This window comes from Aegilops tauschii, chromosome 2 (assembly GCF_002575655.3).
Source record: "Aegilops tauschii subsp. strangulata cultivar AL8/78 chromosome 2, Aet v6.0, whole genome shotgun sequence".
Classification (NCBI taxonomy): Eukaryota; Viridiplantae; Streptophyta; class Magnoliopsida; order Poales; family Poaceae; genus Aegilops; species Aegilops tauschii.
In genome coordinates this window covers 136472272-136544360 of record NC_053036.3, presented here as the reverse complement: position 1 = coordinate 136544360, position 72089 = coordinate 136472272, and the positions used below count along the sequence as shown (strand labels likewise).

General features: G+C 48.9%; 1 protein-coding gene and 1 pseudogene across 1 annotated transcript; one reads left to right on the top strand and one right to left on the bottom strand.

Moving 5' to 3' along the window:
* The first annotated feature begins 27344 nt into the window (after positions 1-27344).
* Positions 27345-29480, top strand: LOC109747378 (thaumatin-like protein 1). Its single transcript, XM_020306449.4, has 3 exons — positions 27345-27685; positions 27807-28512; positions 28819-29480. Exons 1-3 carry the CDS (start codon positions 27631-27633, stop codon positions 29210-29212), a joined length of 1155 nt encoding a protein of 384 aa, XP_020162038.1. The 5' UTR covers positions 27345-27630; the 3' UTR covers positions 29213-29480.
* A 2508-nt stretch (positions 29481-31988) lies between these two features.
* Positions 31989-39945, bottom strand: LOC109747376 (uncharacterized; annotated as a pseudogene).
* Between the last annotated feature and the right edge of the window lie 32144 nt (positions 39946-72089).

Sequence of the window (72089 nt, the reverse complement as noted above, 5' to 3'; positions counted from 1 at the left end):
GAGTGTTGGAACGTATGGGAGAAGTTGCCTACAAGCTGGAATTGCCTGAAGGATTGTCTGAAGTTCATGATGTATTTCACGTTTCGCAGTTGAAGAAGTGCCACGCAGAGATGGCTGAGATACCACTGAGAGATACTGTGCCACTGGAAGCGATTCAGTTGGAAAGTGATTTGACTTATGAGGAGAAGCCAGTTAAGATTCTCGAGTATGCCAGCCGAGTTACCCGCAGCAAGGTTATCAAGTTTTGCAAAGTTCAGTGGAGTCACCACACAGAAGATGAGGCCACCGGGGAGCGAGAGGAAGATCTACGGAAAAACCACTCCCACCTGTTTTCTAGCCAACCCGAATCTCGAGGGCGAGATTCATCTTAAGGCGGGTAGGTTTGTAACATCCCAAATTTTCAATTTGGAATGTTATACATAGATCATCATTTGCATATCATGTTTTTTTGCATTTTGACAAATCCTCGATAAATCCTACGCAACTCAAGGACCCTCGGAGAGAGTTGGGGATTTTCTCGAATTTTTCTTATTTGATTTTTCAAACGAGGATTGGGATTTTTAATTATTTTTCTCTCCGGAAAAATATTTCAATTTATAAATAAGCGAGAGGAGAAAATATGACTTCTCCAAAAACATTGAAATACTGGAGGAAAAATGTTAAAAACATTATTTGGAATTTATTGGATTTTATTTGCAATTTTTATTGCATTTAAAAATATGCATGTTTTCAAAATATTTATTTTTGATTTTAAAAATGTTCACCCTATTCTAGATTTTCTAACTAGACGGGGAAATTTATTTCATATTTTTCTGATTTTTATTTATTTTTCTACGCAATTTTTTCCACGGAACTTATTTAAAAAATAATAATAACGCGCCGCGCCGACTAGGCCGAGCCCAGCCGAGCCCACCCCGCCCGCGCTCTCCTTCCTCCCCACGACGCCGCCGGAGTCCGGCCTCGCCACGACGCCGCCGCCGCCTCGGTGCCCCCTTCCCCAAGCCCCCTCCCCCCCCCCCCCCCCCGTTTTCGCCATCACCGCCGCCGGAGGAGCCGCCCGCCGCCGCCGCATCTAGCCCCGCCGCCGCCGCCGCTTTTGCCTCGCCGCCCGTCGCCGGAGCCCGCCCCCTCGCCGCCGGAGCCCCCCCCCCCCTGAGCCCGCACCCCCGCCGCCCCTCGCGCCGAGCCGGAGCCCCGCCGGAGCCCCTCGCCGGAGAAGGCCGACGAGGTACTGCCCGTTCGTGTTAACCGGTTTTTGAAAAAAAAAACTTTTGTTTTAAAAAAACCCTAGATCGGTTTTTTTTCGGTTTTCTTATTTCACGAGCGTTCACCGAACCGTTCGTTTTAACGAACGCGTTCGTCGGTTTTTCTCTGTTAACGAACGTCCGTTATTTAACCGTTCGTCCGTTTTTCTTTTTCGTCGGATTTTTCTCGTTATTTTCTCAGATTCGATTTCTGATCGAATTTTCGAATCTGTTTAACTTCTCGCTCGTTTATCGGAATCAGGCGATTCAAGCGCCTAGAGTTTCGTCTCGAAATTCTCTTTCCGTTTAACCTACTCAAACAAGTTTTTGCTACAGTAAAATTTGACCTAGATCCAGATTAGCAAACGGAGTTTCTTCTTTCGCCGTTTGACTTTCGTTGTTTCTTTCGAGTTGATTCTTTTTGCAAACCGGAGTTCTTAAGTTGAACTTTCTGGTTGGATCTTTCATTCGAGTTTTACCTGTGCATTAGATGAGTACTGATTGTATGCTTGTTTGTTTGCGATAGAGTACCCGGAGTGTGCCGCTTGTTACTTCGACTCGCTAGGTTTTGCGGATCATCAGCAAGGCAAGTAACACTTTGATCATACCCCGTTCATACCCAGTTTTATTGCATTAGATCTATTTTCCTCACACACTTGCATGATTAGGATCTAATTAAACTATGGGTATTGGGAAGTAGTTGAGGTAGTACCTATTACCTGTTCTTTATCAAACCCTTGGGAGTTACTTCTACGTTGCTTTTATTACTGCCATGCTATGCTCGTAGACGTGGATTGGGTTTGAGAGATATTCATGACAGATGTGAGTGTTTAATAATGGTTCAACTTAAGGTGGCAACTAAAACTCACATCTGGGTGGATTGAGGCACCTGGAGAACCCAGTGTTGTCTGTATGTATAAGGTCCGCCACCCAGGCTCAAAGGGATCATAAGATTATTCATGCTAGAAACTTTCGTGTACAGCCGCAAGCTATTATGGGCTCTAGCATAGCTGAGTAGGTTACAGGATCTCTTGAAGAGGTGGACTAGCAGATGTAGGGGAAAGTAGGTGTACCGGTCCATCCAGAGTAGAGAGTGACTGTTTCTGAAAGACTGTGTCTCGGTCATCCGTTTCTCAAACATCATGCAGTGCGAGAATCAAGCGGAGGCGATCGAGTCTTGTGGGAAAAGTGCACAAACCTCTGCAGAGTGTACAAACTGATCATGATTAGCCGTGTCCCCGGTTATGGACAACTTGAGTATCTAGTATCTGGATTATCATTTGAATCTCATCACCGTGATACTTATAATTAATTTTGTTGGGTTAATGATGTCACTTAATTGGGATTGAGTTGGAGGTACCTTCTCAATGTTTCAACCACCATGATAGTTAAATAAAATTTATTCCTTTGCAGTAGGATAAAATTGGCTTTTCGCAAAAATTGTAACCATAGAGCCTTTCCACCAGCCATATATGCATATAGTATAGCCTTATCATTGTTCATTGCTCTCTATGTGTTGCTTTGCCAGCATATTCTATGTGCTGACCCGTTTCGGGCTGCAACGTTTCATGTTGCAGACTTTTCAGACGACGAGTAAGGTGCCTTAGGTCGTGGTCTTATACTCAGTGATGCCGCTGGAGTTGATGGACTCACTTATCTTCCAAATCTTCCGCTGTTATCGTTATTAGATGGCCTTAAGCCATGTTTATTATACTTATTCTCTTCGGAGATATTCGATGTAATAAGTGTGTGATTGCTACTCTGTTATAAATCCTCCATTTGTACTGTGCGTGTCAGCATTACTGATCCAGGGATGACACTTGTGCACAGCAGCACAGGCCATTTGAGGTCTGGTCGCTACAGAATATGACACGTGTTCCTGTTTCTAGAACATACGTGTACATGATGAGCACATCTCCCCTACTCCACCATCACAGGTGCTTCCTCTTACTTGGAACTGTTATACATGGTTGCGTTTTTCGTATGATGTCTAGTTTGTATTGCTTATGATTATGTTGAATTGCATCTGCGTAGCTTACAACTTATACCTGCAACGATCACTTACCCATAAGACAGATTTAACTTGGGACTGTGATGTAGGTTGCATCTTGCATTGTCTTCTAGCTTGTACTGCTTCTAATTTCTTGAAATGGCACTTACGACGAGACACTTTTTACCTGATAGAGTGATATTGGTTGCATGTTCATATGGTGCCTAACTTTCATTTCTTCTAATTTTTTTGAAATGCCTTCCGCTTACTGTTTTTTCATACATATTCCATCCTCCTATCGTACGTGTGAATATGAAACGCTGTCTTTTTTTGTATATATTCCATCCTCCTATCCTGCGCTTGCCTTACATCAAAGTACTGTTCGTCTGTATCATGCATCAACTAGTTATGCAGAGCTAATTTTATTCATCTTCTTGTGGTTTTGACTTCATAAGGCAATATCAGAAAATAGGAAGGAAAAGAGTAAGTTAGGGGATGTTGGTGGTCCTCCGGACCGACGCAAACAGAGACTCTCTAGATTTGCCACTGCTACTGCTAATGAAGTTGAAGTCCCAAGTCTACATGATGAGTTCATCTCCCATACTCCACCATCGCAGGTGCTTGCTCTAAGTTGACAGTGTGATAATTGGTTTCATGTTGCATATGTTGTCTAGCCTGTATTTCTTCTATTTTGATTAAGTTGCGCGTGCTGAGTTCATACGTTATACATGTGCATATGACATGGCTTTCTGTGTCTAGAATACACTGCATCTATCTATCATACCATGTTCTTACATCAAAGTACTCCTGTTGTGTATCCTGCATCAGTCACTCATGATTGGACGCTTTTAACATGGCAGTTTGATAGTGGTTGCATCTTGCATTGATTTCTATGTTGTGCTGCTTCTAATTTTTCGAATTGCCACTTATGACAAGACACTTTTAACTTGGCAGAGTAATATTGGTTGCATCTTTCATATGGTGTCTAGCTTGCATTACTTCTATTTTCTCGAAAATCCTTCTGCTTAGTTTGCACATCGTAGCTGTGAATATGTCATGCCGTCCTATTTTTCTTACATATTCCATCCTCATATGGTTGTCTTACATCAAAGTATTGCTTGTATGTATCATGCATCAATGAGTTCTGAAGAGTGATTTTATTCTTTTGTGTTGTGGGTACAGCTTGACATGGCAAAGTCAAAAAAGAGCAAGGAAAATAATATAGTAGGGAGTGTTGTTACTCGTCGGGTGAAACGCAAAAGGTTTTGCCGTCGAGATTCTGCTGGTACTTATAGTGCAGTAGAAGGTCCAAGTCCATCGGCTAAATCTACAAACACTGTCGGGGATATACCCCGCGGTATGACCCGGCCGGAAGTATGACCCGGCCGGACTTGGTGCTTCACCGTGACCTGCCGGAGGACTGGAGACTCACGGGTCTGGCGGCTCACTGTCAGACGACTCACGAGCCTGACGACTCACGGATGACCCCGACGGCGGGTCAGATAGAAGACAAGGCCCAAGGCCCAGAAGGACGGCTCACGTTTATGATGGGCCGGCTTAAGAAGAAAGGGATGATGAATATTTCCTCTACGAGGAAGCAAGACCCGGACTTGTAATTAACTTGTAAGAGAAGATAGACTAGTCCTAGTCCTACTAGGACTCCACATGTAACCCGCCCCTCTAACTTATATAAGGAGGGGCAGGGCTCCCCAAAAGAGGGACAAGCAAGAAGAAACAATCTCTAGGGCTAGACACAAAGAGCTAGCTTACCGGCGACTCTCTCATAAGCATAATGAGACCTAGCCACAAACAGCATGTAGGGTTATTACCGGATGATGTTTCCCGGGGCCCGAAGCTGTCTAAACCCTTGTCTTGTGCGTTGATCCGCCCTGCGTCTCTCATCCCAATCAAACCCTCTCAAGCTACTACATAGATGCGTTGGCCTCACGACTAAGTCCTTACATCTAGGACATCTGACGTGTTAATTCCACGACAAACACAGTATCACCTGCTCCGCCAGCTGCAGCATCCGCTTCAACTGTACCAGCATCTCAACCAGTTACTCGTTCGTTTGCTCCGGAACTGGCCAGTTCCCAAGCTGCCTTCACACCTAACACTACTTCTGAAGCACTGCTGACACAACAAGACTTGGCAAGATCAGATGAACCTCATGAGCATCAACACCAAGACGGTACCTGACTGAGTCAAGTTGCAGTTGCATGCTCCTTTATATGTACTCTCACAGTTTGATGTACACTAACACTTTCCATATTCATTGTTGAACTAGCACCACGGCGCAAGCGGAAACAGACATCAGGGATAATGCTTGACAGATTAACAAAATCTAAAGGAGGAAGAATGGAGATCCATTTTGAGGCAGGTTTAAAAAGGCCACGTGATGCTACAGAGTCAGCCAAGTTAGTATCAGAGGCAGCCGTTGCCGTTAGGTGTCATGCACGTATCCTCCCAACGTGGATCCAGTACAGGAATGAGAAAGACAATACCCAGTTTAACACCTTCCTTGACCATTTATTCGTAAGTAATGTTATTCATCGCAATTAGTAATATTGTCTTGCTCTGTCCCATACTTTCTAGCTTCCTCCTAATAAGACTCACATTCTTTTTTCAACAGATGAGGTTCAAGTTGGATCCGAAAGATGATGCAACTAAACAAGCATGCACTCATGTTTTTCAGTTTGCTCTGCGACAGTATCGGTACCACCTTAGAAAATCTCACTTTGAAGGCAAGGCTAACAATGAAATCGCCCAAACATCTCCAGTGGAATATATTACAGATGAAGACTGGACAGCCCTCGTTAAACACTGGTCTGATCCAAAGTATCACATAGGCTATATGTATTTGATCAGACCACATATTGAACTTGTATTTATGTATGTGCCTTACAAGTGTATCTTCTTCTAGGCTAACTGTTTGAAGAACAAAACCAACCATTCTAAAATGAAATTCCAACAGACAACAGGATCTCGTAGCTATATTGCACATTGTGAGGCTCTTGTAAATAGCTGCTTCTTCCTTCTTCTTTTTGTGCCATATTATCGTATCTATATTGACTTGTTCCAAATACAGAGGAAAGCCCGTGTGCACCAAAAAGAACCTGAACCGAATGCAATGCAAATCTTCAAGGATTGCCACACCAGCAAGATGAAGGGCATGAGCACACCAGTTCAAGTCGCTGTTGTAAGTCCTTACTCCTCCTGCCTTGAACTGATTGGTACTGTGATGTGTTCATTTAACTACTTGGTTTGCAACCAATGGCAGTTACTCTGTTCACTTTTATTCACAGTTGTCTTAACGTATCATTTCACCTTACATGGTTTAAAAGAGATGAAGGATATTCTTTTGGTCTTGATCTGTAATCTAGTTGTTATGTTCACATGCGCACACAATGATAAAATAGCATGTTTGTTTTATATCTGTTTGCCCATGATATGAATGATGTCATACTATGTTCATCCTACTTTAAACCATGTCTCTTTATCCTTAGATGTCAACGAATGTGAGGAAATAGACAATACAGTAGGCATGCTACATGGACATATGTTCTGAAAGTGATTTTATTATGTAGTTGGCACTACAATACATGCTAATGTAATACAGTAGTTCACCAAAATAAGTTATGTATAAACGTTTAACCTACTTTGTTTGTTTTTGTCTCATTAGTAACTTATCTGGTACACTAATCTACAAGTTCAAACTTTCAGGAAGCTATGGAAGAATAATTGAACAGCCACAACCACCTGAAGGTGACGAGGCTACTACAGGCACAATGTCACCTCTTGCTGCAGTGCGTTAGTATCTCTCCACTAACAGTGCAAAAAGCACCTTCCTGCGTAATTCTGGGTTGGTTGTCAAGGTAACCTCGTCCAAATCGCCTACTGAACAAAATCTTCTTGCTAGACAGAGTGATATATCTGCGCTCCAGACACAAGTCCAATCCCTAATGGACGTTGTTTCGGAAACAAGAATAGTGGTTGAGAAATGTCGTCAAGATATGAATGGTTTTGAAACCAGACTATCAGACATTCGCTTCGTTGTTCAAGAGCAATGGCGGAAAAAAGGTGGAGATCGTGCTGCTCCATCAGATTCTACAGCCTGAAACATTAGCACTCAGGTCAAATGATCTGTGCTTCTATACATCTGATGGTGCTTTTATCTGGAAGGACTGTAAACTTTATGCCAACAGGCCTTTTGTTGTATGGTTGGAATTTATTTTGTTGTGATACAACATTTATGATGCTGCCTTAGGCTGCAGTAATTACGACGCTATTTTTGTATAGTGTAGGTTTATCATAGTAATGTATTCGGCCGAAAGCTTCGTAGGAGCCCAACATGCCAACATTCGTCGGGCCCATTCCAATTGGGCTAAAAACGATTACGGGCCAAAATTGGCATGTAGCCCACTAAAAATATCTGTGCCTAAATCAGCATAAGCTTTCATATTTTTCTGGTAGGCATGTGCCCATAGTGGGCCTTTAACAGGCCTAAACATAATTTGGGCCCTCAGTGAAAATAGGCCGTTTACAGGTGTAAATATCTCAAGCCCATAAAAAACATGGGCCTTTAATAGACCGAAAGTGAGATTGGGCCCATTTACGATGCGGATCTTTGATAGGCCAAAATTCGGACGGGCCGTAAATGCGCCGACCTAATACACGGGCCTTTAACAGGCCGGAACTTCGGTCGGGCTAGATTATCGTCATTTTTATATGGGCCGTTAATGGGCCCGATATGACGTTGGGCCACATATGGCCCATGGTTTACGTACGGCGTTAACAGGCCGAAAATGACAACAGGCCGAAAGTGGCCCAAAGCTATAGTGGGCCTCTAACAGGCCGAATGTCAGACATGGCCGAATATGACCCAAATCATTCACGGTCGTTTATGGGCCGAAAGTTTTGATGGCCTGTAAATGGGCCCAAATGAAGCCGGACCTTTAACAGGCCGGAAATACACCGGGCCGTAATTCGGCCCAATTACTTAGCGGACTGTTAACGGGCCAGAAGTGACCATGGGCCGCGTTGATGACAAGTTTAGGACAGGCCGTTGACGGGCCGATTTGACAGAGAATGTTAGGCCTTTAGCTGGGCCGGCCCATTATGGTCTGCAGAATCTTGTGGGCCTTTAGCTGGGCCGGCCCATTGTGGTCCACAAAATCTTGTGGGCCTTTAGCTGGGCCGGCCCATTATGGTCTGCAAAATCGTGTGGGCTTTAGCTGGGCCGGCCCATTATGGTCCGCTAAATTTTGTGGGCCTTTAGCTGGGCCGGCCCATTATGGTCCGCTAAATCTTATGGGCCTTCGGTTGGGCCGGCCCATTTAAACTTTGTGGGCCACTTTTGGGCCGGTCCACGTGTCAACATATCATAGGCCCATCTCGACCGTTGGATGAGTGACACCTGTGCCAACGCGGAGCTGACGCGTGGATCCGTCAGCCAATGAGAATTTTACACGTGGAAAATCGGCATTGGTCCTGGCTGTTAACGGGTTATCGGATCCAAAATCCGACCCGATAGCTTAACGGTGTTCCGTTACGGTGGATGCCACGTGTCGGTCACCCTTGACGAAAGCACTTCTGTGACGCGCGATTTATCGTCATGGAAGTGGACACTTCCGTGATGATAATTTTGGCAATGTCATGGAACACTTCTACGATAGCACAGGTATGACTATCTTGATTCTGTCATAAATTTGTCATGGATGTACATGCATGACAGAAAACGCGACCTACTGTGACAAACACGTATCATCACGGAAGTGTATTTTTTTTTTAGTGCGATACATCAAGATCGTGCCGAATCAAGAATGCGAGAGAGAGATCAAACACATAGCTACTGGTACATACCCTCATCCCCGAGGGTGAACTACTCCCTCCTCGTCATGGAGAGCACCGGGATGATGAAGATGGCCACCGGTGAGGGATTCCCCCTCCGGTAGGGTGCCGGAACATGGTCCCGATTGGTTTTTGGTGGCTACAGAGGCTTGCGGCGGCAGAACTCCCGATCTAGGTTTATTTCTGGAGGTTTCTGTATATATAAGAGGTTTTGGCGTCGGGAACAAGTCAGGGGGGTCTTCGAGGCGGCCACGAGGTAGGGGGCGCGCCCAGGGGGTAGGGCGCGCCCCCACCCTCGTGGGCAGCTCGGGACTCTTCTGGCCCAACTCTTTTACTCCAGGAGCTTCTTTTGGTCCATAAAAATCATCAAAAATTGGCATGTCAATTGGACTCCGTTTGGTATTCCTTTTCTGTAAAACTCAAAAACAAGGAAAAAACATAAACTGGCACTGGGCTCTAGGTTAATAGGTTAGTCCCAAAAATCATATAAAATAGCATATAAATGCATATAAAACATCCTAGATGGATAATATGATAGCATGGAACAATAAAAAATTATAGATACGTTGGAGACATATCACTCGTTACAAATTATCTTGCTATCAAACTACTCTGCTACTTACAATTTCAGCACTTGCAGACATTACCTTGCTGTAAACCACTTATCATTTCCTTCGGCTCCTTGTTGGGTTCGACACTCTTACTTATCGAAAAGAGCTACAATTGATCCCCTATACTTGTGGGTCATCACCCCTCGGTGGCTATGGCCCGCTCGCCTAGGCGCTGCCCTACGGGGGCCTGCAGCCGCCGCCGGTTCCTGCGCCATGGGATCCCGCCCTCCTCGTCGCCCTGCACTCTGCGCCATCGCCGAGTAAATATGGCAGTGGAGGCGACTGGTACATGGACTCTGGTGCTACCGCGCACATGACAGCTCATCCCGGTAACGTCACCTCCTACACTCCCATTCACACACCCACTCGTATCACCATTGGCAACGGTTCTTCTTTACCTATCACTCATGTCGGTAGCACTAGTTTTCCTTCTACTTCCACACCTATCACTATCTCTAATGTTCTCCTTTCACCTGATTTAGTCACCAACTTAGTTTTCGTTCGTGATCTTACTCGTGAGAACCCACTTACTGTTGAATTTGATGGCGTTGGTTTTTCTGTGAAGGACGCCTGTACTCGGATGGTACTTCACTGATGTGATAGCCCCGACGAGCTTTATCCCGTGCACACCGGTGCCTCCACCTCCACACCCATCGCCTTCGCCGCTGGTGTCGACCTTTAGCATGCTCGCTTGGGCCACCCCAACCCCACCGTTTTGTGTCAGATTCTTAGGAGTTTTTCTTTCTCATGTAATAAGCTCGACGAGCACACTTGTGAGGCTTGCCGGCTAGGCAAGCATGTTCGTCTTCCCTTTAGTGCGTCTACAACTGTTTCCACTTTTTTGTTCCAATTACTTCATAGTGATGTTTGGACGTCTCCCGTTGCAAGTAACACGGGCTATCTATACTATTTGGTGATTTTAGATGATTATTCTCATTATGTGTGGACTTTTCCTCTTCGTCATAAATCCGATGCCTTAGACACACTCACGTCCTTTTATTCCTATGTCACCACACAGTTCGGTCGCCCCATACTTGCACTCCAAACTGACAACTGAAAAGAGTTTGATAACGTTGCTCTCCGTGCCCTTCTCGCCTCTCACGGCACCATCTTCCGTCTAACTTGTCCATACACCTCACAGTAGAATGCCCGTGCCGAGCGCATTCTTCACACTCTTAACGACTGCGTCCGCATGTTACTCTTTCACTCTAACATGCCCCGCTCGGTTTTGGGCTGATGCTCTTGCCACCGCTACCCTTCTAGTTAACATCCGTCTGTGTTGTCCTTGGTGGAACAACGCCCTCACCACCTTCTCTTCGGTGCACCGTCGTCCTATGACGGCCTTTGCATCTTCGGGTGTCTTTGTTATCCTAGCACCGCGTCCACCACTCCACACAAACTTGCACCACGATCACTCCCATGTGTCTTTCTTGGCTATCCCTCTAACACCAAAGGTTACCGGTGCTATGACCTTGTCTCACCGCGTGTACACCTCGAGGCACGTGTATTTTGTCGAGACGGTGTTCCCTTTTTTTCAGGTCTCTCCGGCTACGGCTCCCTCGGCACCAACCTCCGCGCCCCCTGCTTGGCGTGACGCGCAGCCGCGGCCCCAGGTGGTCCCTCCAGCCAGGCGCCTTCTGCCGCCACCCGGTTTCCCGACTCCATCCCCCCAGGTCAAGTCTAACCGGGCCCCTGGGTCCCCGACTACCTCCTACGAGGTTGAGCCGGACCGGGAACCCCACCCCGGCACCGCGGCGGCCACCCCAGTTGGGGCCGTCACCCCAGTGACGGGCTCGACCTCCTCCTCGCCCGTCGCCACCCCCACTGCTAGCACGCCCACCGCCGCCGACTCGGCCACCGCCACGGGTGCTGCCATCGCTGCTGGGCCGCCCGCCGCCGTTGGCCCGCCCGCCGTCGCGGGCTCTGCCGCCGCTGCTCCGCCTCTCGACGTGATGACCAGCTCTCGGGCCAATGTGCTTCGGCCGAGCACGCGCTACTCCTCCAACGATTATGTGTGCGCTGCCTCGACTTCGATGTCGTCACCCATCCCCATCCCCGCTCGCGCTGCCCTTCGGGATCCCCACTGGCTCATAGTGATGCAGAAGGAGTTCGACGCCCTGCAGTGCAACCGCACGTGGCATCTTGTTCCGCGACCCCCTCATGCCAATGTTATCACTGGCAAGTGGGTGTTCCGCCACAAGACCTGTCCGGATGGTACACTCGAGCGCTACAAGGCTCGATGGGTGGTTCGTGGATTTCGGCAGCGCGCGGGCGTGGACTTCACCGACACCTTCGCTCCGTTGTGAAACCCGGCATGATCCTGAAGGAAATATGCCCTAGAGGCAATAATAAAGTCGTTATTTATATTTCCTTATATCATGATAAATGTTTATTATTAATGCTAGAATTGTCTTAACCAGAAACTTAGTACATGTGTGAATACATAGACAAAACAGAGTGTCCCTAGTATGCCTCTACTTGACTAGCTCGTTAATCAAAGATGCTTAAGTTTCCTGACCATAGACATGTGTTGTCATTTGATGAACGGGATCACATCATTAGGAGAATGATGTGATGGACAAGACCCATCCGTTAGCTTAGCATGTTGATCATTCAGTTTTATTGCTATTGCTTTCTTCATGACTTATACATATTCCTTTCACTATGAGATTATGCAACTCCCGAATACCGGAGGAACACCTTGTGTGCTATCAAACATCACAACATAACTGGGTGATTATAAAGATGCTCTACAGGTGTCTTCGAAGGTGTTTGTTGGGTTGACATAGATCGAGATTAGGATTTGTCACTCCAAGTATCGGAGAGGTATCTCTGGGCCCTCTCGGTAATGCACATCACTATAAGCCTTGCAAGCAATGTGACTAATGAGTTAGTTGCGGGATGATGCATTACAGAACGAGTAAACAGACTTGCTGGTAACGAGATTGAACTAGGTATGAGGATACCGACGATCGAATCTCGGGCAAGTAACATACCGATGACAAAGGGAATGACGTATGTTGTTCTGCGGTTTGACCGATAAAGACCTTCGTAGAATATGTAGGAGCCAATATGAGCATCTAGGTTCCGCTATTGGTTATTGACCGGAGATGTCTCTCGGTCATGTCTACATAGTTCTCAAACCCGTAGGGTCCGCACACTTAACGTTCGATGACGATTTGTATTATGAGTTATGTGTTTTGGTGACCGAAGTTTGTTCGGAGTCCCGGATGAGATCATGGACATGACGAGGAGTCTCAAAATGGTCGAGAGGTAAAGATTCATATATTGGAAGGTTATATACGGACACCGGAATGGTTCCGAAGAAGATCGGGGATTTTTCGGAGTACCGGGAGGTTACTAGAACCCCCCGGGAAAGTTAATGGGCCTATTGGGCCATAGTGGAGAGAGGGAGGCTGCCACAGGAGGTGCCCCCCAAGCCCAATCCGAATTGGAAAAGGGGTGGGGGCGCGGCCCCCCTTTCCTTCTCCCTCTCCCTCATGTCCCCTTTCCCCTCTCCATTGGAAGGAAGGAGGGGGGCCGAATGTTGGGGAATGCAGTAATTTCAAAAAAAATCCTATGCACATGCAAGATCCATATAGGTGATGCATAGCAACGAGAGGGGAGAGTGATGTCCACGTACCCTCGTAGACCGAAAGCGGAAGCGTTATGACAACGCGTATCGGGGGATGGACCCCGGGCAGGAAACGGAACCCGGATTCTCTTCAAAAAACAACGGGGCTAGCACCGCCCCTCAATACCGGCACGCGCTTGGCCGGGTCGCTCGACCCGGCCAAGCCCCGCAAGCCGGCCAGACTAGCCGACCCGGCAAGACACGTCGACTCGGCCCCAACGACTAGCGCAAGACAGCCGAACCCGGCACGGCCAAAGCCTTCTCAACAAGCCAGCGCCACCCGTGGCGTGCTACGCAATCCAGCCGCGGGTCAACTCCCGTCCCATCCAGGCCGTATGATGGGGACGAGACTTCAATCAACGATGACCGAGGCAACAGTGCCCCGCCCATGCCTCTGGTCAGCAGGAACGTGGCAACAGTGCCCCTCACCTACCCGCTGACCAGGGCCGGCGTGGCTACAGTGCCCCCGTCCTCACCGCTGTCGACAGCAAGCGGCAACCTGACGGAGAGCACTCTATGCGACTCAACTCGGCCACGCCCTGACGATCGACAAGACGGCGCACAGTCCCCCTAGGCTTGCAGGGCCCGCACCTAGGGGAACCCGGCGAACCACAAGCCCTCAGCGGGACCCAGCCCGGGTCCCCGGACACCGACAATACGGACCGACCGACTTGTAACATTACCATTGTACCCCTGGGGGGTTGGACTATAAAACCCCCCGAGAGCCCACGATCATTCGGGGGGCGAGCGAGAGGGAAAGCAGAAAACACATACGAGAGAAAAGCAAGCATAGGACTAGCCACAAAACAGCAACACCGGAGAGAAGGAGCAGCCCAAGCCTTGGCCAGCTTCCTTCCTCCTCCATACAGCTCGAGGAGCAACATTGTACTATCGATCATCCAACTACACTCGGCAGGACTAGGGGTATTATCTCTCCGGAGAGCCCCGAACCTGGGTATGTCCGGCGCCCCGCGCCCGCTCATGACAACCTCGCCTCTGGAGTCCACCAGCGCCCTCGAGCCTCCTCCTCTCTTTAGCCATCCCTTGGCATCTGTCGTGCGCCCACCATGACAGTTGGCGCCCACCGTGGGGCAGCTCAAGGAGCTGGCTGGGAGCATGCTTCAGACGGGGCCCTTCTCCTACACCGACGAGTCCGTCGCGCTGGCGGACGACATCGTCGGCGCGCTTGTCGCCTCCTTCGCCGTGCTGCGCATCTCCGATGCGTTCACGGTCGACGAGTACCCCAGTGAGGTGCTCAGCTACTCCGACTCTCCCCTCTCCCTCGGCGGCAACATTTCCGCCGGGACAATGGACGTCCATGTGGAGGTCTTCGTCACCGGTGACGGCGCCTCTTCCTCGTCGAGCAAGACGAGGAAGGCTGCCGAAGCCAGGGCCGCAGCGGATCGGATCGAGCCGTCCGATCCGTTGCGCGCCGCGATGCAGAGCCTCCGCATCCCCATCGGCACCGACGTCGACGCCACCAACGTCGCTGAGGCCTGAACCCAGCTCGAGGAAAGGCGCCAGCAGATGCTGGACCTGTCCGAGACGCTCGCCGCCACTCAGCGTCGCCTGGACGCCGCTCAGCTGGAGCGCGATGCCGCCTACGGATTCACGCCCGCCGCAGCCGAGCCAAGCCGGGTCGCCGATGTGCGTGCCCGGGGAGGAGCGATCGGTCGGGCCCTCGGCGCCGTCCCAACCGTCTACGAGACCCCAGCGAAGAACATGCGCGCTGCCCAGGCAGCCGCAGCCGGCCTGGACCAGCTCGCGGGTGAGGAGCTGAAAGAGCGCATCGGGCGGATGCGTGAACTCCTCCACGCCGCCAACACCCAGCAGGACCGCCTCAACCAGCTCGCCAAGCCAGCGGGGTCCGGCTCCGCCCGCCTTGGCGGGCCTGGCAAACTTCTGCACACCGCTTCCTCGCCACCCGGCGAGGCGCACTCCGGCCGAGCCCGGACTCGGCGCGACCCGGCCGCTACAGCCGCCGGCAGATCGGGCGACGAGCCTGTCCTAGAGACCCAGCGCGGACCCGGCCAGCATGGCCGGCGTCCGGCTCCAACCGACCCGACCCCCCGTGGCCTGGCCGCAAGTCGACTCAGCCCGCGCGCCATCGGCGACGCCGACGCTCGCCACCGCCTCGATCAGCTCGCTCGCTCCATGGAGGTGGAGGAGAGCGGCGCTATCGGGCCGGCGTGCTTCGGCCCGCGCATCCGGGAGGAGCCCTTCCCCAAAGGATTCATGCTCCCCCGCGACACCCCCAAGTACAACGGGACGGTGAAGCCAGAAGACTGGCTCACCGACTACACCACGGCCATTGGCATCACCGGTGCCAATCGTCGTCTCGCCGTGCGCTACGCACCGCTCATGCTCCAAGGGTCGGCCCGCACGTGGTTGAACAGCCTGCCGATGGGCAGCATCAACACGTGGGTGGACTTCGAGGAAGCCTTCGTCCGCAACTTCACGGGGACTTACAAGCGACCCGGCCGCCCTAGCCAGCTCGCCATGTGCGTGCAAGGGCCTACGGAGACCGGTCGCGAGTACCTCGCACGCTGGCCCGAGCTCCGGAACAGCTGCGAGGGCGTCCATGGAGTCCAGGCGATCCAGTACTTCGTCAGCGGGTGCCGAGACGGCACCCTCCTCAAGCACAAGCTCTTACGCTCCGAGCCGGCCACCATGGCCGCGCTCATGGTGACGGCGGACAAGTACGCCAACGCCGACTCCGCCATGAAGATCCAGGTGGCGCTGGATGAAGCCGGCAAGGCGAAGCCGGTCCCCCCCCCCCCCCCGGAAGCCGACCGGCGAAAGCAGCCGGCAGTAGCATCACCAGAACAACAAGCGCAAGGCCGACCAGCCGGTGCCGCGTCACGACAACCGGCTCGTCGCGGCCACCGAGCCCGCGGTGGACCCGGCGGCGAAGCGCCGACAAACCGGCAAGACGGCATGGCAACCCGCCATGAGCTTCGAGCAGATGCTCGACGCCCCCTGCAAGCACCACAGCGGCGCAAGACCCTCCATGCACACGCTTCGGCAGTGCGCCATCACCAAGCGCATCATGAGGGGCGACGCCCCGCCCCCTCCGGCTTCGGCTCCATGCGCGGGACAGCCGCCTCCGCCTCCACCACCTCCTCTAGCTGGCGGCGCGATGCGCGACGACGCCTACCCGGACCAGAATGCGGCCTACGTCGTCTTCACCAGCCTCGGCGACGACAAGCGCAGCGAGCGCCTCCTTCGGCAGGAGGTGAACACCGTCGTCCCGGCCAAGCCGGAGTTCATACATTGGTCGGATCGCCCGATCACCTGGACCCGGGAGGATCACCCGGCAATCATGCCGAGCCCGGGTGGTTACGCCCTCGTCCTCAACCCCACCATCGTCGCGCGGCGCACATGCAAGTTCTCCCGGGTCCTCATCGACGGCGGCAGCAGCATCAACATCCTCTACCGCGACACGATGACCAAGCTCGGCCTCAAGGCCAAGGACCTGGAGCCGACCCGAACGATCTTCCATGGCATCGTGCCCGGCCTCTCCTGCTCCCCCATTGGTCGGGTCCGGCTAGATGTCCTGTTCGGTGACAGCTGCCACTTCCGGCGCGAACCGATCTGGTTTGAGGTGGTGGATCTGTCCAGCGCGTATCACACGTTGCTGGGCCGGTCCGCGCTCGCCAAGTTCATGGCGGTTCCCCACTACGCGTACCTGAAGATGAAGATGCCGGGTCCCAAGGGCCTCATCACCATCACCGGCGATTACCGCAAGTCCCTGGAGTGCGCCCGAGACGACGCCAAGTTGGCCAAGTCGCTGGTCATTGCCGAGGAGCGGCGCCAGCTCGACCGGATCGTCGCCCTGGCAGGCGAGGCCTCCGCCGCGTCGATCCCGACCCCGGACCCGGCCGGAGAGGCCGCCTTCAAGCCCTCCAAGGAGACCAAGAAAGTGAAGCTCAACCCAGAAGACCCCAGCTGCAGCAAGTACGTTTTCATAGGCGCCCGCCTAGACAGCAAATAGGAAGGCGAGCTCGTCGACTTCCTCCGTGAGAATCGGGATATCTTCGCATGGACCCCCAAGGACATGCCGGGTATCCCGAGGAAGTACGCCGAGCACAAACTTCATGTCCGCAAGGACGCCAAGCCTGTCCGTCAACCCCTACGACGATTTTCCGAAGAGAAGAGAAGAACCATTGGTGAAGAGGTCGCCAAGCTTTTGGCGGCCGGCTTCATAATGGAAGTGTTTCACCCCGAGTGGCTGGCCAATCCAGTCCTCGTCCTGAAGAAGAACAAGACCTGGCGCATGTGTATCGACTACACCAGCCTCAACAAGGCCTGTCCCAAGGATCCGTTCGCCCTCCCGCGGATCGACCAAGTCATCGACTCGACCGCCGGGTGTGAGCTCCTGTCCTTCCTGGACGCTTACTCCAGCTACCACCAGATCAAGCTGGACCCGGCCGACGCCCTGAAGACGTCCTTCATCACGCCCTTTGGGGCGTATTGCTACATCACCATGTCGTTCGGCTTGAAGAACGCCGGCGCCACCTTCCAGCGCTGCATGCAGAAATGCCTGCTGCCGCAACTCGGCCGCTATATCCACGTATACGTGGACGACATCATGGTGAAGACCAAGCAGCACCTCACGCTCCTCGATGATTTGAAGGAAACATTCGCTAACCTCCGCGAATACAAGGTCAAGCTTAACCCGGAAAAATGCGTCTTCGGCGTCCCGACCGGAAAGCTACTCGGCTTCCTCGTCTCGGAACGCGGCATTGAGGCGAACCCGGAGAAGATCAAGGCCATCGAGCGCATGCGCAAGCCGGCTCGGCTGCGCGATGTACAGAAGTTCACCGGATGCTTGGCCTCGGTCAGCCGGTTTCTAAGCCGGCTGGGCGAGAGGGCGCTACCCCTGTACCAGCTGATGAAGAAGACGAGCCCGTTCGAATGGAACGGTAAGGCAGACGAGGCCTTCCAAGACCTCAAGCGCATGCTCTCCACCGCACCAGTCCTAGCCGCGCCGACCGACAAGGAGCCGCTGTTGCTCTACATAGCCGCGACCTCGCGGGCGGTCAGCACGGTGCTGGTGGTAGAGCGACCAGAGAAGGGCAAGATCCAAGCCGTCCAGCGCCCAGTCTACTACCTGAGCGAGGTGCTCTCCATCTCCAAGCAGAACTACCCGCACTACCAGAAGATGTGTTACGGCGTGTACTTCACCACCAAGAAGCTGAAGCAGTATTTCCAAGAGCACGTTGTCACCGTGGTCAGCACGGCGCCTATCGGAGAAATCATCGGGTGCCGAGTTGCCAAGTGGGTGATTCAGCTAGCCGGCCACACCATCCTCTACGAGCCCCGCACCGCGATCAAGTCTCAAGCCCTGGCCGACTTTCTCGTCGACTGGACCAAGACCCAGTACTTGCCGCCGCCTCCCGACTCGACGCATTAGCGCATGCACTTCGACGGGTCCAAGATGCGACTCGGCTTGGGGGCCGGCATCGTACTGTCATCCCCGAAGGGCGACCGGCTCCGCTACGCGCTCCAGATCCACTTCGCTGCCTCCAACAACGTCGCCGAGTACGAAGCCCTTGTGCACGGCCTCCGGCTTGCCAAGGAATTCGGCATCCGACGCATCCTGTGCTACGGCGACTCGGACCTGGTGGTGCAGAAGTGCTCCGACGAATGGGACGCCCGCGACTCCAACATGGCAAGCTACCGCTTCCTCGTCTAGAAGCTGTCCGGATCCTTCGAGGGCTGCGAGTTCCTCCATGTCCCGCGCGCTGCTGGTCCGCCTCCACCAGGGCCTGCTGCACCTCTGCCACCTTGGCGGCTTCCGCCTTAAGGAGCTCCACCTCGGCCTCGAGGCGGCTCTTGTGACCCGCCAGCTGCTCATGCAGCCGGTTGGCCTCGTCGAGAGACCGCCGAGCCGCGGCCGCCTGCGCCGCCTCGACGCCAAGACGGCCGGTGTCGGCAACGAGCCGGTCGTAGTGATGACCGGCCCGGAGCAGACGAGTCCGCCAGGACAGCACCTCGGCTGCGAAAAAGAAGGACTCAGCAGAAGAAAAAAAGCAAGACTTAAGATTTGGCCCAACTGTTACACAATTGGCCCGAATCTCGGGGGCTACACCCAATGGGTGCGCTAGCGCGCCCCCACTAGAAAAGAGCACAAGAATACCTGCGCCGATGCAGAGCTCCTCCTCCTTGGCAGCAAGCTGCTCCATGAGCTCCCGGTGCTTGCCCGGGAGACGATTGTAGGCGGCGACCCGGAAGGCATCGAGATGCTGAAGAAAGCAGAAATCAGAACAAGGCCAACACTCTAAAGATTCGACCCAACTACTACATAGTTGGCCCGAACCTCGGGGGCTACACCCAGTGGGTGCGCTGGCGAGCCCCCACAAAGAACAAGTTACAAGAAGACTTACCAGAACGGCGCGCTCCAGGTCACGCGTCCGCTCCACCTCGGCCTGGGCGAAGGCCTCGAGCCGTTTCGTCCGGCCTCGCAGGCGGCGACTGACGGCGTCCAGCGCCTCCTCCTCCTGGGTCTGAGGCCCGAAGACAACGGCGCCCCCGCTCCGTGCCGGCTGCAGCACGGCAGCTCGGCGCCCTCCCTGCCGGGGCACCAAGGCGTACTCCCCGCTGGCCGCTCGCGACGCGGCCAGCACCTCCTCCAACGCCCCTCCCAGCGCCGACGACGACCCGGACGCCGGGACGCCCTGCGTCGCCATCTCTGACCCGGACGCTGGGACGCCCTGGTTCGCCGTCTCCAGCCCAGCTGTCGAGGTGGCCTCTGCCACCACCGCCCGCGGTGCCTCCTCCAAAACCGGCGGCGCCTCCGACACCGCCACCTGCAGCGTCTCTTCCAAAATGGCGCCGCCTCCACCACCATCAGTCCCCGCTCGCTCGACCATGTCGGCCCGCGGCGGGGTGTCGTCCGCCACCTCCACGACCTCCCGGTCGGGGATCACCACCTCAGCCCGGCCTCCACGGCCGCGCTCCCTCACCTACGACGGCTCAAAGACCGTCGCCGCCACCACCGTGCCCTCCGGCATCTCGCGCCAGGCCGGCTCCACGCCGGCTCGCGCCCATGCCGCCGCCGCGTCGGTCCAAGCACGGACCGACGCCGCCTCCATCTCCGCCTCGGCCCGGTTCCTGTCCCGCCAGGCCAAGGCTTCGGCGTCGTTCGGATCCAGTCCGAGTCGGCCCGTCCTTCCACCTCGGCCTGGTCGGCGAGGTCGGACCGGCTTCTGCGGAACGCGCCTCCCTCGGTGGCCGCAGCTTTCGCCGCCGCCCTCGCCAGCGCGATTGGCGACCTGGAGAAGAAGACAGAATGAGCAGAAAATAAACAAGACTAGCTCAAGAAAAAAATCTGAGCGCAAACGAGAGATGAAGCTTACCCCGCCAAGACCGGGACCGGGGTTGGCCTCCCGTGCCCGCCGCCGCACTTCCTCCTGGCCGGCCTCCCGGCCCCGGCCGGGTCCGCTGTGCGCTTCGGGGCCCGGGGTCGCGGCGCAACGCTGTCTTTCCCATGCGGACGGCTCGGCGCCGCCCCATGCGAGGACCCGGCGCCGCCCCATGCGAGGACCCGGCTCTGCCCGCGTCGCCGCCTCCCCCGCCCAACGCCACTACACCGACAACTGGCGTCAGCACCGACCGTTCCGTGCCGCGGTCAGCAATTCAAGACACATGAACATAAACACGAGACTTACCCGCGCGACGCCCAGCGCCGGCATCGGACTCAGCCTCCTCCTCCCCGCCATGAGCCGCGGGCTCCTCTGGCGCCACCGGCGCCACCTGCGACGGGGCCCGGGCGTAAGGATGCCGAATCATGTTCAGAAGTACCCCCCGCGTCGCGTCACGACGGATGAGAAGGTGCGCGGTAGCAAAGTAAGAAGATCAGACACTCACCTGCGGCGCCGGGTTCGACTGGCTGTACGGCGCCTTGCCGAACCGCCAGTCCTCCCCAAGGTTGGCCTTGGAGATGTCATTCACGCCGCGCGCGATCTGCTCCGCGGACAGCCGCGTCGACCCCATGCGGTTGGGGTCTTGAAGGCCGACCATTTCGCCGATGAGGCAGGAGCGCCCCTGAAGCGGAAGGACCCGGCGCATGATGAACGCGGCGAGGAGGTCGGTGCCGGTGAGCCCCTCCTGCGTCCTCATCACCGTCACCCGCTCGCAGAGATTGACGACCTCCTGCGATGGGCGCCTGGGCGAGTAGCCCCAGTTCGTCTTCGCCCGCGGCAGTGCGATGGCGAAGGCCGGAAGGTTGATGCGATCCGCACCAAGGTTGCGGACGTAGAAGAAGGAGTTCTGCCACTTCTTGGCAGAATCCTCCAGCGGGATCTTGGGGAAATTCGCCCCCGACCGCTTCGAGATGATGGCGGCGCCGCAATCGGCGAACTCCCCGGCCGACGGTCCCTGCTGCTTCAAGGAGAAGAAGCGCACCCAGAGGTCGATCGTAGGCTCGACCCCCAGGTACCCCTCACAGAGGGTGACGAAGCCGGAGAGCTGGACGATGGCGCCGGCGCCAAGATGATGCGGCTGGAGCCCGAAGAACTCCAGGAACGCGCGGAAGAAGGTGCTCGCCGGCAGCCCGAACCCGTGCTCGAAGTGCGTGAGGAAGACCACGCGCTCCTGCCCCTCGGGCCGAGGCCTCTGCTCGCCGCGCGGCAGGCGGACGCCGACGTCCGTCTCCCGCGGCAGGCGCCGCATCGCCCGGAGTTGGGTGATGTCCTCGGAGGTGACATTCGAACCCATCCAGGAGCCCGATGGCAGCGGCATGATCAAAGGAAGAAGAAGGAAGATGGACGGCGAAGGAGTTCTGCTCGGAGCAGCGGGCGCGGCAGTGCGTCAGTTGCAAAGAGCGGAGCGAGAGCAAAGGGACAGGAGGGCGCGAGTGAGAATAATGTCCGTCGCCCCCTGCCCCCCCCCCCGATTTATAACCCTCGGTTTGAACGTGGGGAAGTGGGGAAGTGGGATCGTCTGCACACGCCCGTTCCACTACCCCGCAATAAGTGCGCACGTACACGCGCAGTAACTGCCCGGGGAAGAGCAACCAGCCCCCGGACGCCGTAATAAATCCGCGCGCTTGGGCTGAGGGCGCGCGGCGGTGGGCCCCAGCCCGTCGCCCGGTCACGTCACGCGAGTGGCCTGTCAGGCCCCTCCGACTTCCAGGCACCACGTGGCGCCCGCGCAAAGCCCGAGGGATTGCCCCAAGATTCGGCGGACTTCTCGGTCCCCGCCACGGCCGGGATGCCACGATCCGGTTTCCAAGAAAACCGGCACACAGTGGGTGTTGCCGGACCCGGCGCTCGCAGAATCCACCTTGCTTAAGGGGGAAACTGCGAAGGCCCACTCATCCGAAGACGGCGGACCTTCACAGCTTCGGGGACTACTGTCGGGGGGATGGACCCTGGGCAGGCAACGGAACCCGGATCCTCTTCAAAAAACAACGGGGCTGGCACCGCCCCTCAATACGGCACGCGCTAGGCCCGGCAAGACTAGCCGACCCGGCCAAGCCCCGCAAGCCGGCCAGACTAGCCGACCCGGCAAGACATGTCGACTCGGCCCCAACGACTAGCACAAGACAGCCGAACCCGGCACGGCCAAAGCCTCCTCAACAAGCCAGCGCCACCCGTGGCGTGCTATGCAATCCAGCCGCGGGTCAACTCCCATCCCATCCAGGCCGTATGATGGGGACGAGACTTCAATCAACGATGACCGAGGCAACAGTGCCCCGCCCATGCCTCTGGTCAGCAGGAACGTGGCAACAGTGCCCCTCACCTACCCGCTGACCAGGGCCGGCGTGGCTACAGTGCCCCTACCCTCACCGCTGACGACAACAAGCGGCAACCTGACGGAGAGCACTGTACGCGGCTCGACTCGGCCACGCCCTGACGATCGACAAGACAGCGCACAGTCCCCCTAGGCTTGTGGGGCCCGCACCTAGGGGAACCCGGCGAACCACAAGCCCTCAGCGGGACCCAGCCCGGGTCCCCGGACACCGACAATACGGACCCACCGACTTGTAACATTACCATTGTACCCCTGGGGGGTTGGACTATAAAACCCCCCGGGAGCCCACGATCGTTCGAGGGGCGAGCGAGAGGGAAAGCAGAAAACACATACGAGAGAAAAGCAAGCATAGGACTAGCCACAAAACAGCAACACCGGAGAGAAGGAGCAGCCCAAGCCTTGGCCAGTTTCCTTCCTCCTCCATGCAGCTCCAGGAGCAACATTGTACTATCGATCATCCAACTATACTCGGCAGGACTAGGGGTTTATCTCTCCGGAGAGCCCCGAACCTGGGTATGTCCGGCGTCCCACGCCCGCTCATGCCAACCTCGCCTCTGGAGTCCACCAGCGCCCTAGAGCCTCCTCCTCTCTTTAGCCATCCCTTGGCATCTGCCGTGCGCCCACCACGACAACGCGGTTGATGTAGTCGTACGTCTTCACGATTCGACCGATCCTAGCACCGAAAGTATGGCACCTCCGCGATCTGCACACGTTCAGCTCGGTGACGTCTCACGAACTCTAGATCCAGCTGAGGTCGAGGGAGAGTTTCATCAGCACGACGGCGTGATGACGGTGATGATGAAGTTACTGACGCAGGGCTTCTCCTAAGCACTACAACGATATGGCCGAGGTGGAAATCTGTGGAGGGGGGCACCGCACACGGCTAAACAATCAACTTGTGTGTCTTGGGGTGCCCCCCTGCCCCCGTATATAAAGGAGCAATGGGGAAGGCCGGCCAGCCCTCCTTGGCGCGCCCCCAAGAGGGGAATCCTACTAGGACTCCAAGTCCTAGTAGGTTTCCACCAAAAGGAAGAGAGGGGGAAGGAAGGAGAGCTAGAGGGAGAAGGAAAGGGGGCGCCGCCCCCCTTACCTAGTCCAATTCGGACTCAAGGGGGAGGGGGCGCGCGGCCTGCCCTGGCCGCCCATCTCTCTCTCCACTAAGGCCCATCGAGGCCCATCAGTTCCCCTGGGGGTTCCGATAACCCTCCGGCACTACGATTTTATCCGAAACTTCTCCGGAACACTTCCGGTGTCCGAATATAGTTGTCCAATATATCAATCTTTATGTCTCGACCATTTCGAGACTCCTCGTCATGTCCGTGATCACATCCGGGACTCCGAACAACCTTCGATACATCAAAACACATAAACTCATAATACCGATCATCATCGAACGTCAAGCGTGCGGACCCTATGGGTTCGAGAACTATGTAGACATGACCGAGACTCATCTCCGGTTAATAACCAATAGCGGAACCTGGTTACTCATATTGGTTCCTACATATTCTACGAAGATGTTTATCGGCCAAACTGCATAACAACATACGTTGTTCCCTTTGTCATTGGTATGTTACTTGCCCGAGATTCGATCGTCGGTATCTCAATACCTAGTTCAATCTCGTTACCGGCAAGTCTCTTTACTCGTTCCGTAATGCATCATCCCGTAACTAACTCATTAGTCACATTGCTTGCAAGGCTTATAGTGATGTGCATTACGAGAGGGCCCAGAGATACCTCTCCGACAATCGGAGTGACAAATCCTAATCTCGATCTATGCCAACTCAACAAACACCATCAGAGACACCTGTAGAGCATCTTTATAATCACCCAGTTACGTTGTGACGTTTGATAGCACACTAAGTGTTCCTCCGGTATTCGGGGGTTGCATAATCTCATAGTTATAGGAACATGTATAAGTCATGAAGAAAGCGATAGCAACAAACTAAACGATCAAGTGCTAAGCTAACGGAATGGGTCAAGTCAATCACATCATTCTCTAATGATGTGATCCCGTTAATCAAATGACAACTCATGTCTATGGCTAGGAAACTTAACCATCTTTGATTTACCGAGCTAGTCAAGTAGAGGCATACTAGTGACACTCTGTTTGTCTATGTATTCACACATGTACTAAGTTTTAGGTTAATACAATTCTAGCATGAATAATAAACATTTATCATGATATAAGGAAATATAAATAACAACTTTATTATTGCCTCTAGGGCATATTTCCTTCACCGAATCCTACTAGGAACGGAGTCCTAGTAGGACTCCCCCCTCTTGGCGCGCCCCCCCTTGGGACGGCCTCCTCCTCCTCCCTCCTTTATATACGTGGGCAGGAGGGCACCCCAGAGGCACAACAGTTGTTTCTTAGCCGTGTGCGGTGCCCCCTCCATAGTTTACTACTCCGGTCATAGCGTCGTAGTGCTTAGGCGAAGCTCTGCGCGGATCACATCACCAACACCGTCACCACGCCGTCGTGCTGGCGGAACTCTCTCTCGACCCTCTACTGGATCAAGAGCTTGAGGGACGTCATCGAGCTGAACGTGTGCTGAACATGGAGGTGCCGTACATTCGGTACTTGGATCGGTTGGATCGTGAAGACGTTCGACTACATCAACCGTGTTGACATAACGCTTTCGCTTTCGGTCTACGAGGGTACGTGGACACACTCTCCCCTCTCGTTGCTATGCATCTCCTAGATAGATCCTGCGTGATCGTAGGAATTTTTTTGAATTACTACATTCCCCAACAGATCTGCACCGTGCTTCAGTTGGCGGTCTCGCGATCCTGGTCGGTACATCAGTTGGATGTCTCCAACGCCTTCTTGCACGGTCATCTTGCCGAGCAGGTGTTCTGTGAGCAGCCCACTGGCTTCGTCGACGCCGAGCATCCGGACTTCGTGTGCTTGCTCTCTCGTTCTCTTTATGGGTTGAAGCAAGCGCCACGGGCTTGGTACGAGCGTATCGCAGCCTTCCTGCAATCTATGGGCTTTCGTTCTACTCGCTCCGATGCCTCACTCTTTGTGTATCATCAGGGAGCTGACACTGCATATCTGCTGCTCTACGTCGACGACATCATCCTCACGGCGTCCGCCCCCGAGCTCCTTCAGCGGCTCACGGCTCGTCTTCGTGATGAGTTCGCCCTCAAGGACTTGGGGCCCCTGCACTACTTCCTTGGTGTTGAGGTGGTCCGCCGCGCTGACGGCTTCTTTCTGCATCAGCAGAAATACGACCACGAGCTTCTGGATCGCGCTGGTATGCTTAACTGCAAGCCAATGTTCTATCGCTCCATTGTTGATGCTTTACAGTACCTGCGCCGACACGCCCGGATCTACAGTATGCTATTCAGCAGGTGTGCCTCCATATGCACGCCCCGCGTGACTCCCATTGGACCTTGGTGAAGCGTATTCTCCGATACATACGCGGCACTATGTCTTTGGGACTCACCCTGACGGCCTCCTCCACCGACCTCGTTGCCTACTCGGACGCTGACTGGGTCGGCTGCCCCGACACCCGACGCTCTACGTCCGGCTACTGCGTCTACCTCGGGCCCTCGCTGATCTCTTAGTCCTCCAAGCGACAGCCCACGGTCTCCCGCTCCAGCGTCGAGGCCGAGTATCGGGCCGTGGCTAATGCCGTGGCTGAATGCTCTTGGATCCGTCAGCTGCTCCAGGAGTTGCTTTGTGACGTCCACAAGGCCACTCTTGTCTACTGCGATAATGTCAGCGCGGTCTACCTCTCCGCCAACCCGGTGCACCATCGTCGTACGAAGCATATTGAGCTCGATATTCACTTTGTGCGTGAGCAGGTTGCGCTTGGCCGTGTTCGGCTTCTCCACGTTTCGACGACGCAACAGTTTGCAGACGTGATGACTAAGGGATTGCCTATTCCCATCTTCGAGGAGTTTCGGTCCAGTCTCTGTGTCTGCGGCGACGCTTCGACTGCGGGGGGTGTTGAATATATATGTGTTGCATGTATTATGTATATCCTGACCCACCTTCTAGTTGTGTATAGTTGAAGTTGAGGCCTGCTTGTACTCTATATATACGTGCACCTGCACCTATCAATACAACGACTATTGTATTGCCAAAGTGTCCTTCTACAGTTCGGACAAATAGTGTGTCCGTGATAGGGACGGCGTTGGGACGACGTAATCAAATCCATATGTAGATAGTTTCGCCTTTTATCGAAGGAAAATCATCTTTCACGGCGGGCAGCAGTTTCGCGAGCCAGCCCAATCAGAATAGAATTTACCGTACGTGTGCCCATGCTCGATGCCACCGGGGTACCCAAACAAAGGCTAAAGTAAAGTTCATCGGGAGCCACACTAAAGATTCCCCCTCCCCTATCCTTTCTCCCTCTCTTTCCTGGGCGCCCATTGCCCTCATCTTTCTCCGTCTCCTCCAAATCAACCGACTGTCACACTACCACACACCATTACCAGTTGCTGAAGAGTGAGAGTGAGCAGTAGGCGCGGTGCTCTGTCCTGACATTGCACGCGCTTGTCCCTCTGCATTGCGTTTGCTAGCAGCTATCCTCGATGGGGCTGCCGGGATGCATCGCCGTCATTGTGCTCCTTCTGATTTCATGGAGAGGTAAATAGATTTGCGGTAAATCGATGCTTCCTGGTTTCTTCTTTGCTTGGTGCGAGTGAGGTTCGGTAATGTAATGGCGGGGGAGCTGACGCGGCGCGCTGTGTTTCTTGGTGGTGTGCAGAGGGGGAGGCGGCGATGTTCACGTTCGTCAACCGGTGCGCGGACACGGTGTGGCCGGGCGTCCTGTCCAACGCCGGCACCGCGCGGCTCGGCACCACGGGGTTCGAGCTCCCGCCGGGCGCGTCGCGCGCGGTGCCGGCGCCCTCGGCCTGGTCCGGCCGTCTCTGGGCCCGCACCGGATGCGCGCAGGACGGCGCCACGGGGCGGCTCGTCTGCGCCACCGGCGACTGCGGCTCCGGCACGGCTGAGTGCGCCGGCGCTGGCGCCGCGCCCCCCGCGACGCTGGCAGAGTTCACGCTCGACGGGACGGGCGGGCTGGACTTCTACGACGTCAGCCTGGTGGACGGGTACAACCTGCCGGTGCTGGTGGAGCCGTCCTCCGGGGAGCGCCCAGGCGGCGCGTCGAGCGCCGGGTCCTGCGCTTCGGCGGGGTGCGCGGCGGACCTGAACGCGATGTGCCCCGCCGAGCTCCGGTCCGGCGGCGGCGCGGCCTGCCGGAGCGCGTGCGACGCGTTCGGGCGGCCCGAGTACTGCTGCAGCGGCGCGTACGCCAACCCCGGGACGTGCCGGCCGACGTCCTACTCGCAGGTATTCAAGATGGCGTGCCCGCGCTCCTACAGCTACGCCTTCGACGACCCCACCTCCACCTTCACCTGCGCCGGCGGCCCCGACTACACCGTCACCTTCTGCCCCGGCGCCACCCCGAGGTCAGCCTCACTCTCAGTCCCAGCACTCCTCCATTTGACCTTCCAAGTCTGGATCTGGTTGGTTCTTGCCTTGCCAAGGGGGGTTGATCCGTTGAAGAGATTAGTGTCTTCCGTATGATTAAAATGGAAAAGCATAGGAAGAGATCTGCAGATCTGAATCTAGGCAAGATATTTTAGCTTAGCAGCAGAGCAGGGTGGACACAAAAGACGAGCTTTTTTCGCCGTTATGTGCATTTGGTTTACTGTTTCCGCCATTCCCGTGACCTCACCATGTGCCCTTGTTCTGTCCTTTTGTCACACGAGCAGCCAGAAGTCGACCACGGTGCCGGCGATTAATCCGGTGCCGGCGGCCACGACGCCGACGCAGACGACCCCAACGCCGACGACGGTGCCTCGGATGGAGACGCCGACGACGATGCCTGCGACGGATACGCCGGCAACGATGCCAGGGATGACGTTCACGGACGCCAACCAGGACAGCATGCCGATGCCGATGGGCGGCGAGGTCGGCACTGGCGGTGGCGGTGGCGGCGGCATCCAGGGGCAGGGCGTGATCCTCGGGGGCGCCAGCAGCGACGCCTGGCTCGCCAACATGGCCACCGGCGACGTGACTGGCGCGGCAGCGACACCACCGCCGGCAGCCTCCGGGCGGCTAGTCGCCGCGCCATTGGTGCTGCTCGCGCTCCATCTGCTGCTATAGATGGAGGTCGGCGGAACACTGATTGATCGGTGCGATGCGTTCGGGTGAAAAGAAAGAGGGATTGGTTGTAGGATTAGATTTGGAGAAACCATTGTAACATTCCGTGTTGATGGGATTTTGTTGTATGTACTCGTAGGAGATTGTTGGTTAAACTGATGTTTTAGCTTAGTTCAGCTCCGGTATAATCATTGTAACTCAACCGAGGCTGCCGACGGGCATCCCTGACCGAGAGAACGCAGGGACATTTAGGCGGTGTTTGTTTCAGTCAGTCTCGGGGACCAGATTCAGCCTTTTGAAACAAAACTGCTGTTCGAATCAGCTTTGAAAAATCAGCCAAAATCTGATTCGAGCAATTTCCCCGATGTACTCCCTCCGTTTCTAAATATAAGCTTTTTTAGATATTTCAATATAAACTACATACAAAACAAATGAGTTAATCTATGTTCTAAAATACATTTATATACATCTATATATACTCCGTATTAAAATCTCTAAAAAGTTTTATATTTAGAAATGGAGGGAGTACTTCAGTGCCAGATAGCACAATGAAAGCAGATTCGAGTACCGGATTATGGCTGATTCATACATGCTACGGGTTGGAATGAAAAACCGTCATATACCACGTATAGGAGGAATATATAAATGATTTAAATTAAAAGTATACAAAAACAATGAGAAAGTCTTAATACTTATACACTTTCTTTTTGCGAGAAATTTCCAATCTATTCATCTTCAATCATGGCAGTACAAAGAACAACAAAGGTAATAAAAATTACAACCATGTCCATGGACCACCTAGCGACGATTACAAGCACTGGAGCGAACCGAAGGCGTGCCGCCGTCATCGCCCCTCCCTCACCGGAGCCGGGCAAACCTTATTGTAGTAGATAGTCGTGAAGTTGTCGGGCCAAGGCCCCACAGGCCCACCGCACCAGAGTAGCAATCATCGCCGATGAAGAAAGTCGTAGATCAGAAGGATCAAACCTGTAAACACCTAAACGAAGATGAACAGAGACCGGATCCAGATAGGTCCACCGAAGACCCGCACCGATCGAATCCCGCAAGATCCAACGGAGACAAACCTCCACACGTCCTCCGACGATGCTAGACGCACCATCGGGACGGAGATAGAACGTGTGAGACATTATTCCTACTAAGGGACATCACCGCCGCACACAGCCCCAACCAAGACACTGGCTCTAACAAGAACGAGAACGGGGTCCCTCCAGCCGGCGGGGGGCCGAGATCCTCTGCACCTCCATGGCCTAGAGGCCATAGGAGATGGGACGGACCGGCGGCGCCGACGGGAGGAGAAGTATTAACTAGCATTAAGAATCTTAATCTCTAGTGGTTAGCTAAATACTTATATACACTTTAAGCATAGATAAGACACTAAAATAATACTAAAATAAGCCAGATAAATCACTAATAAGCATATGCCTCATCTCATAAACAAAGATGACATTCACTTACAACTTCCTAAATGATAAGTGCCACACGTGTGGCACGAAGCAATCTGGTCCTGACATTTTTTACAATTAAAATTGCTATCCGAAAAGAGAAAAAAAAACAAAGAAAAAACTTGTCATCCAAAAAAAAATTGTCATGCTTGACAACTGAAGTTGCCATCCTCACATCACTAAAATTTCCATAAAAAATGTTCGGAATTGCCATGTGTTTGTGTTACACGTGTGGCATTTATCAGAGTCCTAAACTTTACACATAAATTGAATATCAGTATTTAAATATGTCGGATTATCCTTTTAAAAATAGACTCGGAATAATAGTAGTATCATATCCTATACCGTATCCTATCAGTCAGACGGTTCAGATGTCAAAAATCTCTTACCGTAGCTTATAAAAATGGATTCGGAAGTGGATTCAATAAAAAATTATCCTAACCAATTTCATTCTTTTTTTAGACCGAAGACTCAAAAAGAGCTCGACTTTGAATTAACGAAGCCATTAACCAGCTAGGAATTACAAGATCACAGCCAACGACACAACGCCACACACACATGCAACAATCAAGTGACCGAGACACACAATAACCAATATGTTCATAACCCGCAAGAAGATCAAAATAAAAACGATATGATGAATACCTACTTGTACTTAGTTACCAACAAAGCCGTTCCTTACATCAAAGTTGAGGAAGTTACCAAAATGGTGCATAACCAACTCAACATCGCTAGATCAAAGTTCATAAATAACCAGGACTCGGAAGAACCTAGAACAGTTCATGAGGCAGTACTTAACTAACCCTTACAAAGGCATGAGCCATCAGTCCATGGATAAGTAGTTAACATTCACATCTACTTACGGAAGTTCTTCCTCCACGTCCAGATTTACGCCACCTAGTTCATCGCCTGAAGGAACAGGCAAGCGGGTACCTAGCTGCTGTGTTAACTTCATGGCACTGCAGAAGTGTGGGCAGTCTGCTTTACTTTCAGGAACACCGTTGCTGCGGAACCATTTTGCCCAAGCTTTGCTAAGCTTTGATCTTGTCTCCGTCTCTTTCTTGAATATCACGTCGATTCGAGTTTGTGTCAGTACCCGGCTTGGCACAAGACCTGTATCGATTCCTTGAACTCTGCTGCTTGACTTATCTAGCATATCTGTGGTGCGAGAAGAATAAAGGATTAAACCCCATGTTACGGCTGCTGCAATGTCCCCAATCCCAGATAATGATTCTACATTACGGATACTGCTAATGGAAAACCACAAATCTGCTATTAATTGATATACCCAAGTCCCAAGTGGCCAATGTCTAACTGACTAGACACGTAAATCAAGATGCATGTATTTTACCTCCTGGTATGGTTCGGGTCGAGGCAGCTGCGGCATTGTCTCCTACCGCTCCTGCTCCCCTTGAAGCAGGAACCATGATGCTGCCATCCTTCGCCAGAGATCTGGAGATGCCACCAACTCTTCTTTCGCATACTGACAGGTCACTCACTAGCAGGGAGAACTGATGTCAGATTGAGAAAATGGAAAACGAAGTGATGAGAAGGGAGACTAAGAAGATGCAAGAGGATGCACTCAGACCCGTGTCTCAAGTCTGAGTGTGAATAGGTGATAAGCTTTGCACATATATGATACAAAAACTCCTAGTGACATTTTCACGCCATGAGTCATGGGATGTGAACCCATCTACTAGTAAATTTAATCAATTTTCCATGCTGTATGCAGTACGTACATGAATTAACGAAAACTAGCTTACAATAACATAAAACACCAGATTTTTTTAAGGGGGGGGGGGGGGGGGGGGGGGGGCAACAGGTATGGCCGAAAACCAGCAGTAACCGGCTGGTTATAGGAATGCCTTTTACTCACACTCACACACACACACACTGAGTCAGTAATCTGACATTCAAACACCACAAGATATGAAAGATGTGAAAATGATGGAAGGCACACGGGATTGGACAAATGAGAAACAGACAATGCCAATAAAAATTAAATGAGCCTCTTTGGATAATGTCAATGAACACACCAGATTGAACAATTGAAATGGCAACATCAGAAAGAAGTATCCAAGATCTGAATGCTGAAAAGCTTTCACTTAGACTTGCACCAGGTCTCTTCAACAGAAGATAAAGAAAGTTAATTATTAATATAAGTTTATTCGTATTACGGATGTATGATTAATAGAAAGATTTCTGCAGGAACACTATAACACAGAAACTCCACCTATGTTGTCTCAACATAACCGGTCCCAAGCCCGGGTAAAGGAGGATGGTTGTGATAGGCTTGGTGAGCGAGCGTCAAAACTCAGCCACTCTTATGGAGATGAAACCCAGAAGAACATCGTTGGGGTGTAACCCTCCCAACGATGTGCCATACCGGAACCCGGTGTGATGTCAAATGGGCAAGGGCTGGGCTGTCACCCCCTTGGCGGTGCGCCGTATCTTGATCTGGATACGGTGACAAGTGAGCAAGGATCGTGTCGACGCATCCTTACTGGCGTGCTACATCGACGCCCGGGTATAGTGAAAAATGAGCAATGGCCTTCGCATTTGACTCGACGAGTGCAAAGGGTAAGGAAGCTACCCGGGCCTAGTAGGATCACTTGGGTAGTTGAAACGTGTGGTCCCTGACAAGTAAGCTACAGGAGCTAGTTGATACAGCGGTGAAGAGAGGTGTTGATATCCTTTGCATCCAAGAAACCAAATGAAGGGGACAGAAGGCGAAGGAGGTGGAGGATGCCAGCTTCAAGTTGTGGTACACGGGGATAACTGCAAACAGAAATGGAGTAGGCATCTTGATCAACAAGAGCCTCAAGTATGGAGTGGTAGACGTCAATAGGCATAGGGACCAAATTATCCCGGTCAAGCTGTAGTTGCGGACTTAGTTCTCAATGTCATCAGTGCATATGCCTCACAAGTAGACCACAATGAGAACACCAAGAGGGAGTTCTAGGAGAGTTATTTGCCCAAAACCACCACACTTAGGGCTAGAGTAACAACTTGGTACCACATTTGAACCAGGGCACAAAAAACCACAAAAATGCGCCTAATCTGTAATGCGGAGCACTGATAGTCTGATACGCTTGCGAAAACAGTGAAACTGACAAGTTGGGCCCGCATGTCGGGCTGACATGGTGACGACTAAAAGCTTTAACCAGCTGACGTGGCAAATGAGATGTGGGCCCCCCGTCAATGACTAGACGGTCATCTTCTTCCCATATCTCTTTCTTTGAGGCATTCCATCGAACAGCTTTTGGGCGCCAATCATTTTCCTCTCGCCGGAGAGAGTGAGCAGCGGTAGCTCGTCCGCGTCTCCATGGAGCACCGGTGGGGTAGATGTTCTCACGCCAGGACGGAAGGAGGCCCGCGGACTCCACCGCTGATGGCGAAGACGGCGCGAGGTCCCCCGTGGCGAGAGCGAGCTCGCCGTCGACCAACATAAGCACAAACTATCCTATCGGCGGCTCCGGCCGGCGCGGCGCGAGACGTGCGTGCGAGAGGTCCCATGAGAACGCGTTGGGGTGGCCGGGCACGCTGGGTCATGGCACCCTGACAACGGCTCCGGTGGCCGGGCGGTGTAGCAAGGCCGGCACGAGCAGCTGCAGCCGACTGAGGCGGCCATCCACGGGCTGCGGTGGTCGCGTCCTAGCCGGCACGAGCAGCTGCAGCCGACTGAGGCGGCCATCCATGTTCCATGTACAGCCGAAGAGCAGCGCCGCCGCCGCGTGCCAGGCCGACTCGCCGGCCAATGAGCAGCGTCCCGCCCCGCCGCGCGCCCAGGCCGACGAGCAGTACAGGACCTGGCCGCGTCCTGGCTGGCTACTCCCCTCGAAGCAGGCGAAGAGCAGCACCGCTGCCGCGTGCCCAGGCCGGCTCGCCAGCCAACGAGCAGCGCCCCGCCCCGCCCCCGCGCCTGCAGCTAGCACGAGCGCACGCCTGTGGTCCCTTGTGACCATGGGGAGGAGGGGTGCGACGACACGGATGGAGGCTCGTGGCCAACGCCATGGCAGCGGTGCTCTGGCCTGCTAGGTGCCCATAAAATGTTTGTTGAAATGCCCATGGAAAAAAGGAGAAAGAAGTAAAAAAGAAAAAGAAAACAAATACTTGAGTCATTGACAGGTGGGACCTATGTCCAACTCATCATATTGTCCACATAAGCACGCCACGTCAGCCCGACATGCGGGCCCAACTTGTCAGTTCCGCTGTTTTCGCGGCCAAATTCCAGCATCAATGCTCCGCGTTACAGATTAGACGCATTTTTGGTGGTTTTTTGTGCCCTGGTTCAAATGTGGTATCAAGTTGTTACCCTAGCCTCAAGTGTGGTGGTTTTGGGTAAATAACTCGTTCTAGGAAGGTCTGGAGGACATAGTTAGGAGTGCACCTATTGGCTAGAAGCTCTTCATAGGAGGAGACCTCAATGGCCACATGGATACATCGAACACAGGTTTTGAAGGGGTGCATGGGGACTTTGGCTATGGCATCAGGAATCAAGAAGGATATGTCTTAAGCTTCGCTCTAGCCTTCGACATGATCGTAGCTAACACCCTCTTTAACGAGAGAATCACATGTAGTGACTTTTAGTAGTGGTCAACACTCTAGCAAGATTGATTTCGTCCTCTCGAGAATGGAAAACAGGCGTGCTTGCCTAGATTGTAAGGTCATGCCTGGAGAGAGTATTGTCCCTCAACATAAGCTTGTGGTGTCTGACTTCCGCTTTCGGATTCGTGTCCAGCGGGATAAGCGTGCCAAAGTCACTAGAACGAAGTGGTGGAAGCTCAACCGGGAGGTAACTCAGGCTTTCGAGGAGAGGATCATTAAGGAGGGCCCTTGGGAGTAAGGAGGTGATGCAGACAATACGTGGATGAAGATGGTGACTTGGATTCGTAAGGTGGCTTCGGATGAGTTTGGAGTGACCAGGGGAAGTAGAAGCAAAGCTAAAGATACCTGGTGGTGGAACAATGATGTCCAGAAGGCTATTCAGGAGAAGAAAGAATGTTTCAGACGCCTACTCCTGGACAGGAGTGCAAACAACATAGAGAAGTACAAGGTGGCAAAGAAGGTGCAAAGCGAGCTGTGAGTGAAGCAAGGGGTCGGGCGTTAAGTACCTCTACCAACGCTTAGACACGAAGGAAGGCGAAAGGGGCATCTATAAGATGGCCAAGATCTGAGAGAGGAAGGCGAGGGATGTCGACCAAGTCAAATGCATCAAGGACGGAGCAGATCAGCTCCTGTTGAAAGACGAGGAGGTTAAGCATAGATGGTGGGAGTACTTCGACAAGTTGTTCAATGGAGAGAATGAGAACTCTACCATTGAACTGGACAACTCCTTTGATGCTACCAACAGGCATATTATGTGGCGAATCCAGGAGTCTGAGCTTAGGGAGGCTTAAAAGGCTGAAAGGAGGCAAGGCAATGGGCCCTCATTGTATTCCCATTGAGGTGTCGAGAGGCCTCAGAGACATAGCGATAGTATGGCTAATTAAGCTTTTCAACCTCATTTTTTGGGCAAACAAGATGCGGAGTATATTAGTACCAATCTTCAAGAACAAGGGGATAGCTCAAAGCTATACTAATTACCGTGGAATTAAGCTGATGAGCCATACAATCAATGTTTTCGAGTCGATGAGTCGACGGGTCGCTCGGAGGGGGCGACTCTAGACTAGTCGTGACTAGTCTAGACTCACGGTCGACGAGTCGACATGGCGACGAGTCGACGTGAGTTAAGCAGCAGGCAGTCATGGGAGGAGCACAAGTGCACAGCAGCAACAGCAACCAGGGGAGGAGGGGAGGAGCACACCACCAGCAGCAGAACCAGGGGCAACTGAGAGATGGGCCACTAGTTATGCACTTCCCTGTGGTCCAAAAGCCCATCTAGTAGCTATATATTACACCTCAAAAAAATCTAGTAGCTATATACTCCTCCCGTGACCTAATCCACCATCCACACTCCCTCCTCCCTCACCACAGCCGCCACACATTATGTTGCCACTCTCTTGCCACCAGTCCACCACTCCTCCTCCCAGTGATGGATCTCTCAACTCCCCCGCAGCAGCTCTCTTGCCACCGCTCCTCCTCCCAGCCCGCTCCTCTTGCAGCTGCAGCTTCAGCAGCAGCGGCGGCGGCGGCTAGCGCTGCAGCGGGGGCGCAGAAGCAGCAGCAGCAGCAGCAGCGAGGCAGCAGCAGCAGCAGCAGCACGGCGGGAGAGTGCTCCAGATCCAGCACTGCCTCGAATTGTTTGACCCAAAAACCGCGACTAGTCGTGACTAGTCGAGACTAGTCGTGCGAGTCGCTCGACTCATCCCAGGAGTCGAGTCGAGAGGCTGAGTCGGCCCTGGAACAGCGACTCGTCGACTAGTCGACGACTAGTCGCGACTAGTCGAGCGACTCAAAATCCATGCATACAATAAAGGTATGGAAGACAGTCATTGAGCACCTCTTAAGAAGAATGGCAAGCGTGACCAAAATTCTGTTTGATTTCATGCCTAGGAGGTCAACCATGGAAGCCATTTTCTTGGTATGACAACTTACGAAGAGATACATGGAGCAAAAGGACTTCATATAGTGTTCATTGGCTTGGAGAAGGCCTACGATAAGATACCGTGGAATGTCATGTGGTGGTTCATGGACAAACACAAAGTCCCAACAAAGTACATTACCCGCATCAAGGACATGTACATAACGTCATGACAAGTGTTCGAACAAGTGATGGCGACACTGATGACTTCCCGATTAAAATAGGACTACACCAAGGGTCAGCTTTAAGCCCTTAACCATTTGCTTTGATGACGGATGAGGTCATAAGGGATATACAAGTAGATGTCCCATGGTGTATGCTCTTTGCGGATGATGTGGTGTTAGTCAATGATAGTCAGCCGGGGGCTAATAGAAAGTTAGAGCTATGGAGAAAAACCTTGGAACCGAAAGGTTTTAGGCTTACTAGAACTAAAACTGAGTACATGGGATGCGGTTTCAGTACTACTAGAGACGAGGAGGAGCAGGTTAGCCTTGATGGGCAGGTGATACTTCAAAAGGACACCTTACGATATTTGGGGTCAACGGGCATGGTGATACAAATGAAGATGCGAGCCATCGAATCAAAGCCGGATGAATGAAGTAGCGCCAAGCTTCTGGACAAGAGAGTGCCACAAGAGGTGTAGCGGATATGTGCATGTTGAGATGAATATGTGGCCACACAAAAGGATCGAGTTCGGAATGATGATATACATGCTAGAGATGTAGTAGCACCAATTGAAGAGAAGCTGTCCAACATCGGCTGAGATGGTTTTGGCATATTCGGCTCAGGCCTCCAGAAGCTCCAGTGCACAGCCGACGGCTAAAGCGTGGTGATAATGTCAAGAGAGGTCGGGGTAGACCAAACTTGACATGGGAGGAGTCCGTAAAGAGAGATCTGAAGGACTAGAATATCACGAAAGAACTAGCTATGGGCAGGTGTGCATGGAAGTTAGCTATCCACGTGCCAGAACCATAAGTTGGTTTCGAGATCTTATGGTTTCAGCTCTAGCCTACACCAACTTGTTTGGGAGTAAAGGCTTTGTTGTTGATGAACACTATATCTCATAAACAAATTGAATAAAGAAAATTACTAGCTTTATGCTTCGAAATGGTCCAAACAACCCACTAAATTGCTTAACTATAATATCAAACATTAGAGTATAAACTTAATTTTAGCTTGTATCTCGCGAATGTCCAACTGCCAGATGCAGCCCATCCTCAAAAGATTTGTAATATTGGTGCATACGAACGGACATAACCATCATATAATGCATGTATAGAAAGAAAGCAATATGCTTTTTACTTTAACGGTTTTGCCAGATTCTGTAATGGATTTGTACACAATGTCATAGAATAAATTAGTTAAAACTGCTTCCTCTCTCTGAAGATGACAACAGAGTACAGTTAATCAGTTACAAATACTTTGCCACAATGAAGGTATTCCAGCAACCAAGTGCAATTTTGTGTGTGGCTATTTCCATGTTTCTGTTTTCTGGAAATGTGAAGAGCTAAATACCTGCAGTATAGAAGCTTTTGTATGGATAATAGGCGGTGGTCGTGAAATTATCTTTGCCAAGATTTCTGAACTGCATTGTCTCAAGCTGAATGATGCAGACACCAATATCTGTCCTTACATAAATCGCACGATCATCTTCATCATACCCCAACACGAGATTATCCGTTCCTCCTATAGGCCCTAGACCAAGGATCGTGTTCAATTGAAAGGTCTTCTGCAGCACCCATCCGGCAACACCATCACAATCGACCTTCCTCTCCCACATTTCGAATTTTTGGTGTTCCAAGACAGCAAGGCCAAAACTGCCATCATCTGTCGACATGATCTTAAAGCTGCTCCAGCAGCTATAATACCTGAACAAATCCGGCATCTCGATATTAACTAGGCTATGCCTATCTAAATCAAACTTGAGTATGCCATCCTCATTGCCATCAAACACCCAATAAACAGAATCCCCTACAAGGGTGCTGGGACGGCTCAGCTCACACATATACCGAATTGCTGCTGTTGAGATGAGCTCACCCCATGTTCCGGTCTCCGATGAGTAGACAGAGGCAAATGCTCGTTTATTGTCATCGTGGATACCTATCAAGACCACCTGAAATGGGCTGGTGTGGCAATCGCCGTGCACGTGGCCTTCGTCGCCGGCAACGCAAATCACGGCGGCGTTGAAGACGCCAATATCCTTCTCGTCAAACACTGGTGGAACGACCACATGACGGCGGCCTCCGGTGGCGGGGTCAAACAGCATGACCTCACGTAGCTGGGTGGTCGAAGAAGACGACGCGTCCATGGCGGCAGTCGAACAAGTCCATGTACATGCTGAGGATGTCCGGAGGGAAGAAGCGCTCGTGCGGGATGTGGTCTGGAGGGTCGAGATCGGACCTGAAGTAGGGGTGCCCGGTGTGGCCCATGACGAGGCCGAGGAGGGGAGGTTTCCGGTGGTGGTCGCGGAAGCCGCGGAGGAATTGGGGGTCGCGGACGACGCCGCGCCATTGCTTGCAGACGACAGAGACGCGGGGAATGGTGGAGGGCTGAGGCGGGAGGAGCAGGAAAATCTTCCGGAGGAGGTCTTCGTCTTCCAGCGCCGCCGGTGGCGAGGCGGGGCGAGCGCGGCGGCGGCTGCGGCGGCGGGCCATGTTGTCGTCGACTGGATGTGGTGTGGGGGTGTGGAGTAGTAGACTGTCGACTGTGCGGCATCGTCCGTCGAGGTTTTCAGCCTCTTTTCAGCCAGGGGCGAAGAACAAGGCCCATGAGATGTCTAATTCTAGTGCTCTTTTTTTCCTTCTCCAGTGTTTTACTTTGGTTGAATCTCCATTTGCCTCATTCTGTACCAATGGTAACGTGCGCTTTGCTGCGCCATTGTTTCTATTCGATCACGCACTTTGATGCATTCAAAGCTAGTTGCACACGCACTGCCGATCATGAATTTTTCTCACAGCAGGCACCATGATTGACATCATAGTCTTTCTGGAAAAAAGAGAATAGCATGACATTTTTATACTAAAATTGCAGCTGACTTCCTAAGGAAAAATGAAATCGGAGGTTTTGTTGCCAGATAAACGACATCAGAGTTATCATCACATGTATTCATATAACTGAATATGCGTGCACAACATCGATGCAAAGGTGTGATTATCAACCATTCAATCCCATGTACACAAAAAATATCAATGTTGGGGATATCGCTTATCGGAAACTTATCGGTCGACCCATGATAAGGGGCAAATCGGACAGTTTATCGGCATATCGGCCGATTTATCGCCATATCGGTTGATTTATCGGCCGATTTATCTTATCAGTCAGACAACGATAAGCGATAAATTGGCCGATTTATCGGAATATCGAAAGATATCTTAAACAGTGAAAAATATCATTCCAAAAACATTTGTGGCGGATAAGGCCTAAGAAGAAATGTATTGTAGAATTTTTACCATCAAACTATGTTAAAATAGGTATTTCAAACCGAATAGTGGGAGCATCATTCTGCGACATGTCTACTTCTGGTGCATAGGCAATCTAGGCTCATTTAAATTTCATATGTTTCTTGAAATAAATAATTCTAAAAAAACATAGAGCATCCACCATATTTCATTACCCGTATCTTCACTCTGTAACCTAAACTCAAACCTAACGTTCCTAACTCAAAGTATGAACCTTCATATCAAAGAAGACTTTGATTCATATCAAAAAGCTATTCGAATCAGCTTTGAAAAATCAGCCAAAATTTGATTCGAGCAATTTTCATTGTATTTGGCTAAAGCACATTCTGATGTACTTCAGTGCCAAAAAGCATAACGAATACATAGCCGTAAAGGTGAAGCCCAAACAAACAAGGCCTTATGCACACACGGTGGCCAACCAACAAGACACTGATGGCTCCAAGATGATGACTCCAACGAGGGAAACAATGGCAAAACATGGTCGTCATCCAAGATGACGCCTCCAACGAAGGAAACAATGTCAAAACATGACCGTTGTGCAATCCAGAGAACTAGTATTACGCTTCTAAGTGGAGCACATAGGCTGGACAAGGTGTCCAATGCTACTCGACGATGCCTTTAAGGAGGAAAACAACACCCCTAATGTTCTACCATCATCGGTGCCAACAAAGCCGTCACATGACTTTCATCAGTCTCATTAAGGGTGAAATAAGATCATATTCGGATGGATAATTCTTATACCGGTATCCTATTTCATATTTATTTTTGTTTTCAGAAGCGGGAGGGATATGAATTCCAATACCGGATTGTGCAAATTCGAATACCGAATTATGGCAGATTCAAACATGGTACGGTAATGGAACGGACTGGAATCGAATATGGTCATATACCACATGCATATACGAGAAATATACAAATGATTTAAAGTTTTAAACTAAAATTATACAAAAACAATGAGAAAGTATTTATACTTTTACATTTTAAGCACACATAAAACACTAGAAAATACTAAAATAAGCCAAATAAATCACTAATAAGCATATGTCTCGTCTCATAAGCATGACATTCACATATTGGTAGTTAATACTTAAAACTTTACACATAAATTGAATATCCATATTTAAAGATGTTAGATTATCCTATTAAAAAACAGACTCAAAATATTAGTAGTGTCATATCCTATTAGTCGGACTTGGATTTGGACCAGATGTAAAAAATCTCCTACCGTAGCTTATAGAAACGGATTCGATCGAAAATTATCCTAACCACTTTCACACTTTTTTTAGACCGAAGACTCAAGAAGAGCTCGGCATTGAATTAATGATGTAGGGTGGAACCCTAATGGTCGATCTTTTCACACTCCGAGGGGGGAAGAGAGCAAATCAAAGAGGAACACAAGAAGAATTCTCAAATAGACAAGATCCAACCACACCAATGCTAAATACACATACACAAAGAGGAGATACAAGGATCCAAAGTCAACGCAAGAGGATACATAGGGTAACTAGTTCATCCCTGTGACGCCCTCGGCTCGACCGTGCACTAACCATACACGCAAATGCACACGATCAAGCCTAAGGACTCACTTGAAGATATCACAACACAACTCTAAAACATAAATAAAGTCATACAAGCTTTATATTACAAGCCAGGGGCCTCGAGGGCTCGAATACATAAGCTCGCTTACAAGCGTCAGCGAAAACATCAGATATGTGAGTACAGATATAAAAGATAAAATAGATAAGCATTAAGAAGGAGGGGCAAAAGAAACACTACGATCGAAAAGGCGCAGGCCTCCTGCATGGGACCCTCCGAACCTACTCCTGGCCGTCGGCAAGCTCGTAGTAGTAACCACCCACGGGGTGGTAGTAGAAGTCGTCGATGGGGGCAGCTGTCTCAGAGGCTCCGTCATCTGGTTGCATCAAACGAATATGGGGGAAAAGGGAAGCAAAGCAACCGTGAGTACTCATCCAAAGTACTCAGCAAGCAAGGATCTACACTACATATGCAACATTATCAAAGAAAGGTTGTATATGTGGAGTGGGCTGCAGAAATGCCAGAATAGAGAGAAGGCCTAGTCCTATCGTAGACTAGCATCTTAAGCGGTCTTGCAGCATTAGAAGAGTGTAGGTTAGTACAGTGTAAAGTAGTAGTGTTATCAACCTCGCCCAGAGATCCTTCCTCGACTCCCTGCAAGGGAGCAATCCCAGAGCCATACTATCCATTTCTCATCACAAGTATCCAGTTCTAGTTGTATCGATCGGGATACAACTCCGAGCGTCCGTTACCGAGGATCCGACTATGCATAGATGTTTTCTTCCCTGCAGGGGTGCACCAACTTACCCACCATGCTCACTTAACTCCGTCCGGACACACTTTTCTGGGTCATGCCCGGCCTCGGCTAAACGACACGCCGCAGCCCAGTATAGGGGATCTATCGTAGTCCTTTCGATAAGTAAGAGTGTCGAACCCAACGAGGAGCAGAAGGAAATGACAAGCGGTTTTCAGTAAGGTATTCTCTGCAAGCACTGAAATTATCGGTAACAGATAGTTTTGTGATAAGGTAATTTGTAAAGGGTAACAAGTAATAGAAGTAAATAAGGTGCAGCAAGATGGCCCAGTCCTTTTTGTAGCAAAGGACAAGCCTGGACAAACTCTTATATAAAGGAAAACGCTCCCGAGGACACATGGGAATTATCGTCAAGCTAGTTTTCATCACGCTCATATGATTCACGTTCGTTACTTTGATAATTTGATATGTGGGTGGACCGGTGCTTGGGTACTGCCCTTCCTTGGACAAGCATCCCACTTATGATTAACCCCTATTGCAAGCATCCGCAACTACAAAATAAGTAATAAGGTAAACCTAACCATAGCATGAAACATATGGATCCAAATCAGCCCCTTACGAAGCAACGCATAAGCTAGGGTTTAAGCTTCTGTCACTCTAGCAACCCATCATCTACTTATTACTTCCCAATGCCTTCCTCTAGGCCCAAACAATGGTGAATGTCATGTAGTCGACATTCACATAACACCACTAGAGGAAAGACAACATACATCTCATCAAAATATCGAACGAATACCAAATTCACATGACTACTTATAGCAAGACTTCTTTCATGTCCTCAGGAACAAACGTAACTACTCACAAATCATATTTGTTCATAATCAGAGGGGTATTAATATGCATAAAGGATCTGAACATATGGTCTTCCACCAAATAAACCAACTAGCATCAACTATAAGGAGTAATCAACACTACTAGAAACCCACAGGTACCAATCTGAGGTTTTGGGACAAAGATTGGATACAAGAGATGAACTAGGGTTTTAGAGGAGATGGTGCTGGTGAAGATGTTGATGGAGATTGACCCCCTCCCGATGAGAGGATCGATGGTGATGATTTCCCCCTCCCGGAGGGATGTTTCCCCGGCAGAACAGCTCCGCCGGAGCCCTAGATTGGTTTCGCTAGGTTCCGCCTCGTGGTGGCGGTGCTTCGTCCCGAAAGCTTCCTTCTGATTTTTTCCAGGGCGAAAGACTTCATATAGCCAAAGATGGGCACCGGAGACCTGCCAGGGGGCCCACGAGGCAGGGGGCGCGCCTAGGGGGGTCGGGTGCGCCCCCACCCTCGTGGACGGCGGGTGGCCCCCCTCTGGTGCTTTCTGCGCCCAATATTTTTTCCAGGACTTTTGGAGTTGTGCAGAATAGGTCTCAAATATTTGCTCCTTTTCCAGCCCCGAATTCCAGCTGCCGGCATTCTCCCTCTTCATGTAAACCTTGTAAAATAAGAGAGAATAGGCATAAGTATTGTGATATAATGTGTAATGACAGCCCATGATGCAATAAATTTCGATATAAAAGCATGATGCAAAATGGACGTATCAGGAACCCTAAGAACGAGAAGAAACATGGCATTACCGGTATCCATGGGAGTAGATCGAAGAGGAGGCGACCTCAACGGAGCGGATCCGATGAAGGGCCGACCGATCCGGAGGGCCTGAGGGCGCTCCGGGGCAATGGGCGGAGCAACCGGCGGCTAGGGTTCAGATGAGGGACGAGCACGAAGGGGAAAAAGAAAACCCCTTTAGCCCACGCCCTTTATATATGCGCCAAGATGTCAGCCGGTAGTACTGCTCCGAGGAGCGGTAGTACCGGTCTTGTAGCTACCCGGTGTTTGAGAGCGGTACTTCCGCTCCAGAAGCAGCGGTAGTACCGCTTCCAAATACCGGTAGTACCGACCAGTGGTACAGGTGCAGGCAGGAGCGGTAGAACCGCTCGTGCAAGACCGGAAGTACCGCTGGGACTACACAACTTAGTGGAAGAACGGTAGAACCGCTCTGACCACCGGTTGTACCGCCAAGTTGCATCAGCCCATGCACAAAAGAGATCAAACTTGTGTACATTTGGAAAAGATGGCTTGGGATGAGAAGGCTTAGGATGGAAGCAAGACACTGTATTATGATGATGAAGACTCTCAAGAGTGCAAGAAGCAAACAATAAAAGCCACTCTTTAGAGAATTCAAACATCTAGGAGAACCAAAGGAGCAAGGCAAAAGGAAACACACAATAAGGAAAAACACCTTTGCATAAGGGCGGTGGCCGGAGCCACCTATGTTTGAGTCAAATGGTATGGCGCCGCAAAGAATTATCCTTGGTCCCATGACCGAAACTCGTCTTTGACGCACAAGTGCCATAAAAAATGGCTAATGTGAAAGAGTTGATCAATTTATGCATAATGGAGGGAGGAAGAGTTCATTGAGAGAACAATACTCCCCCTATGTCCATGCCTACACCTAGAACAAAACATCATAATTAGTATGGTGGGGTGTGCAAAGGTTCAAGCCACATTGCTCGAATCAATGATATTTAGCTCATGCCTTAACTCACGAAATCTTGCTTCATCCAAAGGCTTCGTGAATATATCTGCAAGGTTATCATGAGTGTTGACATAGTTGAGCTCGATCTCCCCTCGCCTAATATGATCCCGGATGAAGTGATACCGAATCTCAATATGCTTCGTCTTGAAATGTTGCACCGGGTTGAGAGAAATCTTGATGGCACTTTCATTGTCACACGAAAGAGGCACTTTGTCACAAATGACACCGTAATCCTTTAAAGTTTGCCTCATCCAAAGAAGTTGTGCACAACAACTACCGACCGCCACATACTCCGCTTCGGTGGACGAGAGAGATACACAACTTTGCTTCTTAGAAGACCAACTCACCAAAGAGCAACCAAGAAATTGGCACCCTCCGGAAGTGGACTTCCTATCCACTTTGTCTCCCGCCCAATCAGAGTCCGAATAGCCTACAAGCTTGAAGTTTGCTCCTCTTGGGTATCATAAGCCAAAGTTTGGGGTATGAGCCAAATATCAAAAGATTCGCTTGACCGCCACAAAGTGGCTTTCCTTAGGTGCAGCTTGAAACCATGCACAAATTCCCACACTCAACATGATATCCGGTCTAGATGCACAAAGGTAGAGCAAGGAGCCAATCATGGAGCGATATACCTTTTGATCCACGGCTTTACCATTGGGATCTATGTCAAGTTGGCATTTGACGGGCATTGGAGTGGAGGCCGGCTTGACATCACTTAGCTTGAATCTCTTGAGCATGTCTTGAGTGTATTTGACTTGGTTGATGAAGGTTCCTTCTCTTCCTTGCTTGACTTCGAACCCGAGAAAGAACGTCAACTCTCCCATTGAGGACATCTTGAACTTTGAGGTCATGAGAGCGGCAAATTCCTCATTGAAAGCTTTGTTAGGGGAACCAAAGATAATATCATCAACATATAGTTGGCACACAAACAACTCCCCTTTGACCTTCTCAGTAGAAAGAGTGGGGTCGATTTTCCAAATTTCAAACCCACGATCTTGTAACAACTCGGTAAGGTGGTCATACCACGCACGTGGGGCTTGTTTAAGGCCATAGAGTGCCTTATCGAGTTGGTACACATGATCGGGGAAATAGGGATCCTCGAACCCGGGGGGTTGTTTGACATACACCAACTCATTAATAGGACCATTAAGAAAAGTACTCTTCACATCCATTTGTTGCAACTTAAAGTTATGATGAGATGCATAAGTAATCAACAAACGAATGGATTCAAGGCGAGCAACGGGAGCAAAGGTTTCACCGTAGTCGATACCCTCGACTTGGGAGTAGCCTTGTGCTACCAATCTAGCCTTTTTGCGAACGATAATCCCATGAGCATCTTGCTTGTTCTTGAATATCCACTTGGTTCCAATGACATTATGATTCCCCGTTGGCCTTGGCACCAATCTCCACACCTTGTTGTACTCGAAGTTGTTGAGTTCTTCATGCATGGCATTAAGCCAATCCGGATCTTCAAGCGCCTCATACACCTTTTGGGGTTCAACACAAGAGACAAACGCGTGATGTTCACAATAGTTTGCCAATTGTCTACGAGTGCTTACCCCCTTTCGAATGCTTCCAAGCACATTCGTCATGAGATGACCCTTGGTAGAGAGCTTGGAAGCAATCTTGGCGGCACGGAGCTCCAATTCCTCCTCAGGAGTGAGTTGAGGAGCGGAAACTTGATCATCTTGAGCGTCGTCTTGAGCTTGTTCTTGATCTTGAGGTTGCCCTTGATCTTGAACTTGCTCGAAGGAGAGAACTTGACCTTGGGCATCACTTGGTGCTTCAACACCATCTTGGGGTTGATCTTGCCCTTGATCTTGTTCATGAGGGTGAGGGCCTTCACTTTGTTCTTCGGAAGCGTGTGGGTCTTGGGTTGGTGATGTTCCACTTGAGTGGAACATTGTCCTTCTCCTTCGGCCACAAGGGGTTCCTCAATGGGTAGGATAAAACCAAAACCCATTCTTCTTATGGCTTGGTGAGGAATTTCATCACCTACATCACAAGTACCACTTTGCTCCACTTGGGGGCCGTTATTCTTATCAAACTCCACGTTACACGTCTCCTCAATAAGTCTCGCGGACTTATTGAGGACACGGTAAGCATGAGAGTTTGTAGCATAACCAACAAATATGCCCTCATGAGCTCTAGCCTCAAATTTAGACAAACGAACACCTTTCTTGAGAATGAAACACTTACACCCAAACACCCGGAAGTACTTGAGGTTGGGCTTGTTACCGGTGAGAATCTCATATGGAGTCTTGTTCAAGCCTTTGCGGAGATAGAGCCGATTGGATGCATGACACGTGGTGTTGATGGCTTCGGCCCAAAAATTGTATGGAGACTTGAACTCCGCCATCATGGTTCTTGTCGCATCCATCAATGTCCGGTTCTTCCTCTCCGCTACACCATTTTGTTGAGGGGTGTAAGGTGCGGAACATTGATGCTTGATCCCCTCAGCACTAAGAAACTCATCCAAGGTGTAATTCCTGAACTCGGTTCCGTTGTCACTTCTTATCGTCAAGATCTTTGCATTGTGTTGGCGTTGATCTTCATTTGCAAAATCAATGACGGTTTGTTGGGTCTCACTATTCCTCTTGAAGAAGTACACCCAAGTGTATCTTGAATAATCATCCACAATCGCCAAGCAATACTTTCTACCCCCAAGACTATCAAAGGATGGAGGCCCAAAGAGATCCAAGTGAAGGAGCTCCAAAGGCCTCTTCGAGTAAATGATAGTCGTGGGAGGATGAGCCTTCTCATGTAACTTTCCTTCAATGCAAGCACTGCAAGCACGATCTTTGGCAAAAGTAACATTGGTTAGTCCACGGACATGGTCCCCCTTGAGAATACTTTGCAAAGATCTCATATTGACATGGGCTAAATGGCGATGCCAAAGCCATCCCACGTCAACTTTAGCCATTAGGCATGTCGTGGTCTTAGTGGGTCGCTCCGAAAAGTTAATCACATAGAGACCGTTCTCGACATGCCCAACAAAGGCTACTTTAAGAGTCTTGCTCCACAAGAGGGCCACTGTATTGATATCAAAGAAAGTGGCAAAGCCCATAATTGCAAGTTGACGAACGGAAAGTAAATTGTATGCAAGGGACTCAACAAGCATGACCTTCTCGATCGTGAGATCATGAGAAATGACAACCTTGCCAAGTCCCAATACCTTAGAGGATGAGGCATCACCCCACTCGACATTGGTAGGCATAGATGGAATCTTGTGTACGTCCACCACCAAGTCCTTGCTTCCGGTCATATGACTAGTGGCTCCATTATCGAGTAACCATGATCCCCCACCGGAAGCAAACACCTACAAGAGATCAATGTTTGGTTTTAGGTACCCATTTTGTAATGGGTCCTTTGATGTTAGTGACAAGGGTCTTAGGAACCCAAATAGACCATTCAATGTACTCATAAGGAGAACCAACAAATTTAGCATCAACATGCCCATCACTAGCACGACATAACACATAGGAAGGGTTAATGTCGCCGGCTTTGTTGGAAGGGGTGCCATTGCCCTTCTTGACACCACCACCCTTCACATTGTTCTTCTTCTCCTTAGAGGCACCCTCTACCTCTTTGACAAAAGTTTGCTTGAGAGGAGGAGGTCGTTTGGTCTTGTCATTCTTCTTCTTATTCTTGGACTTGGGTGCAAACCCAATCCCTTCCTTGGCCACAACTTCCTTTTGATTGCTCAAAAGGTCGCTGAGGTTCTTCTCACCTTGTATGCACGACACAAGTCCTTTCTCAAGTTGCTCCTTCAACTTTGCATTCTCCTCAACAAGATGCACATGCTCACAACAAGGGTTAGTAGCATTTGCATTATCAATTAAAACCATATGAGGAAAAATGGCTTTCTCCTTGGTTACCTTCACTTGGAGTTGACCATGAGACTCTTTAAGACTAGCATGAGTACCCTTCAAGGCCTTGTGAGCCTTGTCAAGTATATCAAACTCCTCCTTGAGTCTAGCAAGATCAACCCCAAGTTTGGCCTTCTCGGAATTTAGCACATGAGATACAACAAGAGCATATCAAGATCTTTCTTTAGTTTAGCATGGTCATCGTTGTGTGACTCCTCAAGAGCCAAACGGTGACCGCACTCTTCCTCAAGCGCATTAGAGAGATCTGATATCTCATTGGCATAGTCACGACTATGCCCCTCCATCTTAGAGATGGTTTCTTCGTGAGCCTCGATCATGTCATTGGCTTCACCAAGTTGTTCCAAGAGAGCAACAAAGTGCTTCTTGGATTTACCCTTGAGCTTACTCATAAAAGACTCAAATTCATTTTCCTCCTCATTAGGCCCCTCATGTTCATCAATGCAATCCGTTAAAGAAGGATTAGTAGTGATGGTAGTTTTGATGTTGGGGGTTACCTTGTTGGTGGCTTTAGCCATGAGGCACTTGGTGGTGATGTTCTCATTGGGTGAGTTGAAGAGAGACACCCGCGGAGTTGTAGCAATGGCGACGGAGGCCATGGCAACCGACTCACCATCTTCATCATCATCATCCTCATTGTACTCTTCTTGTGCCACCAACCCCTTGAGAGGAGTCTTCTTGGTGAAGTTGCTCTTGTTGGGGAAGGACTTGGCCTTGTCTTTACGGATGAGCTTGCCACCATTGTCTTCCCTCTTCTCATATGGGCACTCCGCAACAAAGTGGCTCACATTGCCACAATTATAGCAAGCCCTCACTCGTTGCTTGCCCTTCGTGCCACTTGAGTTGCTCTTATTGAAGTTGGGCCTTGTGTTCTTCTTGCTCCAAAATTGCCTTGAAGCCAGAGCCATGTGCTCATGATAAGCATATTTTGTATCTTCGGGATTGCTCTCCTCTTCTTCCTCTTCACCCTCTTCTTCCACACTAACCTTGGCCTTCCAAGCAAGGTTGGGCTTCTTAGCTCTTTGAGAACGCAACACCGCATTGTCGGCGGTCTTGTCCAAGATCCTCATTGCCACAAACTCGTCCAACACTTCACTTGAGGACAAGGTGTGGAAGTCCGACCTTTGACGGATGACGGAGGACATGGCCTTGTGGTAAGCCATCATGGCCTTGAGGCACTCACGCTTGATCCAATTTTCATCTGTATCCTTGCTCCCATGATCTCGGAGTGAGACCGCGAGAGTGGTCAACCTCCGGTAAAGCTCACGAGGTTCTTCATCTTCATTCATTGCAAACTCATTGGCTTCATCTTGCACCACTTCATAGTTGGAACGTTGAATGCTTGCGCTTCCCTTGTAGAGGGAGACAACATGGCGCCATGCTTCCTTGGCCATGGTGAAAGGTCGAAGATGTGCAAGATCTTCGGATGGAATTGCATCTTGGATGATGAAGAGAGCATTCTCGTTGAATTGATGATCCACGACTTCTCTAGGGGTGAAGTTTCTTGGGTCATGCGGATAAAAACCTTGCTCAATGATTCTCCAAAGGTTAGTATTAACATGATTTAGATGACGTTTAAAGCGATATACCCAAGCATCAAAATCCTCATTTTTCACAATCTTCGGGGGAGAGCCGGCATGATTTAAATGAGTGGAGGGAATAGGTCATACATAAGTAATAGGAGGTTCCACATGGGCAAAGATGCCACTACCATTTCTACCACTAGACAAAGGAACTTTCTCACTAGTAGCTTCCCCCTTGTCGGAGTTAGCATCCGTCACCTTGTTAGTGGGATCGACCACTTCCAACAGTGCGGTGGATAATTTGAGACCATCAAGAAAGTTCTTAAGCATGCCTTTGACCTCGGCCGTCATGGAGGTTTTCAATGTGTCCAAGGCCACATTGAACTCCTCACGTGAGACCGAGGTTCCCCCATAGGCCATAGACGAGGACGGAATCACACCGGGGTGCTCCTCCTCACCGTCTACGGTGTCAACCATACTCTTCGGACGGCAAAGTCCTTAATAAAGAGACGAGGCTCTGATACCAATTGAAAGGATCGATATAGTTGACTAGAGGGGGGGGGGGTGAATAGGCAACTAACAATTTTTAGCTTTTCTTTACCAATTTAAACTTTGCATCAAAGTAGGTTGTCTAGATATGCAACTAGGTGAGCAACCTATATGATGAAACAACAACAAGAGCATAAACAAGCAAGGGACACTACTGTAGGATGCTGCTAATGCGACACTACAATCAGAGACCCTTCGAGAAACTGTGTGCGATGCCATAATCGCAAACGATGCTGTATGAAAACCGTCAGAAATGTATAAGACGTTTGCGATGATGGATGCATCAAGCACGGTTCAGGTTTTAGTTGCCCGTGCGATGAAGGACATACGGTTCAGTTCAATTAACTGTTTGCGACGAGGAGGAACAAAAGAAACAGGCAGCCAGATGAAGGCATGTGCGATACACAGCATACAGTTTACTCGGATGAACTGTTTGTGATTAGGCAACACAAAAGAAACGGGCAGCCAGATGAAGGTGTGTGCGGTATACAGCATACGGTTCACTCGGATGAACTGTTTGTGATTAGGCAAGAGAACAGAAACGGTTCAATATAACAAGATGTGTGTGATACGCGGCAAACAGGCCTGTAATCAGAAATGTGTGCGAAGACCGATAATAACGCAGACGATTGCTTCTAATAAGACATATGTGATATGCTCTGTCTACACAACATCTATTGGCCATCGTGGGACGGGCGGTCATCCGGATACGCCATAAGGATGTGAAGAGGCATTCCTATCAGCAAGGACTAGTTGTTCCACCAGTAGCTCATGTAAGAAAACTATCAAGTTAAGTGTGCTCAGGCTGGAGCAGCCATCGGATGGGTGACTGGATGGGAAGTTGTGTCGATGTTAAATTAGGTGATGGGATGGGTCATTTCGGTCAAATGATCGAAATGCACCATTCTCTCAGCTAATTTAGCCTCGAGGTCCTTGTTTTTTATTTTTTAACACACGTTAAAGAAGGTCTACCACATTACTTCTTGACAACGTGCGATACGTGGCATACAGTTGATCCATCCGACCTATTTGTGATGGAATAGGCCATGTGTGTTGTGGGCAAACACTTGCTAGTATTCAACTGTTTGGGATTGATGAATTCATCACCGACGGTTCCCTGGTGTGGTCCGTGTTCATCTGATCATCATCTACACTTGTGCTAGCTCGATGCTAAGTTTCCATTAATTGATGGCGTTTTATGAACACACCACCATTTCCCGCCATTTCCTCACCTGTTTCCTACCGCCCTGCTATATTGCGCATAGGGGGCGCGCGACGCACGGAGGCGACAAGCGCAGCCTGTAGCACATCCACCTTTTCCAAGCATGCCAACCCACCAAAGAGCCGCCTCTGCCATCAACCTCGTCGATGAGGAAAACGAGCAGGCGCCATGGCCTGTCGAGGCCGAGGCGCTCCCCGGCAATGCGATGGACGACGCCATGATGCGCGTCATCGCCAGGGTTGACTTGACCTTTGGCGCATGGCGCTTGAGCGCTGCGGATCAAGATAGGCATGTCAGCGCCGACAGGCTGCAGCTCGCCGCACAACAAGATCGATGGCGCGCCGCAGAGCAAGCTAGGCGCGTCCGCGCTGATAGGCTGCGGCTCGCCGCACAGCGAGACCGTTGGAGCACCACAGAGCGAGAGGCGCGGCACGCCGCACAGCAACAACGGATCCATCGACGCTTGCCTGCTGTCGACACGGCGTCGCAGCTGGGTACATGTCCCGTCAGTACCCCCATTCCTCGCCAGGAGTGGGCAGAGGCCCTCAGCGCCGTACTTGCACCAGAGGCCGGCCGCGCCGTACTTGCATCGGACGCCCGCCGCGCCGTTCGCGTGGGTGGCGCCGTTCGCCTTGTCCGCGGCCCGCTGGATGCCAACGTGCTGGTCTGTAGGCTCGACCGCCTCCTTGGCCCAGGTGTCCACCTGGGCGCAGTAGAGGAACATGGCCATCGCATCCTCGAGCTGGTGATCTACGATGAAATAGCCAACTTGGAGCTCGAGATTGCGCTCCAGATGTACCGCGAGCGTGTCGACCGCTTGGACGAACGCCTGCACGAGTTCAGGCAGAGCCAAGAGCTACCCTAGGCAAGGGCTGCTGGTCATGGTCTCATGGACGCATTTTATTTTGGAAAGTCGTTTCGACGTGGATAGCTATGTATTCACAGCAATCATAGTATTGCACTGTTTCAATGTGTGTACTCTGTTTTCCATTCTTATAATTTCTATTTCAATGTGTGTAAATACGCTTTCCATTCTGTATATGTGGATGATAACAACTAGATTCAAATGAGTATAAAAAAACAGATAGAAAATGAAATTCATAATATATATATATATATATATATTAATTGTTCATTAGATCATCAAAGAATATATATATATATATATATATAATATCATCACATATACGTGATGATACTTAACTACTAGGTACAATGCATAAAATTGAAAACGAACAATACTAAAACTAATAATCCCTCCTGGGGCCAGTATTTCGGCAGCCCCTCGCCAGCAGCTCCCTGGTGCGCAGCGTCTTCCCAGTGCGGAGGCAGTACTCCGACTCCTCCTCCTCCCAGCGCTTGACGTACCGATCAGCCTCTTGCTGGCGGACGCGCGCGGCCGATCTTTCCATTTCATTGGGCGCCCCCCGGACATCCTCGTCGGTGGCACGCTGGAGCTTATCGGCCCACCTCCACGCAACGACGAGGCGCCCAGCGCCTATGACCTTCCTCGCGAAGTACCCGTCTTCGTACACCTCCTCGGCACGACGACACGCCCGCCCCCAAAGCTCTGCCGCCTCCTTTTTCCAAGCGGCATCACGGGTTTCACAGGCCGCCTGGTACCTGGCTTCCTCCTCCGCCATCTCATTCTTGAACGCCACTTGCCTGGCTTTCTCAGCCGGCGGCAGCGACTTCCACAGACAAAGATTGTACTGGCCCCAAAACCAATCCAAAGTTGGGGGGTCCGGCGCAACCTCGTCAGGCGGCGCGTAGGGGTCCTCGTCGCTGCTAATCGAATGAGCATCCTCGGGGGGCGGCGACTCCTCGTCGGCGGTGGGCAGACCGGCGACGCCATGGCAGAGATTTGAAAGAGAGAGAGAGAGAGAGAGAGAGAGAGAGGGCGAGCGAGGGAAGGATGTAGATAAGAATGCAGGAAGAACGACGTGACCAAGGTAGTATTTATTGGCGGCCGGAATCTAGATCGATGGGGACAGTACACATGCCGGTCGCCGGAATTTACGAGACTGTAGTTTGAATTACACACAATTCCCGCAGCAAATCCGTGTGTGAACATAATAGCTGACGGTTTCAAATACAGAACCGTGTCTAATTAATGACCCCGCCAATCACCTACCAAACCTCGAGTCGCGAGATAGTGTGCCAATCGTGTGGGGGCCGGTTGTCTTGCCAGATCTTTACATTTTCTTTTTTGAACACCAGATATTTACATCGTCTGATGATTTTTTAACTCGCACACAAGTACACAAAAATATGATTTTTCAAACCGTTTTGGTTAGGCGTTGCATGTAAATGTAGTTCAAATTTGAATTATGGTCATTACATGGTTAGAAAATCACTTAAATGTCTTTAAAAGGTCAAAGACCCCTGAAAATTTCCAAATTTTCACATGACAGTTGTATTAGTGCACGTTAAACGTAGGAAAAAAATTTGAAGGCCGTAAGAGGAAGCTATCTCCCGTCCGTCAGCAAACATGCATTGTTCCCTCTCGGAACCACGAACCTTCTAGTGAGTTGCTCCGGTTTGTGAGGGATGTGTTTCCAAACTTTCGTCAAACATGCCAATTTTTTTACCACATCGTCTTGGTGGCATGACATTAAATCAAGCAAGGTGATACGTCTCCAACGTATCTATAATTTTTGATTGTTCCATGCTATTATATATTCTGTTTTGGATGTTTAATGGGCTTTATTATACACTTTCATATTATTTTTGGGACTAACCTATTAACCCAAGGCCCAGTGCAAATTGTTGTTTTTTTTTCCTATTTCAGTGTTTCACAGAAAAAGAATATCAAACGGAGTCCAAACGGAATGAAACCTTCGGGAGCGTAATTTTTTGGAACAAACGTGATCCAGAGGACTTGGAGTGGACGTCAAGAAACTTATGAGGAGGCCACGAGGCAGGGGGGCGCGCCTACCCCCCTGGGCGCGCCCTCCACCCTCGTGGGCCCCTCGTGGCTCCACCGACCTACTTCTTCCTCCTATATATACCTACGTACCCCGAAGCCATCAAGGAGCACCACGAAAACCTAATTCCACCGCCGTGACCTTCTGTACCCATGAGATCCCATCTTGGGGCCTTTTCCGGCGCTCTGTCGGAGGGGGCATCGATCACGCAGGGCTTCTACATCAACACCATAGCCTCTCCGATGATGTGTGAGTAGTTTACCCCAGACCTTTGGGTCCATAGTTATTAGCTAGATGGCTTCTTCTCTCTCTTTGGATCTCAATACAAAGTTCTCCCCGATCTTCTTGGAGATCTATTCGATGTAACTCTTTTTGTGGTGTGTTTGTCGAGATCCGATGAATTGTGGGTTTATGATCAAGATTATCTATGAACAATATTTGAATCTTCTCTGAATTCTTTTATGTATGATTAGTTATCTTTGCAAGTCTCTTCGAATTATCAGTTTGGTTTGGCCTACTAGATTGATCTTTCTTGCAATGGGAGAAGTGCTTAGCTTTGGGTTCAATCATGCGGTGCTCGATCCCAGTGACAGTAGGGGAAACGACATGTATTGTATTGTTGCCATCGAGGATAAAAAGATGGGGTTTATATCATATTGCTTGAGTTTATCCCTCTGCATCATGTCATCTTACCTAATGTGTTACTCTATTCTTATGAACTTAATACTCTAGATGCATGTTGGATAGCGGTCGATGTGTGGAGTAATAGTAGTAGATGCAGGCAGGAGTCGGTCTACTTGTGATGGACGTGATGCCTATATACATGATCATGCCTAGATATTCTCATAATTATGCACTTATCTATCAATTTCTCGACAGTAATTTGTTCACCCACCGTAATACTTATGCTATCTTGAGAGACGACACTAGTGAAACCTATGGCCCCCGTGTCTATTTTCCATCATATGAATCTCCCGTCAACGAGCTATTTCTGGCGCCGTTTATTTTACTTTATTTACTTTTAATCTTTATCATAAAAGTACCAAAAATATTATCTTATCATCTCTATCAAATCTCACTTTTGCAAGTGGTCGTGAAGGGATTGACAAACCCTTTATCGCGTTGGTTGCAAGGTTCTTATTTGTTTGTGTAGGTACGAGGACTTGCGTGTGGCCTCCTACTGGATTGATACCTTGGTTCTCAAAAACTGAGGGAAATACTTACGCTACTTTGCTACATCACCCTTTCCTCTTCAAGGGAAAAACCAACGCATGTTCAAGAGGTAGCAAGAATGATTTCTGGCACCGTTGCCGGGGAGGCTTACACCAAGTCAAGTAAATATTTGACTCCCGCCAACATGCGATTTCTGGCGCCGTTGCCGGGGAGTCTACGCACAAGTCAAGACATACCAAACTCTTATCCCTCGCATTACATTATTTGCCATTTGCCTCTCGTTTTCCTCTCCCCCACTTCACCTTTGCCATTTTATTCGCCCTCTCTTTCTGTTTGCCTCTTTTTCGCTTGCTTCATCGTTATGGCTAGTCCTTTATCTACTCCTTTGTCTCCCGAGAATGAAGTTCTTAACTTTAAACAAAGGGAGGGAGAAAATCTAAAAGATGCTTGGTACAGAATTTGCAATGCGCAAAATAGATCCACTAGGAAGCAATCTACTTCCGTTCTTCTTCGCAATTTTTATGTATGCATTACTCCTTGGAATAGATATATTCTTGATACCATTACCGGAGGGAATTTCTTGGGTAGCCATACTTTTGATTCTTATAATGCTATGATAGATTTGTTTGGCCCACCACCTCTTTTGGTTAATGGAACTATTTTAACTTTGGAACATGTGATGCAAAGGCTTGAAATTATTGAAAATAAAGTTGCCACTATAGAGTTGATTGAAAATTTGGATAAAAAGATCCACTACCAAATTATCCAATATGGATCTAAGGTAGGAGTTGCTCTTAAATTTTTTAAAGAAAAGGAACCCATGGTTAACGAAAAGATAGATGAAGATTCCACTAGAATTGATAAGATTGAAGATATTATTACCAACTTAGGTTCAGCCTTTTCTTCCGTGAAAAATAATCCAAAACCTCCTAATGCTAAAATTGCCAAACTGATGTATGTTCCTAAAAATAAAGGTGAAACTTCTAGTAAGGAAATTGCGGATCTCAAATCCATAAGTATTCACCCCAACTTTCTCGCTATCATTAAGGAACCTTTTGCTACAAATGATTTTCCTGATTTCTTGCCTAGGGGTTTAATCATTAATAAAAAGAAGGAAACTCCCAAGGGTTATAAGTGTTCTATTGAAGAATTGCCTCCCAAAGATGGCAATACCTAGATCTATCCTTGCCTTTATGCCTAGCTAGGGGCATTAAACGATAGCGCTTGTTGGGAGGCAACCCAATTTTATTTTAGTTTCTTGCTTTTTGGTTCTGTTTAGGAATAAATAATCCATCTAGTCTCTGTTTAGATGTGGTTTTGTGTTTTAATTAGTGTTTGTGCCAAGTAGAACCTTTGTGAAGACTTGGGGAAAGTCTTTGCGATCTTGCTGTAAAAAACAGAAACTTTAGCGCTCACGAGATTAGCTTCAACTTTTTACTGGAGAATGATATTTAGTTGATTCTTTTTGCAGATTATTAATAGATAAATTCCTCACGTCCAGCAATTTATTTTAGAATTTTTCGAGTTCCATAAGTTTGCGTTAGTTACAGATTACTACAGACTGTTCTGTTTTTGACAGATTCTGTTTTTCGTGTATTGTTTGCTTATTTTGATGAATCTATGGCTAGTAATGGAGTTTATGAACCATAGAAAAGTTGGAATATAGTAGGTTTAACACCAATGTAAATAAATAATGAGTTCATTACAGTACCTTGAAGTGGTGTTTTCTTTTCTTTCGCTAACGGAGCTCACGAGATTTTTTGTTAAGTTTTGTGTTGTGAAGTTTTCAAGTTTTGGGTAAAGATTTGATGGATTATGGAACAAGGAGTGGCAAGATCCAAAGCTTGGGGATTCCCAAGGCACCCCAAGGTAAAATCTAAGGACAACCCAAAAAGCCTAAGCTTGGGGATCCCCCGGAAGGCATCCCCTCTTTTGTCTTCGTCGATCGGTAACTTTACTTGGAGCTATATTTTTATTCACCACATGATATGTGTTTTGCTTGGAGCATCTTGTATGATTTGAGTCTTTGATTTTTAGTCCACCACAATCATCCTTGATGTACACACCTTTTGAGAGAGACACACATTATTCGGAATTTATTAGAATACTCTATGTGCTTCACTTATATCTTTTGAGCTAAACAATTTTGCTCTAGTGCTTCACTTATATCTTTTAGAGCACGGTGGTGGTTATATTTTATAGAAATTATTGATATCTCATGCTTCACTTATATTATTTTGAGAGTCCTTTAGAACGGCATGGTAGTTTACAAAGTGCATTGAATAGTAAGAGAAGTTTGATACTTGATAGTTGTTTTGAGATATAAAGGAGGTAATATTAGAGGTGTGCTAGTTGAGCAATTGTGAAATTGAGAAATACTTGTGTTGAAGTTTGCAAGTCCTGTAGCATGCATGTATGGTAAATGTTGTGTGACAAATTTGAAGCATGAGGTGTTCTTTGATTGCTTTCCTTATGAGTGGCAGTCGGGGACGAGCGATGGTCTTTTCCTACCAATCTATCCCCCTAGGAGCATGCGCGTAGTGCTTGGTTTTTATGACTTGTAGATTTTTGCAATAAGTATGTGAGTTCTTTATGACTAATGTTGAGTCCATGGATTATACGCACTCACACCCTTCCACTAGCCTCTTCGGTACCGTGCATTGCCCTTTCTCACCTTGAGAGTTGGTGCAAACTTCGCCGGTGCATCCAAACCCCGTGATATGATACACTCTATCACACATAAACCTCCTTATATCTTCCTCAAAATAGCCACCATACCTACCTATTATGGCATTTCCATAGCCATTCTGAGATATATTGCCATGCAACTTTCCACCGTTCCGTTTATTATGACACGCTCCATCATTGTCATATTGCTTTGCATGATCATGTAGTTGACATCGTATTTGTGGCAAAGCCACCTTTATAATCCTTTCATACATGTCACTCTTGATTCATGGCATATCCCAGTACACCGCCAGAGGCATTCACATAGAGTCATATTTTGTTCTAAGTATTGAGTTGTAATCTTTGAGTTGTAAGTAAATAAAAGTGTGATGATCATCATTATTAGAGCATTGTCCCAAGTGAGGAAAGGATGATGGAGACTATGATTCCCCCACAAGTCGGGATGAGACTCCGTACGAAGAAAAAAGAAAGAAAGAAAAGAGGCTAAAAAGAAAAAAGAGAGAGAAGAAGGCCCAAATAAAAAAATGAGAGAAAAAGAGAGAAGGGACAATGTTACTATCCTTTTACCACACTTGTGCTTCAAAATAGCACCATGATCTTCATGATAGAGAGTCTCCTATTTTGTCACTTTCATATACTAGTGGGAATTTTAAATTATAGAACTTGGCTTGTATATTCCAACAACGGGCTTCCTCAAATGCCCAAGGTCTTCGTGAGCAAGCAAGTTGGATGCACAACCACTTAGTTTATTTTGTTGAGCTTTCATATATTTATAGCTCTAGTGCATCCGTTGCATGGCAATCCCTACTCCTTGCATTGACATCAATTGATGGGCATCTCCATAGCCCGTTGATTAACCTCGTCAATGTGAGACTTTCTCCCTTTTTGTCTTCTCACACAACCTCAATCATTATATTCTATTCCACCCATAGTGCTATGTCCATGGCTCGCACTCATATATTGCGTAAAAGTTGAAAGAGTTTGAAAAGGCTAAGTATGAAACAATTGCTTGGCTTGTCATCGAGGTTGTGCATGATGAGAGCATTTTGTGTGATGAAAATGAAGCATAGCCAAACTATATGATTTTGTAGGGATAAGCTTTCTTTGGCTATGTTATTTTGATAAGACATAATTGCTTGGTTAGCATGCTTGAAGTATTATTATTTTTATGTCAATATTAAACTTTTATCTTGAATCTTTCGGATCTGAACATTCATGCCACAATAAAGAAAATTACATTGAGAAATATGCTAGGTAGCATTCCACATAAAAAATTCTGTTTTTATCATTTACCTACTCGAGGACGAGCAGGAATTAAGCTTGGGGATGCTTGATACGTCTCCAACGTATCTATAATATTTTATTGTTCCATGCTATTATATATTCTGTTTTGGATGTTCAATGGGCTTTATTATACACTTCCATATTATTTTTGGGACTAACCTATTAACCCAAGGCCCAGTGCAAATTTTTGTTTTTTTGCCTATTTCAGTGTTTCGCAGAAAAAGAATATCAAACGGAATGAAACCTTTGGGAGCGTGATTTTTGGAACAAACGTGATCCGGAGGACTTGGAGTGGACGTCAAGAAACTTACGAGGAGGTCACGAGGCAGGGGGCGCGCCTACCCCCTGGGCGCGCCCTCCACCCTCGTGGGCCCCTCGTGGCTCCACCGACCTACTTTTTCCTCCTATATATACCTACGTACCCCGAAACCATCGAGGGGTACCACGAAAACCTAATTCCACCGCCGCGACCTTCTGTACCCGTGAGATCCCATCTTGGGGCCTTTTCCGGCACTCTGCCGGAGGGGGCATCGATCACGGAGGGCTTCTACATCAACACCATAGCCTCTCAGATGATGTGTGAGTAGTTTACCACAGACCTTCGGGTCCATAGTTATTAGCTAGATGGCTTCTTCTCTCTCTTTGGATCTCAATACAAAGTTCTCGATCTTCTTGGAGATGTATTCGATGTAACTCTTTTTGCGGTGTGTTTGTCGAGATCCGATGAATTGTGGGTTTATGATCAAGATTATCTATGAACAGTGTTTGAATCTTCTCTGAATTCTTTTATGTATGATTGGTTATCTTTGCAAGTCTCTTCGAATTATCAGTTTGGTTTGGCCTACTAGATTGATCTTTCTTGCAATGGGAGAAGTGCTTAGCTTTGGGTTCAATCACGCGGTGCTTGATCCCAGTGATAGTAGGGGAAACGACACATATTGTATTGTTGCCATCGAGGATAAAAAGATGGGGTTTATATCATATTGCTTGAGTTTATCCCTCTACATCATGTCATCTTACCTAATGCGTTACTCTGTTCTTATGAACTTAATACTCTAGATGCATGCTGGATAGCGGTCGATGTGTGGAGTAATAGTAGTAGATGTAGGCAGGAGTCGGTCTACTTGTCACAGACGTGATGCCTATATACATGATCATGCCTAGATATTCTCATAATTATGCACTTTTCTATCAATTGCTCGACAGTAATTTGTTCACCCACCATAATACTTATGCTATCTTGAGAGAAGCCACTAGTGAAACCTATGGCCCCCGGGTCTATTTTCCATCATATTAATCTCCCATCAATGAGCTATTTCTGGCGCCGTTTATTTTGCTTTCTTTACTTTTAATCTTTGTCATAAAAATACCAAAAATATTATCTTATCATCTCTATCAAATCTCACTTTTGCAAGTGGTCGTGAAGGGATTGACAACCCCTTTTATCGCGTTGGTTGCAAGGTTCTTATTTGTTTGTGTAGGTACGAGGGACTTGCGTGTGGCCTCCTACTGGATTGATACCTTGGTTCTCAAAAATTGAGGGAAATACTTACGCTAATTTGCTGCATCACCCTTTCCTCTTCAAGGGAAAAACCAACGCATGCTCAAGAGGTAGCACAAGGTTTCATGTTTTTCTGATCATTTCATAATTTTTTGGAATTAAAATGCCATGGCATGGACTCCATGCATGTGCCCACGCCTTGACACCAATATATTAGAAAATTCCTTCGAATTTACTGCACACGGAATTAACTCGCACACAAGTACACAAAAATATGATTTTTCAAACTGTTTTGGTTAGGCGTTCCAGGTAGATGTAGTTCAAATTTGAATTACGGTCATTAAATGGTTAGAAAATCACTTAAATGTCTTTAGAAAGTCAAATGACCCCTGAAATTTACCAAATTTTCACATGACAGTTGCACGTTAAACGTAGGAAAATTTTTGAAGGCCGTAAGAGGAAGCTATCTCCCGTTTGTCATCAAACATGCATTGTTCCCTCTCGGAACCACAAACCTTCTAGCGAGTTGCTCCGGAATGTGAGGGGCGTGTGTCCAAACGTTCGTCAAGCATGCCAATTTCTTTATCACATCATCTTAGTGGCATGACATTACATCAACCAAGGTTTCATGTGTTTCTGATCATTTTTCTATTTTTTGAATTAAAATGCCATGTCACTCCATGCATACGTATGCATGTGTCCATGTCGTGAGACCAATATGTTTGAAAATTCCTTCTAATTTACTGCACATGGAATTAACTCGCACACAAGTACACAGATATGATTTTTCAACCGTTTTGGTTAGGCGTTGCATGTAGATGTAGTTGAAATTTGAATTACGGTCATTAAATGGTTAGAAAATCACTAAAATGTCTTTGAAAGGTCAAATGACCCCTATAATTTTCCAAAATTTCACATTACAGTTGTAGTAGTCCACGTTAGACGTAGAAAAAATTTCAAGGCCGTAAGAGGAAGCTATCTCCCGTTCGTCATCAAACATGCATTGTTCCCACTCGGAACCACGAACCTTCTAGCGAGTTGCTCGGTTTGTGAGGGGTGTGTGTCCAACCTTTCGTCAAACATGCCAATTTCTTTACCACATCATCTCGGCTTGGTGGCATGACATTAAATCAAGCAAGGTTTCATGTTTTCTGATCATTTTTTAATTTTTTGGAATTAAAATGCCATGGCATGGACTCCATGCATGTGCCCATGCCTTGACACCAATATGTTTGAAAATTCCTTCTATTTTACTACACATGGAATTAACTCGCACACAAGTACACAAAAATATTATTTTTCAAACCGTTATGGTTAGGCGTTGCATGTTGATGTAGTTCAAATTTGAATTACGGTCATTAAATGGTTAGAAAATCACTTAAATGTCTCTGAAAGGTCAAATGACCCATAGAATTTTCCAAAATTTCACATTACAGTTGTAGTAGTGCACGTTAGACGTAGAAAAAATTTCAAGGCCGTAAGAGGAAGCTATCTGCCGTTCGTCATCAAATATGCATTGTTCCCTCTCAGAACCACGAACCTTCTAGCGAGTTGCTTCGGTTTGTGAGGGGTGTGTGTCCAAACTTTCGTCAAACGTGCCAATTTCTTTACCACATCATCTTGGTGGCATTACATTAAATCAAGCAAGGTTTCATGTTTTCTGATCATTTTTTAATTTTTTGGAATTAAAATGCCATTGCATGCACTCCATGCATGTGGCCATGCCTTGACACCAATATGTTTGAAAATTCCTTCGAATTTATTCCACACATGGAATTAACTAGCACACAAGTACACAAAAATATGATTTTTCAAACAGTTTTGGTTAGGCGTTGCATGTAGATGTAGTTCAAATTTGAATTACGGTCATTAAATGGTTAGAAAATCACTTAAATGTCTTTAGAAGGTCAAATGACCCCTGAAATTTACCAAATTTTCACATGACAGTTGCATGTTAAACATATGAAAAAATTTGAAGGCCATAAGAGGAAGCTATCTCTCGTCATCAAACATGCATTGTTCCATCTCGGAACCACGAACCTTCTAGCGAGTTGCTCCGGTTTGTGAGGGCGTGTGTCAAAACGTTCGTCAAACATTCCAATTTCTTTACCACATCATCTTGGTGGCATTACATTACATCACCAAGGTTTCATGTGTTTTTGATCATTTTTCTATTTTTTTGAACTAAAATGCCATGTCACTCCATGCATATGTATGCATGTGTCCTTGTCGTGAGACCAATATGTTTGAAAATTCCTTCTAATTTACTGCACATGGAATTAACTCGCACACAAGTACACAAATATGATTTTTCAAACCGTTTTGGTTAGGCGTTGCAGGTAGATGTAGTTCAAATTTGAATTACGGTCATTAAATGGTTAGAAAATAACTAAAATGTCTTTTAAAGGTCAAATGACCCCTATAATTTTCCAAAATTTCACATTACAATTTTAGTAGTGCACGTTAGACGTAGAAATTTTTTTAAGGCCGTAAGAGGAAGCTATCTCCCGTTAATCATCAAACATGCATTGTTCCCTCTCGGAACCACGAACCTTCTAGCGAGTTGCTCGGTTTGTGAGGGGTGTGTGTCCAAACTTTCGTCAAACATGCCAATTTCTTTACCACATCATCTTGGTGGCATGACATTATATCAAGCAAGGTTTCATGTTTTCTGATCATTTTTTAATTTTTTGGAATTAAAATGCCATGGCATGCACTCCATGCATGTGCCCATGCCTTGACACCAATATGTTTTAAAATTCCTTCTAATTTACTGCAGATGGAATTAACTCACACACAAGTGCACAAAAATATTATTTTTCAAACCATTATGGTTCGGCGTTGCATGTAGATGTAGTTCAAATTTGAATTACGGTCATTAAATGGTTAGAAAATCAATTAAATGTCTTTGAAAGGTCAAATGACCCCTAGAATTTTCCAAAATTTCACATTACAGTTGTAGTAGTGCACGTTAGACGTAGAAAAAATTTCAAGGCCGTAAGAGGAAGTTATCTCCCGTTCGTCATCAAATATGCATTGTTCCCTCTCAGAACCACAAACCTTCTAGCGAGTTGCTTCAGTTTGTGAGGGGTGTGTGTCCAACCCTTCGTCAAACATACCAATTTTTTTACCACATCATCTTGGTGGCATGACATTAAATCAAGCAAGGTTTCATGTTTTCTGATCATTTTATAATTTTTTGGAATTAAAATGCCATGGCATGCACTCCATGCATGTGCCCATGCTTTAACACCAATATGTTTGAAAATTCCTTCGAATTTACTGCACACAAGTACACAAAAATATGATTTTTCAAACCGTTTTGGTTAGGCGTTGCATGTAGATGTAGTTCAAATTTGAATTACGGTCATTAAATGGTTAGAAAATCACTTAAATGTCTTTAGAAGGTCAAATGACCCCTGAAATTTACCAAATTTTCACATGACAGTTGCACGTTAAACATAGGAAAAAATTTGAAGGCCGTAAGAGGAAGCTATCTCCCGTTCGTCATCAAACATGCATTGTTTCCTCTCGGAACCACGAACCTTCTAGCGAGTTGCTCTGGTTTGTGAGGGCGTGTGTCAAAACGTTCATCAAACATTCCAATTTCTGTACCACATCATCTTGGTGGCATGACATTACATCAACCAAGGTTTCATGTGTTTCTGATCATTTTTCTATTTTTTTGAATTAAAATGCCATGTCACTCCATGCATACATATGCATGTGTCCATGTCGTGAGACCAATATGTTTGAAAATTCATTCTAATTTACTGCACATGGAATTAACTCGCACACAAGTACACATATATGATTTTTCAAACCGTTTTGGTTAGGCGTTGCATGTAGATGTAGTTCAAATTTGAATTACGGTCATTAAAAGGTTAGAAAATCACTTAAATGTTTTTAAAATGTCAAATGACCCCTAGAAGTTTCAAAAATTACAGATTATAGTTGTAGTGCACGTTAGACGTAGAAAAAATTTGAAGGCCATAAGAGGAAGCTATCTCCCGTTCGTCATCAAACATGCATTGTTCTCTCTCGGAACCTCGAACGTTCTAGCGAGTTGCTCCGGTTTGTGAGGGGTGTGTGTCGAAACTTTCGTCAAACATGCCAATATCTTTACCAAATCATCTTGGTGGCATGACATTACATCAACCAAGGTTTCATGTGTTTCTGATTTTTTTGGAATTAAAATGCCATGCCAGTCCATGCATACGTATTCATGCATATGTGTCCATGTCGTGATACAAATATGTTTGAAAATTCCTTCTAGTTTACTGCACATGGAATTAACTCGCACACAAGTACACAAATATGATTTTTCAAACTGTTTCAGTTACGCGTTGCATGTAGATGTAGTTCTAATTCGAATTACGGTCATTAAATGGCTAGAAAATCACTTAAATGTCTTTAAAAGGTCAAATGACCCCTAGAATTTTCAAAAAATTCACATTACAGTTGTAGTAGTGCACGTTAGACGTAGAAAAAACATTCAAGGCCGTAAGAGGAAGCTATCTCCCGTTCGTCATCAAATATGCATTGTTCCCTCTCGGAATCACGAGCCTTCTAGTGAGTTGCTCCGGTTTGTGAGGGGTGTGTGTCCAAACTTTGGTCAAACATGCCAATTTTTTTACCAAATCATCTTGGTGGCATGACATTACATCAACCAAGGTTTCATGTGTTTCTGTTTTTTTGATTTTTTGGAATTAAAAAGCCATGTCACTCCATACTTAATTTTGTCATAGCCGTTAGACCAATTTGTTTGAAAATTCCTTCCAATTTACTGCACAAGGAATTAAATCGCACACAAGTACACGAAATATGAGTTTTAAAACCGTTATGCTTAGCTGCTGCATGTACATGTAGTTCAAATTTCAATTACAATCATTAAATGGCTAGAAAATCACTTAAATGTCTTAGAAGGTCAAATAACCCCTGAAATTTTCCAAAATTTTACGTTACAGTTGTATTAGTACTAAAAAAATCTCTTTCATTTAAAACACCATCCATTCACACTTTATTCCAAATTCGTCTTTCATAGCTAATAAAAAATATCTACAACATCACACACAGTTGCTTTCTAGGAACCGTTTGCGATGAAAATATCTGGGTCTATTTAAGTCTCCCTCCTTAAGCTTCACCGGCAACCCCCGAATCCATGAATCCCGATCCCCATTCCCGCACCCCCTTCTTGTAAAGATGAGGCCGTGGAAACACTTCATGAAGGCCCGTACGATGGCCGCGTCCCCCACGAGCGCGGCCGCCTGCGCCGAGAGCGCGGCCGCCTACGCCGAGAGTGCCTCCGCATCCGCATTGAGCGCAGCCGCTTCCGCCGAGAGGGCGTCTGCGGCAGCCGACAGGGCAGCTGCAGCAGCCGAGACGGCTGCAGCTGCTGCTGCGACGACGGCTGCAAACGCCGAGAGCGCTCGAGCTGCCGTCCATGCCGCTGATGTCGCCCTGGCCCGGGTCGAGGCCATCCACGCCAAGATCGATGATGCACACACCAAGATATTCCAGGCCACCTCGGACTCCAGCATGCAACCCACGTCTGAAAAGGCGGCGGTGTCCATGGAGCACCTGCTTCCTCATGAGGTCGCCGAGCGGGGGCTGGAGATGGAGGAGGCGGTGGAGATCGAGGAGCGCCGGGAGGAGGAGTTGCGCGTGGCCGAGGTCTAGGTAGAGAAGAGTCTGTCCGTCGAGGAATCAGTGGTGGAGTACCAACGCGAGCTCTGGCGCAACCACTACTATGAGTACTACAACCTTGAGGGCGGCGCCGAGGACGAGGACGAGGACGCGGTCGACTTCTGCAGGGGGGAATGCGGAGTCCACCAACGGCGGCATGTCGCCAGGACAAGTCATCGACGTCTCATCTCACACCGACGATGCATACGCCGGCGCAGCGGCGGATTTTTAATTATGAGTACTTAGGCTTTGTTTTTAATGCTGGTCTTTTGTTTGAGCAATGTTTAGGTCAACTAGCTCTGTATAATTACTAAAATTGCTCGATTCAGTAAGTGTGGTCTGTCTGTTGTACGCTCTTCTGTGTACCCAAATTAGCAAGCGATGTTAAATTATGCAATGACGTACCCGGGGAATTTTCCACCAAAATTTGAATTATCAAACTCATCCCATGCGTGTAAAGCAGAAGAATCGTTTGCGATGCACACAATCGTTCAAAGTGAATGGTCCGGCGCCACCGCGCGTGTTCAAAGTGAATGTGCCCATGCCTTGAGACCAAAATTTGAATTATCAAACTCATCCCATGCACGTAAAGCAGAAGAATCGTTTGCGATGCACACAATCGTTCAAAGTGAATGGTCCGGCGGCACCGCGCACAAAGTTTCCCTCCACATTTCCAAAATTTTGGCCTACCGCCAAAATATCTACCCCCGCCCCCTTCCCCACCCCCTTTTCTCCCTGACCACAAGTCACATTTCCCCTGTTTCCTCCTTCCTTCCTTGCTAAGCTATAGCCACTTCCTCGCTCTCGCCGTCTCGCATCCTACCGCCGGGGTCGCCATGGTCTTCTTCAAAGACATCTCCAGCAGTTCCTCCTCCGGCGACTACTCCTTCACCACCCGGGTATGCCTCTCTTCTCTCTCTCGGGCTATGACTTGGAATGAAGGATTTTTACCCGGAGGTCGATTTGAGTCGTTTCTTCCTCTTGTAGCTCCCTAAGACCATCAGTGGCAACGAATGGAGCGGGGTGGCTGAAGATCTATCTGCTTGTTGTCACGATCAATCTCCATGTGTGAAGCTACTTGCGTTTGTTTCTGTGGACAATGGGAGGAAGTTTCTGGCATGTGTAGAGAAGGTTAGACGCTCTTCCGTTGTTACAAATCATTTGTTAGATGTGATTCAGACACTGTCACGGTCTCAACCCATTCATACCACACTTTCAAGCAAATGCGTCCTAAGACAGTGTCACAGTTTGTACCTAGTATCTTAAATTGTTGCCATCTCATCAGCGGTGCCATTAGAAAATTATTTGGCACCGCTTCAGCAGTTTGTGCAGCCAATTTGGTCCACACATCCGAGCAACCAAGCAGTAAAATACTAAATATTTATGGCACGAAGGAACCGGACATCGGAGCAACTATGTGCTCCGGAGTCCGGGTCCCTGATTTTTTTTCGCTGCATCGGCTCGCCAGTTCAGGGCACCGGTGCGAGATGTAGCAACAGTTGTCTTTACACCAGTTTTGGCATACATAGTGGACGACCTTAGTGCTATTAGTTCTGTGTTACTAAATTTGTGCATGTACACACCTGTTAGTATCAATTTGCTGTCATCCAAACACTGTCGCTATGCTGTTGCAGTTATATTTACCTTCCTCCTAAAATGTTCAATTTGTTATTTATTGTACATGAGTAAGAACTTGTAGCGTCGTTGTAGTTAATTATAGCTTCTGATGTTCCAGAATTTGGTTGTTGTCTCAGTACCAATTATTTCATTTGCACATTGATCTTTTTGAGAAGATATGTCATAATTAACCTGTTTCTTCAGTTTTTCAAAATAAGCATTGGTGATTTTCTATGTTGCTATAAACCCATTTCCCCTACAATTGTTACTGATCTAGTTTTAAATATTATAGGATGAACGGAAGTGTTCTTACTTGGAGTGGGTTGATCAAGAGTGGCCACAGTCTTTGAAGATGTGCCTAACGAAGCTCTGGTGCATGTATGAGGAAGTGAACACAACTAGGCTTAGAGAAAGTCTTGTCAACGCTGAAGCATATTTCAAGATGCGGGATAAAAATTTGAAGCTGGAGAATGAGCTCAGATTTTTTTAAAAAGACTTTGCTAAGATGGTGTTGGCGAAGGAGGAGGCACTTTCCCAGTTGGCCCGTGCAAAACGGGTTCTTACTGAACTGAAAGCAGAGGTGGATAAGACGATCCTGGATGATCTCGATTAGGGAAATGAATATATTGTTCTTATGAAGTTGAACTAGCTATATGTTGTACTGTGTTGTTTTCATGTAGCTACCGTACTGTGATGTCATAATATATTTATGTGCCTGATATGAAATTGGCAAACAGCTGTTCGATATGAAATGTGAATTTGCGTAATACTGGAATTATTAATTATAAACTAATAAACCCGTTAATGTGTTATGGACCTTTGCAAACGGTTCTAGCAGTAAAAGCACTTGCGATGGATAGCTCAATGCCACATAGTTTTCTACATCAAATCGTGTGTGATGTAGTTAATGAAAGCAAACAGTTAACCAAGGCAGAGCGTGTGTGATAGTTACACCTTTCACACACGAGCGTATACATAAAACTGTGTGGGATGTACATCCGAACAGAAACGTTTTCCCTGGATTGACTGTGTGGGATGTACATAAGAACGGAAACATATTCCTTGGATTGACTGTGTGTGATATACATACGAATGGAAATGATTTTCTGGGATTCACCGTGTGGGATGTACATACCTATGGAAATGATTTATGGGATTTACCGTGTGGGATGTACATACCTATGGAAACGATTTCTGAGATTCACCGTGTGGGATGTACATACCTACGGAAATGATTGGGTTTCGATGCCTCGCCCGATCGCACACGGTCCCAGCCTGGGTCCCAGGAGGGCCTATCCCCGACGATTTCTGGGTCGTGTGGGAAGGACACCCTATCGCACACATTCACTTGGCGACGGTTCCAAATGCCGTCGCGGAAAGGGGTAAAAAACTGTTTGTTTAGGTCCGACGCGCACCAGTGGGATACAACACAAATAAGCTTGCACAAGTAAAGGTACGAGATAACCAAGAGTGGAGCCGGTGAAGACGAGGATGTGTTACCGAAGTTCCTTCCTTTTGAGGGGAAGTACGTCTCCGTTGGAGCGGTGTGGAGGCACAATGCTCCCCAAGAAGCCACTAGGGCCATCGTATTCTCCTCACGCCCTCACAGAATGTGAGATGCCGTGAATCCACTATTGGTGCCGTTGAAGGCGGCGACCAGACCTTTACAAACAAGGTTGGGGCTCTCTCCACAACTTAATTGGAGGCTCCCAACGAAACCCCGAAGCTTCACCACAATGGAATGTGGCTCCAAAGTGACCTCTTCCGTCTAGGGCAACCAAGCACCCAAGAGTAACAAAATCCACACAAGAAAGTATGGGGGAATCAAATATCCTTTGGTGGAAGTGTAGATCTAGGTCTCCTCCTTCAATCCCTAGCAAATCAACAAGTTTGAGTGGCTAGAGAGAGATCGGGCAAGAGAGCTTCAATGGCAGTAATGGAGGAGAGAGAGAGAGACAAGAGGTAGGTGGGAGGTGGGAGAAGCACCTCCTTAAAAAGGGTCCCCTCAGATCCAACCGTTATGCGCAGAAATGCATAGGAGCGGTACTTCCGCAATAGACACCGGTACAACCGGTGAATGCGGGAAACCCTTGCTAGGGCACCAGGGCGGTACTTCTGGTGGCGCACCCGGTAGTACCGGTCTATCAGAATAAACCGGAACTACTGCTCCATCACCGTTCGACTACCACATCACATCCAGAAAGTTTACACCTCAGGCCGGTAGCTAGAGCGGTGGTTGGGCCGGAGCTACCTCTGGGCCAGCAGTCCCTTGTTGGTGGAGTCGAAGGCGGTACTACCGCCCTGAACACCGGTTGTACCGGTTTGTCGAGACAAACCGGAACTTCCGTTCCACCACCAGTCTACCACCGTACCCGGTACAGAAGGGAGTCACCCCTGAGCGGTACTTGGAGCGGTGGTATGACCGGAACTACCGGCCAGCGGTACAACCGCTCAATGGAGCGGTACTACCGCTCTATGGAGCGGTACTACCGCCATGGGTA

Bases quoted from the DNA above. Each gene is read 5' to 3' on its own strand.
- LOC109747378 (XM_020306449.4), top strand. From the start codon at position 27,631: ATGGGGCTGCCGGGATGCATCGCCGTCATTGTGCTCCTTCTGATTTCA. The intron at 27,686-27,806 runs GTAAATAGATTT...GGTGGTGTGCAG, and splicing joins CCTTCTGATTTCATGGAGAG to AGGGGGAGGCGGCGATGTTC. The intron at 28,513-28,818 runs GTCAGCCTCACT...TCACACGAGCAG, and splicing joins TGCCCCGGCGCCACCCCGAG to CCAGAAGTCGACCACGGTGC.